Source organism: Cryptomeria japonica, chromosome 3 (genome assembly GCF_030272615.1).
Source record: "Cryptomeria japonica chromosome 3, Sugi_1.0, whole genome shotgun sequence".
NCBI classification, from domain to species: domain Eukaryota; kingdom Viridiplantae; phylum Streptophyta; class Pinopsida; order Cupressales; family Cupressaceae; genus Cryptomeria; species Cryptomeria japonica.
This window is the reverse complement of record NC_081407.1, coordinates 319,129,010-319,201,098: the sequence shown is the minus strand read 5'-3', so window position 1 is coordinate 319,201,098 and position 72,089 is coordinate 319,129,010. Positions and strand designations below refer to the sequence as shown.

General features: G+C 36.0%; 1 protein-coding gene across 2 annotated transcripts; it reads left to right on the top strand.

The window, feature by feature from the left end:
• Positions 1-27,113: 27,113 nt before the first annotated feature.
• LOC131035944 (probable protein arginine N-methyltransferase 1) lies at positions 27,114-58,037 on the top strand. 2 transcript variants are annotated; one of them, XM_057967723.2, is made up of 9 exons: positions 27,114-27,813; positions 29,259-29,269; positions 30,585-30,740; positions 31,004-31,067; positions 31,163-31,305; positions 56,613-56,700; positions 56,850-56,965; positions 57,086-57,236; positions 57,460-58,037. In XM_057967723.2, the coding sequence occupies exons 1-9, from the start codon at positions 27,594-27,596 to the stop codon at positions 57,663-57,665; spliced, it is 1,155 nt and encodes a 384-aa protein (XP_057823706.1). In that variant the 5' UTR covers positions 27,114-27,593; the 3' UTR covers positions 57,666-58,037. The 2 variants fall into 2 exon arrangements, with proteins under 2 accessions (XP_057823706.1, XP_057823707.1); XM_057967724.1 differs by lacking the exon at positions 29,259-29,269.
• The last annotated feature ends 14,052 nt before the right edge of the window (positions 58,038-72,089 follow it).

The window sequence follows — 72,089 nt, the reverse complement described above, 5'->3', positions numbered from 1 at the left end:
CGATGAGGTAATGCCCATTATCCATCCCGAACTCATTGAATGGAACCAACCAAATCCCCATGCCTTGACCATTTCCAAAATGATGAGGCGATCATTGACTTTTTGGAACTACGGGATAACATACCAAGCGGGGATCACAAAGCTAGATTCTCCATTGAACTTAATAGTGCAACCTACTTCGGAGTGGATGCCAAACTTTTTAGCTGCAAAAATATTACAATAAAACATGGATCTCTAGTGAAAACCACATTGTGGCACTGTTTGATCCCAAAAAAAGTAAAAAGAAAGAGTGTATCCAATGGTGAAAATCTCTCTGAGGTGCCTACGGATGAAAGGTTTGACATCCTTCCCTCTAGTGCAAATCAGGAACGATCAATGATCCTTATTGAGGAAACAAAAGAATTCAACGTGGGGACTCCTAAAACTCCTCACCACATGCATCTGACATCTCTTTTAACTTCAGAGGAACAACCTAAGTTTGTAGAATTCTTCCAAAAGCATCAGATCAACTTCGCATGGTCATATGCAGACATGCCTGGTCTAGATCCTGATTTAGTCATGCATCACCTTACCGTGGAAGAAGGAGCTAAACCTGTCAAACAGAAGCTTCACGAGATGCACCCCCAGATTGTGGTACTAGTCAAAGCAGAACTTAAGAAACTCCTAGATGTTGGTTTTATTAGACCAATTGATTATGCATATTGGATATCCAACATTTTACCTATCGGCAAATCAAATGGGGGCATCTGTATCTGTACTGACTTCAGAGATCTAAACAAGGCATGTCCTAAAGATGACTTCCCCCTACCAAACATTAACATGATCGTGGACCTAACAACAGGACATGCCATGCTTTCTCTTATGGATGCCTTTTCAGGGTATAACCAGATAAAGATTGCACTAGAAGATCAACATAAGACTACCTTCACATGTCCATGGGAAACACATTGTTGGAATGTAATGCCTTTTGGTCTAAAGAATGTAGGGGCGACCTATCAAAGAGCAATGACCACCATCTTTCGTGATATGATGCATACCATAATGGAGGATTATGTTGATGACTTACTGGCAAAGTCATTAACAAGAGAAGGTCATTTGGAAATATTAGAGAAAATATTTGACAGAATAGAACAATATCATGTTCAACTCAATCCAAAGAAATGTGTCTTTGGCGTAAGCTCAGGGAAGCTTCTAGGATACATTGTCTCAAGAAAAGGCATTGAGGTCGACCCAACAAAGATCAAAGCAATCATGGACATGCCACCTCCAAATAACATCAAGCAGCTAAGGACATTACAAGGGCGGCTTCAATCCATCCGAAGATTCATTGCACAACTAGCAGGTAAGTGCCATCCTTTTACACATCTGTTACACAAAAACATTCGCTTTCAATGGGATGCTAGATGCCAGCAAGCATTCCAGATGCTTAAGGACTATCTCATGAATACACCATTGTTGATCCCACCAGATCCAAGTAGACCTCTATTGCTCTATATTTCAGCAACTAATACAACATTGGGAGTACTACTGGCACAACATAATGCAAAAGGGAAAGAGTGTGTTGTATACTATATCTCTCACACACTGGTCGACTATGAACTCAATTACACACCTATTGAGCGAGCTTGCCTAGCAGTAATCTTGGCAGCCACTAAACTGAGGCACTACCTATTTACACATAAAGTACAACTCATTGCAAAGATTGATCCACTAAAGTACTTACTCGACAAAGCAGCATTGATAGGCTGCTTGGCCAAATGGGTGATGATTCTAAGTGAATTTGACATTGAGTATGTGGATCATAAGACTATCAAGGGGCAAGTTATTACCGATCAGTTGGTCGATGCACCCCTCATAGGCAATCATCCTCTTATTTCCAATTTTCTAGATGAAGATATATTCATGATCACAGTAGCACAACCATGGAAGCTCTACTTTGATGGTTCATATACTAGGCATGGCTCGGGGGTAGGCATTCTATTTATCACACCTCAAGGTGACAGCATCCCGAAGTCTTACAGGCTAACTTTTCCATGTACAAACTACATAGCAGAATATGAGGCATTGATCACAAGACTCAAACTAGCCATACAATGGAAACTGAAAGAGCTATAGATATATGGCGACTCCCAACTGGTCATCAAACAAGTCACAGATGAATATCAGACCAAGGATGATAAACTCATTCCATACAAGCAAATGGTGGACAGTTTAAAAGCATCATTTATGACTATCACTTTTGAGAAAATACCCAAAGATCATAATCAAGCTGCTAATGCCATGGATACCATTGCATCTCTCCTAGATCTTCCACAGAATTCAACACGCTACGAGTTCTTGGTAGAACAGCTTTGGGTTCCTGCTTATGATATCCCCGAATCTGAGATGATATGTCTCCTTGTCGATTGTGAATCCCTATGGTACGGTGAGTTCTACACCTATCTCCACGATCACACAATTCCTCCTAACCAATCAAATAACCAACGCAAAACCTTCATTCGCCAAACTGCTTGATATACCATCATTGTTGAAACCCTATACCGACGCCGTCTTGATGGTACTCTCCTTCAATGTCTAGAATAGGATGAGACAACAAAGGCCTTGGAAGAGGTACATGATGGAATTTGTGGGACTCACTCAAGCAGTCCTTCCTTAGCAAAGAAGATCATGCGCGCTGGATACTATTGGCCATCCATGAAAAAAGACTCCTCCTATTTTATCAAAAAATGCAAGAAATGCCAAGTTCAGGGAGACCTGATACATGCACCAAGGTGAGAATTGCAACCAATCACAACACCATGGCCCTTTTGTCAATAGGGACTTGACCTTGTGGGTAAAATTCATCCATCCTCATCCAATGGCCATAAATTTATCATTACCGCCACCGAATACTTCACAAAGTGGATTGAAGTCATTCCACTTACCCAAGTCACCGACAAGCAGATCGCCTCATTCATCCTTAATTACATCATCTGTTGGTATGGTGTACCCATGTCCATCATCACAGATAATGGTCTTCCTTTCAAAAATCAAGACGTTTGTGAGCTTTGTGAGAAGTTTCACATCCAACACTGCTTTTCCACTCCCTATTACCCACAAGGAAATGGTCAGGCCGAAGCATCGAACAAGAACATATTAAGAATCCTCAAGAAGACAGTCAATGATGCCGGTCATGATTGGCACATTCAATTAAATCCAACACTATGGGCGTATCAAACTAGCATTCGAACCCCTACAAGCGCAACTCCCTACTCACTAGTCTATGGCGCAGAAGCCATCCTTCCTATTGAGGTCAAGATACCATCTCTACGGGTTTCCTTGCATAATCTAATATATGATGAAGCATACATAGTCTCCCATCTTCAAGATTTATATTACTTGATGAAAGGCAACAAGTTGCATACAACCATCTCAAGGCCTATCAACAACGCATGAGCCGAAGCTATAATCCCTGGGTTAGACCTCGTACATTTGAGGTAGGTGATCTTGTTCTCAGAGAAAATCCTCGAAACCAACCAAACAAAGAACATCAAGGAAAGTTTGATTCAAACTGGTTGGGTCTGTAAATGTATTTCAATTTTTAATTCAAAGAGCAAGTTATATTCAATGTATTTTTCTTTTCAAGTATATGTTATTTCACAATATAATAAATCTGATTTCTTTTCTTTGTTGCAGGTGGAGAGAGAGCATTAATATTTTCTATATCCTCTCCACAACATTTTATCAGTGTATATATATCATGGAGGGGACTGATCAAGTGGTACCATGACCGACCAAGATACCCCTTGGTCGTGTCCCTCCATAACCGATTGCTACTCAGTGCCATAACATATGCAAATGAATCGATATCATTTCGGTTGTCAATATACAACATAACAAGGCCAATGGTAATCGGTGGCAATGTTTGATAAAACCCGATCAATATTAATCAGTGGCAATGTTTGGTTTAAGCCTGATTAATATATATGGTGGCAATTAAAATGGTTTAAGCCCGATAACTTAAGTTAGTCGGTTAGCAATTCATTTAACCCGATAACATTAGTTAGTCGGTGGTAATGCATTAAGCCCGAGAACCATTTAATTCATCAAGCCCGATCATTATGTAAATTAAGTGGCTATTAAAATGGTAACCCGATGATGAATCGGGGGGTTAGAACAAAACCCGATCATTATCGGTTTATTAGTTTAATAGTTTGCACTTAATTTAATCATCAGTTTGCATGAGTAACATAATTGAAAGATGTTGTAACAAAATAAGGAGAGCAATTATAACATAAATATCAGATAAAGGAATAATCAATGAGATCTGAAATTATCTATCGATGAGATAGATGATTGAATGGGAGACTTTATTTATCTCCCATTCAATCATTTATCTTACCGAAGCTATTATGTATCAACAGGGTCAATATGTTATCACTGCTGTATTTGGGTCCAGGGCATATCAATTGGCTACTTCAGAAGGAGAACCATTCACAGATATGATCAACAACATGCACCTCAAATGGTTTCATACATAAGTTGTACAGAGCATCAAGCTCCCATACATATCAGCAAGAACACCAAAAACATTCAAATAAATGTATTGAAGAAAATACCAAAAAATCAATATAGTAAAGAAAAATCATACATCCAAACGGTGAACAACCACTCTGGTGGCACCTTGGGTAACTGCGATGTTGAAAACTTGGCAAACATACCCCACTCGTAAAGGCTATGGCTCCATTGTCTTTTAAAATTGTTGTGATCACATTCATTGCATCCACTCATCCATTAGTCAAACCATGACTTGTTATTGATTTGCCATCAAGGATAGTACTTCATGTGTCTTGCATCCCGCTTTTTCATAGTCATGTCTAACTGGGGGCAATACTCTTAACCTATTGATGGAAGTGGAACCTGCATTACTTGTGATTCATTGAGTAAAACATTCAAAACTGTCTCACAAAATCCAAAAACATTCAAACAACTCACAAAATTCCAAAAACATCATAAAAACATCAAAAATTGATAAAAAACATGGCAACGCATAAAAATCCTTTGTACATATGCATCAAAGTAGACATTAAACAAACATTTTGAGCTACTCAAACAATGATCACTTATCACATCGACCAAACAATCAACATCAACACGCAACTGTCTTAACAAGGATGCATCCTTCCTTACCAAAACAAAGACATGATAACATTTTCTTTGACAAGAAAATTTTGTTTAAGCTATCAAGTACTTGGTCAGTTTGATAAAGTTATTTATTCATTTATATCAGGTTCCTACGCTACTCCGGGATATCCACAAGTGATTAGAGTAGTCAGGATGGTTCCTAAGCATTGTTTGTTTATCTTCTGCAAATTATTCCAATGAAGTTTTGGGGCATGTACTAATGGTGTCTACGTGGGAAGTTCACTAAGCTACATGATCTTATGCAAAATACAGCCATGGATCACTACGGCTTGCTGACTACAATGTATACCTCGACCATATGAGCATGAACCATTATGGAGGGTCCATATTCTTTATCTATGTTGCTTGCTTACAGGTACAATTCTCCAAACTTGGTTCCTACTGCCTCGTCCAAGAATGATGCTACCATTGCTCGATGATGAAAAATAACGCACTATGGATCATCATTTCATCTCATCTATTTATATTGCATTTCGTTGCATATCACCCATCCATTCATTATTCATATTTATGTTTTTTTATGCAAGCATGAACAAGTTAACAATGAGAAGTTATTTAATAATCAATTGGTCTTGGATACAATCAAGATAGAGTTCTCTGATACATCATCAGTGCATCATACAAATTCTCACCAACTTGCATTCATCTATCATAAATGCATGACATCATCATTCCATTGCATTTAGTTGCATTTAAAAGCATCTAGTTCATTATCATTTACTTTCATGTAGGTTCATTACATCCATTTTAGATGTTCATTTAAGCGCATTTAATATCATTTAGGTGCATTCATTATCACTTACTTGCATTAACATCATTACATCATTTCATCATTGTTAAATAAAGGCATTTAGATTCATTTGTATAAATTTCTCATCATTTACTACCATTATTTAGCCATTAAACATACATTCATTTAGTCATCTAGGTACAATTATATGTCTTTTACATCATTCAAAATCATTCATCATCATTTAACGTTTGTTTCCAATACACTCATCTAGATTCATTTAGTTGCATTCATTTGCATTTATCTATCTATTAGTTAAAGTACATTCATCTATCAATCCAGTATATTATTATACTCTTTCATTTCATTCTCATCTTTACAAGTTTCCTCTGGATTCATTAAAAGATGCATTCATCATCCTTTTAATTGCATTAAGGTGTAGTTATTCATTACCCCTTAGTTGTATTATCATTTCACTTAGTCATGTTTTAATTCATTTAGAAACATAACATAAACATTTGTCTCAACATTTGTTTATTTATTTTTACAAGTGCATTCATTTAGAAATCATCACTTAAACATTTGTACTTTACATTTGTTTCTCCATCTTGCATTTATTTTTTTACCGTCTATACACATTTACATAAACCATTCAATTCATTGCATTTCAGCATATCATCATTTCATCAACATAAAGTACTATCTATCTCACAGTCAACATCATTCGTTCATCATTTTGCATGCATCATCATCATGGCATTCTATCATAGATATATTACCCTACATCCACATGTTAGCATCACATTCATAAACATGCATATAGATATCATAAAATCATCATCAAATGCATATAGAAATCATTTCACCACCATATACATCTAGAAAGTAAAACACATCCATCTAAGCATAAATCATAAACTCATCATCTTGCATAAACCCATACATATCATCAATGTGCATATCATCACAAAATATGGGATCTTCTCATATATCACATCATATATCATCTCGCAAAAAAACATACATGTATCAAAGTACAATGATGTCAAAAATATCAACTACCAAGAGCCATCCAAGTCACAGTCCAAAATGACTATCTAATAAAAGCATAAAGCTCTCTCAAATGGGACTCTGGCCAGATGATGCACCACCATCACCACCTACTCCTCCACTACCCCCTGCACCACCTGCACTATCTCGTCGTGGAGGACCCATCACACCACCACTTCTCTGCATCCTTTGAGACCGCTCTGATCTCGCTTGACGCATCTGTGAATAGCTCAGTGCCCGTTGATTGGATGGCACTGCCTGCTCATATAAACCCCGCCAATACTCTATCTCCGCTTGCGCTCATCGTATCTCCCTCATCACCTCCCCTGTAGGACCCTGTGCTCCTACCCCAACTCATGCTCTCTCCTACAGCTCCATCAATCTCCCCACTGTATCATCTCTCTCTCGCAGCACTATAGTCAACTTTGACTCCCATGCAAACAACTGAACATCTCTAGCTGCAACCTCTGCCTCCATCTCCTCCACCCATGCCTCGACTGCTGTAAGTCGAGTCTGCATATATACTAGCATATGCTCTCGCGCATCTCCCAATACTCTCCTCCACTTGTAGCTCCCTCTCCTCCACCAGTAGCTCCCTCTCTCGTATCCATAGGAGCCTCTCCCTCCCCCATATCCTTGCCACCTAATCTGACTCCTCCCTGCATTAAAGGCCCCTATGATAGTCGTAATGGCTGCTCGCCTCTCCCTCTTTGTTGTAACCGTCCTCCTCCACCACCTCCTCCTCCAAATCTACCCCCACCTCCAAATCCACCACCACCACCCCCTCCACCTCCTCTTCCAAATCCTCCTCCCTCACCACCTCCTCCTCCTCCTTCGTCACCTCTACCTCGTCCATCTACTACAAGTCCTCAACCTCCTCTCCTCCTCCGTCTCTATCTCCTATCATCCTCAAAATCTGGAATCGGCTCCGCCAGATCTGATATACATGGAACAAGATTTGCAATAATGTACCATGTGTACTCATTTGTAACCCTTGCATCTACAACCCCCAGCCTCATATGCCATGGTCTCGCTTGTAAAGTCTGAAACTCTGCTAAGGCTTGATCATACGGTAACACTGGCCCCCATTGGAATCTCTCCCGTACCACTCGTGCATACTCCCTTGATCCACTCAGCAATCCTTGCCTCCGACCAAACTGCCTCATCACTCTATAGGAACCTGTCTCTCCACATTATAGGATGTCCTACCAATCAGGTACTGTGTCATAAATACATAAGGAAAGGCCTTTGCATTATCATCCTAGGGCTCACACTCAATATAGGGCCTCCAGATCACTATATCTAGATCATCTAATGCCTGTTGCCACCACTCTAACTTCCCCAAGTGGGGCTGACTCATCATACCTCCGTACATATACACATAGGGTTGATCTATTACCCTATTTCTCAAACTAATAGGTCGTGTCATGGGTAGGTGCTCCCATGCCCAGATATGCAGCAGAGTGATCCCAACTCCTGGAGAACTCGTCTCTCGGTACACCACCTCATGCAAATCTCGATATAAATGTGCCAAGACGCACAGTCCCCATGCAAAGTGGGTCCCCTCAGTCACCATCTGCTCTATAACCTGGCCCCAACCCACGACCAGTCCATGTGATCGTCAATTAGGGCATAGAAAGCCCCCAACAATCCCTGATAGTACAGCTGGAAGTGGCTCATATAACGCAGCTATCTCCTCCCACGCTACTAAGCCATCATGAATAAAAACATCCTCATCAAATATCTACTGCACAACTGTTGTCCCCCATGCTCGGCCATATGTCGCTAGATCCCCTCAGATAGGGATTTGTAAGGTTCGCCACACATCCTCCAGTGTCACGGTCATCTCCCCCATAGCCAGATGGAACGTGCAAGTTTCGTTGTGCCACCGCTTTACTAATGTCATTAGGCCGCGATTCGTCTGAATCACGGGCATGTACATCACATCATAATGGCTTGTTGCTGCAATACAATCAATTTCAACCTCTGTCAACCGGTCTCTCAACTGTTGCATAGCTGGATGCCTCTCCCGCATCTATAAGACGGGAAGATCCTCCCACACATCATCACACATCTGCATCACCATCCATTGTTTTGTTTCAAACTATCTTAAGTTTAAACCTAGACTATCAATAGATACTCTGATCAAGTATCTTTGGGTCTCAACAGGTAAGCAATCATGGCAAACCTAGACTACAACAAGCATTTATCACAATTACCTAGTCTCAACGGGGCTGCTATGGTTCAAAACAACTAACCTATCCATCCATCCATCCACCATCGACATCAGGAGATTGTTTTTCTAACACTGGGGCATCTATTTTTTTCAGGCAATAGCGCTATTATGCTAACAATCACGCTAAACACAACTACACATTAGCACTACAAAACCAATAGCGCTAAAACCATTGTGCAACAATGCCATTTCAGGGCAATAGCGCTACAAGACTGACTTAATCGCGCTAAAACAATTGTACGAATGCGCTAAAACCACTATGTGATAGCGCTATAGCGGCACAAAAGCGCTAGTTTAAGTGACAAAAGCGCTAAAGCACAATTTTAGCGCTATTATCTTGACTCAACTTGGACACTGGAAAAAAGCTATAAAAATGCATAAAAAGTAAAAATTCAAATTGGCGTACGACTGGTCCGTAGTCATCTGGTTGTTGGAATCGACAGACTTGCTCTAGTCGATGATTTGCTATCGGTACTGGCATCCTAACTGTTGCTTGCTCTTTCACCAAAGTCAATATCAGAGCTTTGAATCACTATGGAGATGGATGCAAATGACCTTGTTTTTACCCCTTCACCCTCATATATACCCTTCGCCCTAAACCCTAATTTTACCTCGCTCACCGCCATGGTCCCCATGAACTTCCAATACCTCCCATTTCTCCATGTTGTCTCTGATTTCTTCTATTCTTTCACTGTTATTGCTAAATTCTTCTCTTCTACCTCCCCTCAAATTCTCGTTCTTTTTCAAGAGATCGCCCGATTTTTCGAAATTTTTTGACCCATCTCTCGAGGGGGCATACCACCCATTAAATTAACATTTATGGGGCATATTTCTTCACGCCTATTTTTCTTTCTTTGAAACAACGCGATAAACCGCACCATCTCAAAGAGGGGCAAATGTAGTCACATAAAACTGTCCACTCAATTAAATGAATATTTGTTATTTATTTGATTAATAAACCATCCACAATCAGTTAATTAAATTAACATTTAATTAATTCATCTTCAAATCATTCTCCTATTAATTAAATAAATTATTCAATTTATTTCAATTAATTCATTAAACCAAATTCACAATCAATTAAATAAAGAAATCATATTTATTTAATTCAATCCCCTTTTCTCTTTTAAATAAATAAATAAAACATTTATTTAAATCATTAAATCCCCCCACTTGCATTCTCCTACAAATGCAAGTTGCAACTACAAGTTGAAATAAATTAATTTTAATTTAATTTAAATCCTATTTTCTCTCACCCAACAATTCCACTTGCAATCCTAAATCCCCTTCTAGACCCTTTTAATCACTTTCTAATCATTCTTAATTAGCCTAATTCATCCCCTAAATATTGTCACATTCCTAAGCAACTTGAAGTCACTTCTCAAAGACTCCAAAGTCTTTGAAAAGCATTTAATGTTTTATGTGTTCAACAAACTAACCTCTAAAGTCTTTCAAACCACTAATGGCTCTTACATGACCATTAATGGCTCTTACATAACCATTTATGGTCAAATCCTCTTGCTCCCATGGTTAAAGACTTTACCTCTAGCTCAACCTTCACGTAACCCATGTTTCTCCTCAAAGCATTTATTGTTTTGACCATCGTTATCCTCACTAACTCTTGCACAAGAGTTTGTCCATTGGATAAAGACATTATTTATTGGATAATGACTTTATTTTTTCAACTCAACATTAACCTTACCTCCCAAGTTAACCCTCAAGCCATGTCAAACATTTAATGCTTATTCCCTCTCCTCTCAACCCATCTCTTGTTGACATTTATCATCCTGGGATTGGGTTGAAAGTCCTCACATGGATCTTAAGCCCTTCAATCCTTACCCTTATTGAGATTACTCAATCTCAACCCTCCATTGCTCCATTTTACCTATAAATAGAGCTCATTTCTTCACAATCTGAATCTTGAAAACTTGTATGCATTTAACCTATAGTGAAATTTAGAGATAATTTATCATAAACATTTACATTTACTCTTTTGGACTAAAATCAACACTAGATTAGATAATATCTCATTTTTAGTTTGTTCATGTTTGCATTTTCATGAGCTTTTATTCACAAGCTTGAACCTCCACAGGACATCCAAAACATAGTGCAAAAAGCTACTGAAAGCTACACTCATTTGGGAACTTGGAGAGGAGAGGAACAAGGGAGGAGTAACTATGAATGTTTTGGTCGGCATTTGGAGGAGTTTAGTTTACCTATTTTGTCTTTGCATGCTTTCCATTTCTTATTTGGTATCTCTCTTGATATGCTCAATTAGGCTATTGTTTAAATTGTGATTTCTAACACTAACAATTGGTTTCTTGCTTGTTGCTTGTGTTTGTCATCCTAACAATCTCCTTTTTGCAGAGCATCAATATCTAACTAGACATATCTCACAACCAAGGTATGGTAATCATAAAATTTAACCCTTATGCAATCAACATGTTCAACCCAATCAATAATCACAAGTCCACTATCGTAGAACTCTCACATATAGGTAATGTCAAATATGAAAATGATCAAGGCATCCAAAGATCCATTAATTAACACTCCTATATAAGGTGTATCCAATATTATATAGCACCAAGGAACATCCATAATAATATATAAAATTTATAAACAAATTGATTGTAATATAATCCTTATCATTAATCTTCATAGCTCTCTTAAGTTCTACATACTCAAAAAGTAATGAAGTGTAATAACGACACATGATCATGAACATTATGATCACAATAGTTTTGAACAAACCTCAACTCTAATATCACGTGAGTATGGAAAATTAAGAGAAAACACAAGAGAAAGGAGAGAAACTACAAATCAAAACCATGTAGTATGTCCTTTTACAGACACCTCTAAGTGATCATCTTGTGATGAATATGATCTCCTTCACAAAAATCCAAAGAGAAAACTTTATAAAAATCTAGCCAGTTTATGATGTAATCCTCTCAAACCAAAACATACATTCCCAAAACCAACACAATGAGACCAAAACCATACTTTGCACTCCTAAAATAAGATATTGACTCATTCTCATGAGAAGATAAAGGAAAAATAATTCATTCCAAACTATCCTCAAATAAGCCCTCTAGAACTAAATATCCATAGCTCAAGACTCATTCCCATGAGAAAATAAAGCATGTAATCAAAAGGATCTATAAATAAGGTGGGTAACACCTTCTAGATTATTTATTTCCAAGAGGACCGAGAGTGTGAAATGGGATTGCTCCTCTAGGAAAACCAAACCACCACGACTCTCTCCAAGAATAACATGTTCAATAATTCTATGTTGAACACACATCCAACTTAGGTGTAGCTCCCCAGTATTGTTATTGAAACCTTATCAAAGAGTAGCCATCTCACCACACAATCTCTAAGAACAAGAGATCTCCCCACCTCGCCTAAATTTAAAATAGGTGTACAGTTGATCATCTCATGCCAATCAAACTCCAATGTGACACTATAATAGCTAGAAGCTCATAAGAAAAAACTATCACACTAGTCATCAATCAAAATATCCCAAATCACTACAAAATCTCTAATCTCAAGAATTGGGAACTCTCCATGATATTATGATTTACATCTCAAAATATCATATGTGCCAAATGAACATATTTACTCCTAAAAGAAAAGGTATCATATTAAAAATCTAATATGTAATCAAGAGTACACGATGACACAATAACATCCATTTTGTAAACAAGGATCATCTATCAAACCAAAAAAACATAACCTACACCTCAACAAAAGACTGCAAGAACCTTCCAAGGTACCAAGATGTCAACATCTTTAAATCATATAAATATATCCATCTCATGTGAATAAAATTTAAGATGTCAAATTGTTAATGGGGTTGTTCTCAAATGTTAAGACCATAAGGTTCTCATGTTGGAGATCAATGTTCAAATCTCCCAAAGTGACATCTATGTGGTCTATGTCAACTTGAATTGATTAAATGGCTTATGTGTCTTTTAAGTTGAATATGTTGAATCGGGAGGAGGTCTCCCTTGTGACCTCCAACTACTTACAAAGAAAAAAAATTAAGATGTCAAATAACTCTCATTAAATACAAGAAATATGATCCAAGATATCCTCCATGACACCAACAATCATTGTAGAAGATCATTTGTCACCAAATGATGAATCCACATCATTACCAAAATATCCCATTGAATTTTGATACCAAGGTACACATGTCATCATGATAAACATCTCCTAAATAAATATAATCCATGGTCCCAAAATAATCAAACAAATCAAGATTAGAGGCCCCCAAATGATAAGATAAAGCCATGATATATCAATTACGAAGATACATGGTCACCACCAAAACATCATTGTAAACCTTTCCCACTAAATCATGTAAGAAAGCTACCCATGAAATCATCCTAAATAGAGACCATCCATGGACGTAACAAAGGAAATAATGTTTGTGGATTGTGTTTCTCCTCGTTCTAGTGATGCTATTACTAATGGCGACCCTACTATGGGTGCTAAGGTTCCGCCTAGACCTCCCTTTGCTGGTAAGCGCAATTTTTCTCATGTGGTGAGATTTTCTACCCATCCCCCCGAGGGGGTTAGTCCTCTCCCTTTTCCCAAGTCCTCCCCCTATGGTGGTTTGTGGACAAGACGTTGTGGATAACATTGGGTTCTACCAACGCTACGCTTTAGTGTGTAGATTTTCTGGGTTTTGGCCTTTGTTACCTGAACTCCATCGTTGGGTGAGTGACTCATGGAAGCCTTTTGTTGCTCATAATATTGAGCTCTTTCCTTGTGCTAATGACTTTTTTATTGCCTCTTACATCTTCATCTGATAGTGATCTAGTTTTGGGTAAGTTGTGGGCTTGGGGAGTTCGCTCTCTTTGTTAAGCCTTGGACAACTTCTTTCAACCCTCTTACTAAACCACTTAATGTGCATCCGTTTTGGGTTAGCCTTTCAAATCTTCCCCTTCATTTTTGGGAGCATTCTTGCTATGAGGCTATTGGTAACTCTATTGGCCACTTCTTGAAGATTTATGATGCCACATCTTCAATGGGCCACTCCACCTTTGCTTGTATCTTAGTCGATATTGATATCTCTTCGTCTCTCTTGGGGGACGTGGTTCTATGGTTGGAGATAGGCCTTGGACTCAATCGTTGGATTTTAAGGCCCTCCTCTTCCACTATCGAAAATGATTCTCTACGGGTCACTTGGCTTCAAATTTCACTATTTCACATCACAAGGGTGCTACTACCTGGTGGAAGGATGCTACTACTAATCACTTAACTATATTTGCTTCTGATTTTGATTCGGTTGGCTCCTCTTAGAAGGATGAGTTCTCCTCTTAGGATGAAGTGCCTCTTACTGTTGTTGATGATGTTGTTTATGTCACTACTGTGACCTCTCCCCTCCTTGCGAATTCAACACTCGTCGCTCTTTCTTTGCTGCCCCATTCTTCTCCTATTGATGTCATTATTGCTTCTACTCCCAATGATATTCCTCTGCAACAACCTATTGTGGTTCTGCAATAGTTTACTGTTGTTTTGGAGCAGCACTTTATTGGCGCTACTAATTGTAACCCTACGGGGTCCTCCCCACTGGACCTCTCTCTTGATGGTCCCAATGATACATCACTTGGTCTATGGTTTGTTGTAGGAAGAAGGATAAGTCCTCCCCCCTTCCCCAAACCCATCCTTGTCAAGGCTTGGGTGTCTCTCCCCTTCCTTGAGGTGGGTTTGGGTAGTTGTTGGTTTGACGGGTTTTTCCTTTTCACCTGTTCGACCTTATTTTTTGGGGGGCTTGCTCCCCTATTTTGTTGTATCTATTACTTCGTGAGGGTTGTTGTATTAAGGGTCAACACCCTTGTTCTTGTTGTTATTTTAATAAAAAAACAAAGGAAATAATTTAAGTACAACATTAGGAACTCCCAAAGGGCAAAGTGAAACCACAAACTCCAAACTAGGAAGATACACCACCACCTATAATCAAGAATTAATCCACTACCACCAAAAAAAATCATATAAAAATCATTTTATAGTACAGTCCCAAGGGTATAAGGAACCTCCATGATACCTTGATGTGATCACCACCATATGTACTTGCATCAAACTTCCATCAAGTCTCACCTTTTTGTATAATATAGTTAACAAGTCTAGGTTCCACAACACAAATGGATTGGGTAATACCCTGTCTCTATCTAATAATAGCAATAACACCAATGAAATAAGCGAAAAAACTAGGCCACTCATATAGAATTTGCATCCACACTAAAATATCTATGGGTATAAATAACTCACATATGAGCTATGTATGTAACATATGAGTATAGACAACCTACAATACTACACAACTTGCAAATCTTATAATTGAAGATGTAAATTGAGTAATGTATCAACAACTATGTCAAGTAGGCATAATCATAGATAAACATGTTAGTTTTCCATGACTCAAATACCAAGTCATCACTAGGTTTTATTTACCATACTTTGACAAATTATCATAATCAAAGAATTTGATAAATAACTCAAATAGAAATAATTCAACAAATCACATGACAACATCTACAAAGTTGGTTTTTTGAAAGTGCTCACAAAATACTCAATGTTACCTTTAAGAAGTCTAAAATTGGACACCATATGCACTAGATATGAGTTGTCTAAGTTGAGGAAGAAAAACTATCTTTGAATTGGCATTTTCTATCCAAAAAGGAAAAAAATGGAAAAACCACTAATACCACATCATAGTTCACAAGAAGAGATCTTTGTTGACTATAAGAAGTAAAAAATCTAACTCTTGGGGTGAAAGTTTAAGCCTCTAAAAAATATCAATAGTAATTCAAACTATTGATTCACAAATTTATACTGGTACGTGGGTGACTGAATAGTAGTTTCTAGTGGCGATGATGTGTTGATGACAAAAATTAATGAGATCTCTCATTGTAGCCCCACATAGGCACGACTAGGGTTTGGTGACCACTAACTAATCCTTCATGCAATCATGGGTTGGTGCCACAAGGCCCAATGTTGCACATGAATTTTTTCTCCAATTGCAAACTTTTTAGTTTAAAAATGGTATCTCAATTTTTTGTTGTTCTTGCAAACCCTGCCACAACAATTCTATTGTATGGTCATATAATTTTTTTTTGTAAGATTCTCTTATGCCCTTGAAAATGGATAATTTTCTATTACCAAATATAGTCATGTTATTCATGAAATTGTAAGTTTTTGGGCCCCTTAGACTCAATGGTGAGGTCTTTTTTTGTCCAAGAGGTCTTTAGAAAAAATTACACACCTAAAAATACCATAAAAATAGCCCAAACCAAAAACTCACTTGCCAAATATTCATCAAATCTTAGATCTACAAAAATTCAAGTTTGTAAACACACCTATAGTCTTAAAAGTGCTTCCGTTCTTTTCTTACAAAGCCATGGATTCAACTATGCACAAAAATCTAATCCTTCCAAGGGTTAACAATACTAGAGTGTTGGTATTTTATGAAGATTGCATTAATGAAGTTTAAGTGTTGTAATTGATGTCAATTGTAACCAGTATTGGAGTTGTATTGCAACCGGTAGTGATGCAGTTATGCAACTGGTAGTTGAGCAAGTGAAGGAAACTGGTATTACTATTGTAGCTGAGAGATCAACCGGTAACCCTACTCGTTGATATGCCAAACCCTAACCGACGGAGCTTGGTGAATCGGTTGTGTTGATCTATGATCAAATGGTGATCGAATATGATTATGCCATGTATGCATGATGCACATGATGAGTTTCAAGTGATTTTGGCACGTAGAGATAATTATTTTATCTTGCGAATGAGTGAGTACATTGCATGAAGTGGAAACCGCGTGATGAGTTACAAGATTTGATGAGTGGTGGTCAAGGAGCAGTCGAGGTTGTCTTTAACAATGTGTTGATGATTGCTATATAATCCAATGGTCATGTTTGAACCAATTTGTTTGTAATCTCTATGAGATCTTAGGTTTTGTGATGTGTTACTGACCTATTGTTTTGCTTATAGGGTTGATGAGTTGTTTTGTAGTAGTGTTGACAATTTTGGTTAAGTGTCACTGTGATTGATTTCCGAACCAAAAGGAGTATCTATAGAGTGTTTGAAGGCAAATAGGAGCATTAATAGGATCTGATCAAGAAGAGTAGTGCTATTACCAGATCAACAAAAACCTTGTTGTTCTCTAACAATTACAACAGTTAAATCCCTTAACCGGGTAAGATTTAACATACTTAGTGCTTTCTAAATCCCCTAACCAGGTGATCCATTAGCTTGGATTTCAAATCCTCTGCTAAGGTTACTCCTGACAGGGTATTGTAGTCGATCCCTTAACCGAGTGGTCCTTAATCGGATTTGTTCCTAACAGGACATTTTTGTAAAGCTTCTAACAAGGCTTGGCTCCTCACAGGGTGAACTTCGGAAGAGTTCAGAATACTTGTGGGTATTCATACCCATCGTGGTTTTTCCCATTTGGGTTTCCACGCCAAAAATCATTGTGTCAAGTGGTGAATGGTTTTTGTCATTATGTTTTGATATGGTTAATTTGTTTAACTGGTAAAGCCACTTTGATGTGTTAAAGATGACCAGAAGTGATCTGAAATGTGATTTTACTAATGTTAGTAATGTGGTTTGATGTTTTGGTTAAATGGTTTGAGAGTGTCAAATCTATTACATTGATATTTTGTTATGTTGGTCAACCGATAAACTTGACAGTGCAGTTGTAGTTTATAGTTCAATGTTTGAACCGGTTAGTTCAGTGATTGATTTATGAGTTGGGTTTGAGTTTGGTGAAAGTTTAGTTTGTTTTCCATCTACTGATTCACCCCCCCTCTCAGTAGTTGTCTAGATCCTTATTGATTCATCATATTATCAATTGGTATTAGAGCATTTCAGGTCCTCTAGTGTCTAAGCCTAACAACTTGAGGTAATGATCTAGAAGAACATGATGAAGAAAGAAGGTCCGAAGTTCAATAGGGAAAACTACTGAATCTGGAGTGATAGGATGAAGATCTATATCAAGAGTTTAGGAAGTCAATATTGGGAACATGTTGTTACCAAATATACCTCGTCTAGTGGGATTATGTCCGATGATCAAAAGAAGGAGCAATAGGAGAATGATCAAGCATTGGAGGCTATTATAAGTTCCTTGTCTGATTTAGAGTATGTTGATGTCCATGGTTTGGAGACTGCTTATGATGTGTGGAAGAAACTTGAGGATATCTATAGTAGTGATGAGCATGTAAAGATTGCCAAAGAAGAGAGTCTAAGAGGTAATTTTGATGACATGCAGATGGCTGAAGGTGAGAATATTCAATAGTATGGTCAGAGGATCAAGGAGATAGTCGGTGAGATCAAAAGTGTTGGTGGTAAAGTGGAGGATACCACAATGGTTAGCAAGGTGTTGAGAACTCTTCTACCAGTCTACGCTATCCGAGTTGCAACCATTTAGGAACTCAAGTCTATTGATAAAACAAAGGTAACTCTTGACTCCATCATTGGTGAACTAACTGCATTCGAATTAAATGGTTATGATGGAAGTGCTAAAAAATTAGAATCTGCATTTAGAGCTTCAGTTTCTAATCCACCGGTGAGGAAAATTAGAGAAGCCAGTCATAGTTATGAGTCTAGATCCAACATATAAGTTGATGATGAAGACAATCTGATTGAGCTTGAAGCATTGTTGGCCAAGCGATTACCCAGAGGTACTGGTAAGTAGAGAGGTAATTACCTTTGAAGTGTTTTGAATGTAACTAGATTGGACATATTGCAGCTAACTATCCAAATGAAGACAATGAGCATAAACGTGAGAAGTATGAGAAGTACAAAGGCAAAGGTAAAAGAGATTGCCTCATTGCAGTTGATGAAGGAATTACAGATGAGGAATCTAAGGGAGATGCAAATGAGGACATTGTCTTTGTTGCCATTAAAGAGGAGATATCAGATTAGAAGGCATTAGTCTCTTGTATGGATAGTACTGATGATTGGATTATAGACAGTGGTTATTCACACCACATGACCGGTGATTGAAGTAAGTTTCTTAATTTGAAGGAATTTGATGGAGGTGTTGTGAGATTTGGAAATGACTCACCTTGCATGGTAAAAGGAAAGGAAACTTCTCTTAATGGAAAGAGTAGTGCAGATGATGTCTGCTGGGTTGAAGGATTGAAACACAATCTTTTGAGTGTTGCTCAACTCAATGACAGAGGTTATCCACTGGAATTCAAGAATGGAATGTGCAAAATCTATGGGAGCAAAGGTGAATTGATTGCAACCGGCAAGCAGACAAAAGGTAACTCATTTCACCTAAATCCTAAAGTCAACAATTATTTAATTGCTAAAGTTGATGATAGTTGGCTTTGGCATCGAAGATTTTGTCATGTAAATTTTGATAACATTATCGAAGTCAGTAAATCCAAATCAGTAAGAGTTTTCCTCAGTTGGAAAAACCAGTGAATGCTCTGTGTAAGGAATTTCAGTTAGGTAAGATGACATCCTCAAATTTTAAGAGCAATTCTTTCTCAGCAAAACATTTGCTAGATTTGGTTCATACAGACCTCTATGAACCAATAAGGACTAGGAGTATTCAAGGTGATCGATATTTTATGATCTTCACTGATGATTTCTCAAGAATGATGTGGGTCACATTATCGAAGGACAAAACATAAGCCTTTAGCAAGTTTAAGGCATTCAAAGCCTTAACTAAAAAGGAAAGTGGAAAGAAGATAAAGTGCTTAAGAATTGATCAAGGTGGTGAATTTACTTTAGAGGAATTCACTAGATACTGTGAAGACAATGGTATTAAGAGACAACTTTCTGCACCTAGGACACCACAACAAAATGGTATTATAGAGAGGAACAACCGGTCGGTTGTTGAACCTGCTAGAACTATGCTAATACAAGGAGGCATTGCTAAGACTTTTCGGAGAGAAGTTGTCAGCACAACTGTCTACACAATAAACCAGATATTGGTTAAAAGAGGTAAGGATAAAACTCCTTATGAATACTAGTATGGTAGGTCGCCTAATGTCAGTTACATTAAGATTTTTTACAGTAAATGTTTTATCAAGAGAGGTGACTATGTTGGTAAGTTTTATGCTAAGAGTGATGAAGGTATATTTCTTGGTTACTCCACCAAGAGAAAAGCCTACAAATATTACAACAACCAGACAAAGAAAATCATTGAAAGTGCTGATGTCCAAGTGGATGAGTGTCCTGAAGATACATGATAAACTAGTGAGGAGAAGAAGGAAGATGAACCTTACATTCTTATTTTGGAGCCATAACTGGTGAAGCCAGAAGTTGGTGAAATGAATGTTGTAGTACCAGTTCAACTGTAACAGGTAGATTTTGTAGAAGATGAAGATAGTGAGGAAGAAGAACCTGAAGATCATGATCATGTTATTCCAAGGTATGTAAGACTCAATCATAATCCTGATCAAATTATTGGAGATAAAGATGCTGGAGTGTTAACTAGAAGAAGAATTAGAGAGAATTCTTGTATGATCTCCACTATTGAGCCTAGGACAACAAAGGAAGCCTTTGGAGATGATCATTGGATAAAGGCTATGGAAGAAGAGCTTGACCAGATTGAGAAGAACAATACATGGATCCTAGTACCCAGACCGGTGAACAAAAATATAATAGGTACTAAATGGGTATTCAGAAATAAACTGAATGAAGATGGAGTAGTAGTTAGAAACAAAGCCAGATTGGTATGCAAAGGTTATGCACAAGAATAAGGAGAAGACTATGGCGAGACATTTGCACTAGTTGCTAGATTGGAAGGTGTTAGGACTCTACTTACATTTGCAGCATATAGGGGATTCAAAGTATATCAGATGGATGTGAAGTCAACATTTCTAAATGGAATACTAGAAGAGGAAGTCTACATTGAACAACCAGATGGTTATGCTTTGACTGATGCAAAGGAATGGTGTGTAAACTACACAAGGCACTATACGGTTTGAAGCAAGCACCGAGAGCATGGTATGAAAGGTTACATTCACACTTGGTGAAGATAGGTTTTTAGAGAACCAGTGAAGACAACAATCTATATCTCAAGACTGAAGGAGATAAGATACTGGTTAGTGAGGTATTTGTGGATGATATCATTTTTGGAGGCAGTGATGACATGAGTGATGACTTTGCAAATGAGATGAAAAGTGAATTTGAGATGTCTCTAGTAGGAGAGATAAAATTCTTCATAGGTTTGCAAATTCAACAGATGAAAAATGGTATTTTTATCACACAGTCCAAATATGTGAAAGATGTATTGAAGACAATTGGAATGGGAGACTGTAAACCAGTTGGGACACCAATGGTTACAAGCTATAAACTGTCTAAGGAGGATGATGCCACATCCATTGATGAAAAGGAGTACATGTCTATGATAGGGAAACTGCATTATGTTGTTCACAATAGACTGGATATTGCTCATGAAGTTGGATTAGTTGCCAGATTTTAGAAGAACCCGAAGGAAACACACATGGTAGCAACTAAAAGGATATTAAGATATCTAAAAGGTACTATTGATTATGGATCATGGTATCCATATGTAGGTAACTTTGATTTGAAAGTCCATACATATGCAAACTGGGTAGGAAATGTTGATGACATAAAGAGTACAACCAAAGGTGCATTAATTCTTGGAGGAAGGCTTGTATCTTGGAGCAGCAAGAAGCAAAGTTGTATATCACAGTCAAAAGCTGAAGCTGAATATGTTGCAACGTATATGAATTGTACTTAGGAAATCTGGATGAAACACATTCTGGAAGGTTTTAAGTTGAAGATCACAAAACCAGTAAGGATTTTGTGTGATAACACTAGTGCAATAAATATTTCAAAGAACCCGGTGTTGCAAGCTAGAACCAAACATATTGAGCTGAAATATCATTTCTTGAGAGAGAAAGTACAAAGTAAAGATGTGTTACTAGAGCATGTATCTACTAAGGAACAACTAATAGATGTCTATACTAAACCTCTGCCTAAGATTACTTTTGAGTATCTTAGAGGTCAGCTAGGGGTTGTGCCCCTACACAAGGTCAGTTGAATAGATGTGGAAGACATCAGTCCCAAAGCTTATTGAAGATCTTGAATCAAGAATGGTGTAGAGTCGAGCTACTCCACAGGGGGAGCAACTTGTTGCAGAACAATGAAGGTTTGACACTGCATATTTTACTTTCACTTTGACATTGTTGTCAAAGGGGGAGAAGAACTGTATGATTGATAAAGAGATGAACTGTAGCTAGTTACCAACCGAAGACATGGAGACTCAATTGAAGGAGAGTACATGGAAAAATGTAAACCAAGATTCCTATACCTATGTATGTGCATTACTCTCAATCATCACAATCAAAGGGTATTGATATTTGTATTGCCATCAATGCCAAAGGGGGAGATTGTCGGCATTTCATGAAGATTGCATTAATGAAGTTTAAGTGTTGTCATTGATGTCAATTGTAACCGGTAATGGAGTTGTATTGCAACCGGTAGTGATGCAGTTATGCAACTGGTAGTTGAGCAAGTGAAGGAAACTGGTATTACTATTGTAGCAGAGAGATCAACCAATAACCCTACCCGTTGATATGCCAAACCCTAACCGATGGAGCTCGGTGAATTGGTTGTGTTGATCTATGATAAAATGGTGATCGAAGATGATTATGCCACGTATGCATGATGCACGTGATGAGTTTCAAGTGGTTTTTGGCGCATAGAGATAACTGTTTTATCTTGGGAATGAGCGAGTACATTGCATGAAGTGGAAACTGCGTGATGAGTTATAGGATTCGATGAGCGGTGATCAAGGAGCAGTTGAGGTTGTCTTGAACAATGTGCTGATGATTTCTATGTAATCCAATGGTCATGTTTGAACCAATCTGTTTGTAATCTTTGTGAGATCTTAGGTTTTGTGACGTGTTATCGACCTATTGTTTTGCTTATAAGGTCGATGAGTTGTTTTGTAGTAGTGTTGGCAATTTTGGTTAAGTGTCAGTGTGATTGATTGCCGAACCAGAAGGAGTATCTGCAGAATGTTTGAAGGCAGATAGGAGCATGAATAGGATTTGATCAAGCAGAGTAGTGCTATTACTAGATCAACAAAAACCCCGTTGTTCTCTAACAATTACAACAGTTAAATCCCTTAACTGGGTAAGCTTTAACAAGCTTAGTGCTTTCTAAATCCTCTAACCAGGTGATCCATTAGCTTGGATTTCAAATCCTCTACTGAGGTTACTCCTAACAGGGTATTGTAGTCAATCCTTTAACTGGGTGGTCCTTAACCGGATTTGTTCCTAACATGGCATTTTTGTAAAGCTTATAACAAGGCTTGGCTCCTAACATGGCGAACTTCAAAAGAGTTTAGAATACTTGTGGGTATTCATCCCCACCATGGTTTTTCCCATTTGGGTTTCCACATCAAAAATCATTGTGTCAAGTGGTGAATGGTTTTTGTCGTTATGTTTTGATATGGTTAATTTGTTTAACTAGTAAATCCACTTTGATGTGTTAAAGATGACCAGAAGTGATCTGAAATGTGCTTTTACTAATGTTAGTAACATGGTTTGATGTTTTGGTTAAATGGTTTGAGAGTTTCAGATCTATTACACTGTTATTTTGCTATGCCAGTCAACCGGTAAACTTGACAGTGTAGTTGTAGTTTATAGTTCAGTGTTTGAACCGATTAGTTTAGTGATTGAACCGATTAGTTCAGTGATTGATTTATGAGTTGGGTTTGAGTTTGGTGAAAGTTTAGTTTTTTTTCCATCTACTGATTCACCCCCCCTCAGTAGTTATCCATATCCTTATTGATTCATCATATCATCATAGAGAACCTCAACTTGACAACCAGGTTTTGATATAAAATAAAAGAAAATTTGTATCCATATAGAACTATTTCAATATGAACATATGAGAAAAAAATAGGTGACTAAGTATTCAAAACTCATAATACAAAAAAAAGAGAGACAAACATACCATCAAGATAACAATAGCTATACCATGGGAAAAATCTTGAAAAGGAAAAAAACTATCTCTAAAAGCATCCACACTCAATGTATTATCTCACGAACACATGTTACAATACTTGCAAAGTCTTCACGAATACCTCGACACACCAGGGTCCCTACTTGCACTTCATTTGAACAATCAAATGAGAACTAGATAATCACACATCCCATCCATTCTTCCTATCTTCACATATACAATTCATAAGAGAAGTTCAACCAACCTTAGCCAAAAAGATAAATGTTATCATAGCTAAGATCATTAGCCAATCTTGTGCTTTCTTTTGTAGAAATAAACTTACACAAAATTGCGAAGTGGTATTACATAAACCATGTGACTAATGATATGAAGTTATATAACCATGCCCGATTATTTACATTTTGGTATTAATTTTTTTTAATATTATATTTATATATATATATATATATATATAGAGAGAGAGAGAGAGAGAGAGAGAGAGAGAGAGAGAGAGAGAGAGAGAGAGAGAGAGAGAGAGAGAGAGAGAGAGAGAGAGAGAGAGAGAGAGAGAGAGAGAGAGAGATCCCAAGAATATCCAATCCATACGATATACTCATCCCTAAATCTCCTAGGTGCGTTGTAGATAATTTTTATTTTTTATATCATGACATTATACAAGATGAACAACACACCTTTTTTCAAGATGATGCAAAGTATTATACCTCAAAAAGTCCTAACAATATTGATTGTGAAATAATATGTAACATTTATTTCCTTCTGTATTATGACCATTACTTTAAGAAAAACACTGCATAAGAGATAGAAGAACAAAATAAATTAAATTTATAAGCATGTATTCAACCCTTATAATGACTTGAAATAATAATAGGATTGACTCATTCTTTGGGAAATTGTATTTTTTTATTAATCTTGACATATTAAATCTATGCTGAGTAAAATAAAAGAATTTTTCCCTCAATTTTTTTTGGCATGGAACAAATGATCTAGCAAGTTTGGCACCTATCCACTGTATTGACACATCACCCTTTCCCAAGCTTACATGATTCTTTGCAGTTGATTATATAATCTAATTTTTTATAATATGATTCAATTTATTAAACATTTTATCTAAGAAATTAATTATCTTAATCTTATTTATTTTATCCAAATTGATTATTTAATTAATTAATTTAAATTTTTAATATATAAAATATATATTTTTATAACATTAAATATAAAAAAAATTAAATTATAAAAAATTATTAATAAACATAAAAAAATCTAATTCTGAAGTTGTAAATATGATATACAATTTGATACATAAGATTTTTTTTATTGAAATAAAAGTAGACAATTTTTTTTATAAGTTTTTTCATATTGATCAAAGTGAAAGATTACAATACAAACAAGTGCCACATAGTGGCAAGTACTTGCCTTAATAATTTTATTTTATTTAATAACCATTTAAACATGACAAATGAATTTTGATTACAATAGTATTGCACTAAAAAGGGGAAAAAGGAAATAACATATTAAAAAAACCTCCCTTATTTAAAATGAAAGACCTTGATAATTATTAATAATATATTATATTTATTTTATTTTTTTAAGTTGTAAAAATAAACCTTTGAATAATTGATTTGTTTGGAAAAAAAATTAAAAATAAACTAATTTAATTTTTTTTTAATAAATTAATAAATCAATAAATGTCATTAAAATTTTATAACTTATACTACATGTGAATAAACTCATTATATTTAATAATGCAATGAATATTTTACATCAATTTTTTTTATGTTGCTTAGGATTTTTTCACAATGATTTAGTTTCATTATCCTAGTTTTTATAAGATTTAATGTTTTTTTGGTTTTATGATTAAATTAATATGGATATTTATTTTTTTGCCCAAAAAAATATTATGGAAATTTAGTTTATTTTGATTATAAATTAAAGAACATTTTAAATATAACATATTTTTAAAATATATTTTTTTTATCTTGTTCATAGGTTAACAAATAATGAAGTTAAAATTTATGTGTTGTTATGAGAAACCGCCTATAAGGCAACACAATATTAGCCAATAATTTGCAACAAAAATAATTTTTGTAAATTATATTGTTAACAAATGTGCATCTATACAATAAAATAAATTAAAAAAAATTAAAGAAAGAAAAATAATTGCTTTTCATTGGTCTAACTAATTTTTTTTAATAACCATATAAATACAACAAATGAATTTTCATTACAATAGTATTGCCTAACGACAAGTACTAATAAAACCAATTTGTTAGTCGTTAAGCTTCAAATTTGAAAAGATTTTGAAAAGATTTTGTAGTTGCTTGACACATTTGATTTCTGCTTCATGAAGTTGCAAAAATCGGTGTTTAATCTCATCTAAAGTAAGGAGTGCAACTAGCTGCTCCAACTAGCTGCTCCAACTAAGTTGCTCCAACTAAGTTGCTCCAACTAACTTGCTAGATGTCAAGCTTCAAATTTGAAAAGATTTTATAGTTGTTCAACACCTTTGATCTCTCCTTCATAAATTTGGAAAAACTAGTGTTTAATCTCATCCAAGCACCTGTTGTTTAGCATCTTCTTTATGTCCCTACGTATAAAAACTAAATTGAAACACAATATTAGAATAAAAGTGTAAAATATCTACTTCCTCATATAAATGATTAGAAAATGCTACCACAGATAAAAATTTACAATCACATTCTTTAAATTTAACTTTTTAATTTTACCAATCCATTTTATATTTAAAATAGAAGAGAAAAGTGATTACTTATTACTTATTATCCACCTCCCATACTCGCATAGAACTTATTTCCATTTAATTACTTCATTATTATTATTATTATTTTAATTTTATCGTTAAAGATTTCTTCCTTGTGGCGGAGCGCTATAACCCTAAACACTTCAACTTTGTATAATTTAAACTAAAAAGATTTTTCCTATTGATAAACTTAACTAAAAAATCAAATCTCATAGGCTTTGTTGCATTCCTCTCGCAATATATTGGAGCTCTAGTGGGCCTGTTTCCCGTTAGGTTATATATTGTTCTGGCGCCCAATGTTGCAGCCCTTAGTATCCTGATCGGCCATTAAAGCTTTTTTGTTTCTTAGCCTCTAAAATTAGGTTATGACTGTACACAAACAAAATCTCTTTCATCATCTCACCCTCACTTCTATACTTTCAGAGTGAGGATACTCATCATACAATTTTTGTTAAAATTTTCCCTCTTCAATTATACCTTGATTCGAGGCAAAGAACATATTTCGCTACAGATTGAAATCGTCATCAAAGTTATAAAAAAACACTTCTCTTCAATCATTCTGTTTCGGTCAAAATAGCAGTGCCCAAAACAGTAAGAACTATTTGTTTCGAGGCACTACGTAAAGTGGGTGCAGCAAAAACAGGATAAAAAGGAAGAAACCAAGTTTAATGGGGCGGCGCAACAGCAACAAGGGCATTAAAGGAGACAAATCGGCAGGAAGCTCAAGCTTGGATGCCCAAGTCATCAGAATGAGTGTCGATGACGAACAAGATAAGGCCGAGTCTTCCATGGTTGCTGCTACTACTGAAAATGTATCAAAGGACATTGTTTTTGCTGGTTCTGATCAGACCAGTGCTGATTATTACTTTGATTCCTATTCTCATTTTGGTAAGTTCAATACGCACTTCTAAAAACGAATTTATGTTTTATCTTTAATTTGAGTACCCATTTTGTATAACTGGACTAAAACTGTAATTTCATTCACGTATGCCTTAAAAGCAACATCCACTTCCCAAATTTATATACTTTGTTTATGGCATTGACATCTGTAGTTTTTATATATGCATGTTCAAAGCTTAAAAACCGACTTATTAATATCATTTAAATGTGTTCATGAACTTGTGCAACTTTAGTTTCATATTTCTTTTTCTTTTCAGAAGAATATTTTACCATTGTTTGTTCAGAAGCATTGTATTGTTATGCTAGGATACACGAGCATTTTGGCCTCATTATTTTGATGGGTGGATGCATTAACCAATTATCATTTTATTTATGTTCATAAACTTATGTAAACTGTACTTTGCATTCATGTACATGTTTGGGCGCCCTGTGAATCTATTCTTTGCATTTGTTCAATAAAATTGTGTATTTCATGTTAGGATATTTTGCTCCTATGTTGGTGGGCTGGTGTATTTTTTAGTATAATTTCTATTCTTTTTTCGAGTGTTTCAATTTGTGAAACATTTTTTATTTATTTATTCATACGCTCAGAAGGTCTTCTTACTTTGTTCTTTGAGTTTGATCAAAAGTGATATGTAGCTATTTTTTGATGTACCGGGCTTTTCTGTTTCTTTATGTTTGTTGGCGGATGGGTTTATAACTTATGACTTTATTTATCTTATTTTGTAATTTGGAGTTTATTACTCTGGTTGCTATCCACTTTCAGTTTCAGCTTACTGAAGGGGTTTTCACATGTCAGTGTTTTCATGTTTGCTTATTTGAGAGAAATTTGTTAAAGAGACGCGTTTCTGATATGTTTTTGCTTATATATATGTAGCTTTTGGGGAGTGTTAAAGAATGCTAGCTGAAGGACATTTGTTATTTATGTCTATGCTTACATCAAGGCTATTGATTTGTTTGTGTTTGTATGCAATTTATGTGTGAGAATTTGATATCTTTGTGTAACTTAGTGTTATAAGAGAAAGTGAGCTAATTTTTAAGGATTGAGTTGAAGGATATGTTCTTGGTGTCTGCTTACACAAGGGTTTTTGATTTTGTGTTTGTAACTTTGTATATATGTTGTATAATGAAAGAGAGAGAGAGAGAGAGAGAGAGAGAGAGAGAGAGTGGCGAGGGATGTGTTTTACATGAGGGTTTGTGATGTGTTGGTGCTGGCAGATGAGAGAGAGGGAGATATTTAAAGGAATGTCAACTGAAAAATATTTAAAAAAATTTCTATTAGCTTACATAATATATTGGTGTTTTAAATCTGTTCATGAGAGAGAGAAGATTTTTAAGAATGCCAGTTGAGGGTTTTTTGTTGGTGTCAGCTTATGTAGGATTCATCAGCTTACACAGCATTTCTGATATATTTGTCTTTGTTTCTTTTGCAGGTATACACGAAGTGAGTATTGTACTTCTAACGGTTTGGTCCATTTACACCTTTGAACTAATTCATCTTATATTCTAAAAATGTAGCTGTGATCAAGATAGTTATGCATGCATATGTTTGTCTTTATGTGCTAGAAAGAAAGGTATTTTTAGTTTTGGTCAATGTTGTAAGGGGCCCTGAGTTGTTTTTGTGCAAAATTCACTTGCCTGCAAGCATTGGGCATTTTGTCCATATAATGGTTTGTCAAAATTAGCGGACATGTGTATTGTTACTCTCTGTACTCCAGTTTGTTCCAAACCATATATAGTGCAGATTATATTGATTGTGTCTCCTGCTGTTGTATTGTTTTGTGTTCCTGACTGACATAATACTGCAGTTATTCTGCCAGGAAATATAAATCTGGAGCATGCGTTTGCCACTCTTGACTACATAGTTTTTGTGTGAGAGCTTCCAGTGAACGGAAACTCCTTTCCTTTGGTTTTAACTTATAATAACTTTCCACATGATTTTGCTCCTTTGGGGTTTTTATTTTAATACTTATTGAGAGATGTCTGCTTAAAATTTAACCAGCACTAACATTAGTATAGACACAGTAGTCAAATCTACATGTTTTCTGGAAGGTTCCTGGTGTTGTGAACCACATTTTGCAGCCTTCCTGTGCACTGGGATCTATGTATGGTTCATTCCAGTAGCATGATTTTACAACTGTGGAGGAGATTTAATGTTTGCAGAAGAGTGGTGCTGGAAGTTACTTTATACTGTGCAGCCACTATGGCTAGAAGTCTATGTAGCATTTGCTAACTTAAATGCGTGGGTATGATATTTATGTTAGGAATGTAGATTCAAGGGCCAATATTATTACTGCATATAAATAATTTGGTTCTATGGATTTTTAACATGATAAAAAGATATCTGTAAGGAAGCACTACCACATGATTGAGTATCACATATGGAACTGCAACATTCTGTAATGCAAGAGGTGTCTGAATTCAGGATCAGTAGATAGGGGTTGAAGTTGCAGCCAAGGAAAAATGGGCCCTGTTTGTTGTTTGTAGAGCAGTGTGATTCCACAGGGTCCAGTTAGTGATTGTCTGCAAGTGGTGAAAGTGCGATGCCTCAAACACTTTGCTTATGGACACAAACTGCTATTGTTCTGTAGCATACCATGTGAATCTAAGTTTTATAAATAAATAGTCTGCATTTGTTCTTTTATTGGAGTAAATGCATTTCATTGCATATTATGCCTGAGATTTGAAGGATGCAGTCTCTGATCCTGAATTTCAAGTAAGCCTAAAGAGATGTTTTATACGTAAATTTGTTTTTGCAGGAAATGCTAAAAGATACAATCAGAACGAAGACCTACCAAAATGTAATTTATCATAATTCATTCCTTTTCAAGGATAAAGTTGTACTTGATGTTGGAGCTGGGACGGGAATTTTGTCTCTTTTTTGTGCAAAAGGAGGGGCAAAGCATGTATATGCAGTGCGTAAATACACTTTTCTCATTTTAAATTTCTTGCTTGCTACATATTTGACCTTGGAGATTAAAGAAATATGCCATCATGTGCTTTAGTTTGTTGGATATTTAGTCATGCAAACGAACATGATCAGTAATTCACAAGCAGGCTATTTTTTAGGAGTTTTTGTGAGCTGTAGTTGAAATAGATGAATGTTGATTCTGTAAGCCAATAGATTAAGATTGTTGTTGAGAGTTGATAAAATGCATGCCCATATTGTTTGCTGCAGGTAGAATGCTCTCACATGGCTGACATGGCAATGGAGATTGTTAAAGCAAATGGCTATAGTGATGGTATGGGAAGATGGATATATATTTTAATTTATCAAATTGGTTATGATCTAACTGTGTTTTTCTTCTAACAATGTCCTTGTGATTCTGTTATGTAGTCATCACTGTTCTCAAGGGAAAAATTGAGGAAATAGATTTACCTACCCAACATGTGGACGTTATCATTTCAGAATGGATGGGCTACTTCCTTCTCTTTGAGAACATGCTTAACACTGTTTTATATGCTCGTGATAAATGGCTGGTAAGTGGTGCAACATTATTGTGAAAACTGTTGATATATTTGGTGCATTTTAAAGTCTTTATAAATTTTGTTTAATATTTTTAATTATTTTCTTTTTTCATTTATAGTGTATATTGCAAAGAGTATGGAATAACTATTTTTTTTCCAAATTTCTTTTTTTTTCTTTCATGTTTTATGGTCTTTCATTTGTGCTTATTTACTGCAATTATCTATCTGGGGGTTGAATAATCTGTTTTAAAAGAATTTCATTATCTTTTTTTGTAATTTAAAATGAGCTGGCTTATTGATAAAGGGAAATATTGGCATGTGAATGGCAAAGGCCTCTACACTTAGAGGAGGCATCCAGAAGGGTGTACAGTATGTATGTCTGGTATGGATAGTATTCATAAGGTAAATGGGAAAAAGATCTCTTTGTGGGCTTCCAAAAATGTGGTCTCATACACTTCTTACCACAGACCTAAAAAATCAAGGATCTAACTGGGAAATCCTGATTCCTCAAAGGTTCTTTTATTCATTTATGTTTGGTACTGTTCTAATTTTGGACTCCTTGATTTGACCACATGATACCCAACATTTATCTTGAACTTGCCAATCCACATTTTGCCAGAGTGTTATGGGATAAGAACAAATTGAATCAAGCAACTGGGCAATGAGCAAGTGTATAGAGGATACAAACTGTTATGATAGTCATCTGAAAAGCAACTGATTGACAGCACTCAGTAGGTATAAGCATCTGCATGTTGGAGATTTAAAAGATACCAATAAGACAGGTCTTCAAACTCTCATGGAATAGAATAAGTCTGACAATTTTTCTTTTCTTCTGTTAGTCATAACTTTGTAAGTACTCATTAATTTTGTTTGTGTGTTGTCATTGACTTCCCTTCCCAAAGACAGCTAATTGCTTTAGCACATCCTATTTCGTTTGCTTGGGCTGTTGAGGTATATTTTGTATTGCTGTCCATCATATTTTATCCAAAATCTTGTCAAAGACAAATAGTTACGTGCAGTTGTGGTGTCCAGTGACATTCCAAATTATGAATTTTTCCTCTTCCTCTTGCTTTTGGATGTTCATTCCAACTTTCCCATGGCAAAAGAGACTATTTGTCATCTCATGGAGGTCAAATTCTATATGCTGGGGTTTTAAATCTCTTGTTGAGAGTTGTTGTAGTGAGAATTCGATTTGTATTTTTTCATATTCATGTCTGCCATAGAAGTTGTAGGGTCAATAGATCATTTTGGGAGTGTGATTGGTTCTTAGGGAATTAAACATCTAATTGGAGTTAGTAGAAGACCTTAGGGGTTGTGGAAATCATCTTGTGAGCCATTTTTGAGTGCTTAGTGAGTGTATACCCATATTGAGCTGAGTTGTCAACCACAAGGGGTTTCTTTAGAGTATCTTGGTCATATTTTCATGTTGATTGAACATCTCATATTGTCTTATATTTTTCATTTCATTGGCTTAAGATTTTCAGTCATTTTTTTGGCACAATCTAAAACCGACTTCTCCATTTTTGACAAACGATTTAAGGGGTATCATCATAGATTACAAATCAAGTGGCATCAACATGATTTCATTCTTTTGGGAGGTGTTGTGAGTGTTTTGCAAGTTCCTTCCAACAACTAGATCAATTGGAAAGAGGATTTTAGTTACAAAGAGACATTGAATCCTGCAATTGGAAGAAGTGTTAGAAGCATGGTAGAAAGAGGAGAGTATATGGATATTGAAGCAAGTTTCTAAAGGATGTAGAATGCCGCCAAAATTTTGTCTCGATCATTGAAGACCATGAAAAGCTTATGGAGGTCTTTTTGAAGAGATTGGATTGTGACAAACCCAAATCTAATGAAAAAGAAGAGACTTCGAATGTTGATAAGATTCTCTCAAAAAGTTTCTATTCAAGGCTAAGACCAAGATTGAGATACTAAAATTTGAAGGAGATGTTGACGTGGAGAAGCTTGACAATTGGTGCATTCTACTTGAGGTATATTTTGGCATGCATGGTCTCTCTAGATCAAAAGATCTCATTTGGTAGACTATTGTTGGCAAAATAAAGGTTTGAGAGTCTCTTTTACTTCATGCCCGTGTCACCGCATTCGTCGAATTTTCGGCTTCAGGTTCAAAATTCGACAAACCTATAAAAAATTAATAAAAATCGTAAATGTTCACCTCAAATTTGTATGGCGGTATTAGAATAATATTCTTAATTATTTTTTAATGGTCAAATATGTAAAATAATGTAAATGTTGTTGTTTTAGATTCTTTCTAATATCGAGTGTTTCTTATTTAGAAACATCGATCCTTTGTACATTATTTAAAGATCAGTTGATCTTTTGTAAATAACAATCAAATTTTTTACCAATTACGTTTTCGTAATATGGTATCAGAGCCTCAATTTTTTTAGATTTTGAAAACAAATTTTTCTTTTTCAAAATCGTTCCTTAGGCTCCTGTCTGCATATTGTGACGTAAAAAATTGTTGTGGATTTGTTTTTGTGCGCCCTGTTGTGCGATTTGCATTTCTCTCCCACGATCTTATCTTGTGCGATTTTTTAAATCGTGACGCACGCTTTTTTTTTTTGGGTGTGCAAGGGCTTTCTCTGCGGCTGTTTTTTGCCGCCTCTCTGTTATTTTTGGCGTCAGCCCTGAATTTTTTCCGACGCTTTTAATCTTGCCACCCGACCTTTGCTAGGCGACATGATTTTCTGCTCGTGTTTTTCAGACTTTCGTGTCTTTGATTTGCGTGACGTGCATTCTCTTCTGCGCACGACACGAATTCGCGACGAGGATTCCCTTTTTTGGCGATGGATTTCTTCTCTGCAACGCGAAATTTTTTCAGCTTCCTGCACAATTTTTTTTCACGACCTAGGGTTTCTGTTTTTCAGCTAGGGTTTATACCCTTTGTTTCAAGTCGGAATTTTTTTTCAATTACTGATTCCTTTTAGGTTTTTCGAGGTTTGAATTGGGTTGCTATCCGATTTTTCTAGGTGCATCGTTTTTTGTGCCTTGATTTTTTGAACCATTGGATCTGCATTTTGATTTCAGATTCCTTGTGGGTTTTTTGAGAGCTCTTTTGGGTCTTCGTTGGTTTTTTTTGGGTCAGCTGGAATTTTTTTCTTGAAACCCATGTCAGTCGTACTTCGAATTTTTTCGAAGTCTGTATTTGATTTTGCCTTTATTTGAGACTCATGCCTTTCAGATTTTCTCATTTTTGTGCATTGGGAAACGTGCATAATGATGTCGTTGACCAATTTGGTGTTGGAAGGCAGTCATCGATTCAACGGCAAAAATTATTACACCTGAAAGCAACGGATGCTGACAATCTTTGAATACCGTCGCCTAGATGATCTTGTTTTGGGAAAAGAATCTCGTCCTTTCGCGGTCAGAGCAGATCAAGACAAGTTTGATGACCGCAATCAAGAAGTTGCTTCTTAAGCTCTTTGTCACAGATGATCAATTACCTCAGATTCCTTTTGGCAAATCAGCCTCAGAAATTTGGAAGCATCTGAAGGAGTTGCATGAGACATCCTCGACAAAAGCCGAGCGTTCTTTTTGAAGAACCGGTTGTTCTCCATCATGATGGAAGAACGCATGTCCTTATAGGAGCCTCTCACGAAGATTAAGGACATTCAAGATCAGCTCGAAGCCATTGGTCGGAAAATGGAGGAAGAGGATATGGTAGTCATAACCCTGAAGAGTCTACCAAAATCCTACAAGCACTTCATAGAGACTCTCAACAATACATCTACAAATGTTGATCTAAATTTTCTAGAGTTGTGCACCAAACTTCTGCAACAGGATCGTTGGAAACAACAGTTTGGTAGCGGTGCCACTTCATCCTCCTCTGAACAAGCATTTGCAGCCAAATCCTCTCACAAGGATAAAGGCAAATCTCAGTCCTCCCAGTCATCTCAGCAGAAGGGCTCTAATCAGTCACAGGAAGGTTCGAAGAAGAAGGTTCAGTGCAATTATTGTCTCAATTATGGCCATATGATCAAGGATTGTCGCAATCGGATAGCTTTCGAACAGCGGAAGCAGGGAGGGTCTCAGCCTAAAGCCAATGTTGCTGAGCACACAGAGCAGAAAGAGTCTACCTTTTACACCTTCATGGCTAAAAGACTTGCAAATCATGTGAAATCTTTTGCTTGGTATATTGATTCTGGTGCTTCTCGGCATTTCACTCACAGGCGTGATTGGTTTACAAAATTCTCTCCCTATACTGATTTAGTTATTTTTGGAGGTGAAGAGTATACCGTTGTCGGCAAGGGCAACGTTCAGATACAATCTGGTGGGAGGAATCTCATATTCCTCAATGTATACTACGTTCCTGGCATGGAATTAAACCTTCTCTCTGTGAGTTAGATTATTCGGCATTCTCCTCAGCTTGATGTCATCTTCAGTGCACATAAGTGTTCGATTGCTGATCGTGCGACACACGCTACTATTGCTATTGGTATTGAGGATCATGGTCTTTATCAACTTGTGGATACAGGTGATTCTCTTGAGCATGCCTTAGCAGAAAAATCCTCTTCTATCACCCGTCTATGGCATCAACAATATGGTCACTTGAATATTCATTATCTTGCTCAGCTTGTTCGGGAAGATTTAGTACATGGGCTACCTGAAATTCAAACTCAGAATCAGTGAGTTTGTGAAGCTTGCCAGGCTGGGAAGCAACACAAGACATCATTCAAGGATGGTGACTCATGGCGAGCATCTAAGGTACTACAGTTGGTCCACACTGATGTATGTGGTCCAATGAATACTTCTTCTATTACTGGGTGCAGGTATTTCTTACTTTTTGTTGATGATTACAGTCGTAAAATGTGGGTGTACTTTCTCAGACAAAAATCAGATGTATTTCCTATATTTCAGAAATTTAAGGCCTTGGTAGAAAAAGAGTTTGGTTGTTCTATTATTACTCTTAGGTCTGATAATGGGGGGGAGTTTTGTTCTACTGCTTTCTCCACGTTCTATGATACACATGGTATAAAACGTCAGTTAACTACACCCTACACCCCTCAGCTAAACGGCATTGTAGAACGTCGCAACCGCACCATTACATAAATGGCTAGGTCTATGTTGGAACATAGAAATGGTCCTAAGAAGTATTGGGCAGAAGCAGTGTTTATTGCAGTCTATCTCCTTAATAGGGCTCCCACTCATGCCGTTAAGGGGAAGACTCCTGAGGAAGCATGGACTAGTCGCTAATCCAGGATCAGCCATCTGAAAATTTTTGGCTCTCTCGCATATGTTTGGAGTCTAGATGCCAAGCACTCTAAGTTGGATTCCAAGAGTCAGAAGCTTATGTTTACAGGATACAGTGACAACCATAAGGCTTACCGGTTGATTGATGTAGACATTGGTCGTTTCATCTTCAGTTGTGATGTTGTCTTTGATGAAGAATGAGGACCATTTCAACTTTCCTCGTCCGAGCAGAATTCTGAGGATCAACCTTTGAAGGCTTCTGATTTGGGTGTTCGTCTTCCATTTGTTTCACCTGATGGGAGGGGTGATGTAGATTTTGACTTTGTTAATGCAGTACTTGAATTTCCTTCGGATAATGCTAATCTTCCACCTGTACCAGTTCCACCTCCTGTCCCACCTCCACTTCCAGTTTTTCCACTTGCTTCTGATGTTGGCACTTCTACTCTCCGGCCTAAGTGGTGGACTAAGACCATCAGTGATCTTCGTCCTGATGAGCTCATTGAGGGTAGATCTTCCAGAAATAAGGGCAATCAACAAACTACAGTTAACTTTACTCTCATGGCCAACATTCATAGTATTTATGAGCCTCAAACCTATACAGAAGCAAAAGGGATTCCAGAGTGGGAACATGCAATGGATGTAGAATACCAGAGCCTTCTGAAGAATAACACCTGGGTTCTCTCTGATCTTCCTCCAGGGAAGAATCCCATTAGCTGCTAATGGGTGTATAAGGTCAAGTATCATGCAGATGGTACTGTAGATAAATACAAGGCCAAATTAGTTGCTTGAGGATTCACACAGCGGGAGGGTATTGACTATGAGGAGACCTTTGCTCCTACTGCCAAGATGAGTATCATTCGTCTTCTTCTCGCTATTGCAGCTCAGTTTGGATGGAAAGTCCATCAGATGGATGTTAAGAGTGCCTTCCTCAACAGGGAGTTGCGGGAAGAAGTCTACATGACACAACCTCCTGGTTTCAAGGTTGCCGACAAAGAGCATCAAGTATGTAGACTTGTTAAAGCACTCTATGGACTCAAACAGGCTCCTCGAGCGTGGTACATCAAGATTGATCAGTATTTGGTTGCTCATGGTTTTCAGCGCTGTCCTTTTGACAGTAATCTGTATATCAAACACTCTGGTAATGATATTCTCTTTCTTGTTGTCTATGTGGATGACTTGATCATTATTGGCAGCTCAACACATTTGATTGTAGAAATCAAACAGAACTTGTGCAAGGATTTTGATATGACAGATTTGGGGCTTCTCCATTATTGTTTAGGTGTTGAGGTTTGGCAGACTGATGGTAGCATTTTTATTTCTCAGTTTAAGTATGCCAGGAACTTGCTTGACAGGTTTCGAATGCAGGATTGCAAACCTGCTTCCACACCTATGAAGACAGGATTGATGTTGTCAGCCAAGTTTGATTTTCCTCCTGTAGATGAAACACAATTCAGGCAACTAGTGGGCAGTTTCATCTGTCTTACTGCTACTAGGCTTGATCTCAGTTTTGCAGTGAGCTACATTTCACGCTTCATGACAGCCCCCAAGGCTGATCATTGGGTAGCAGCGAAGCGTATGCTGCTTTATGTAAAGGGCGCCTCTGATTATGGACTTCTTTATTCTAGGAGTCATGATCCTAGACTTAGTGGTTACAGATTTAGATTGGGCAGGTTCGGTTGATGACAAGAAGTCCACCTCTGGATATGTGTTCAGTTTGGAATCTGGTGTAGTCACATGGACTAGTAAAAAGCAGTAGGTAGTAGCTCTCTCCTTGACAGAAGCAGAATATCGGGGAGCAGTTAAGGCAGCATGTGAGGCAGTTTGGCTTCGCTGGATGCTTGTGGATATGCAGATATCTCAAGCAGATCCGACTCCCTTGTTCTGTGATAATCAGGGAGTACTCAAACTTGCCAAGAATCCTGTCTTCCATGAAAGAACCAAGCACGTGGAAACTCACTGTCATCTCATTAGAAAGCTTGTTGAAGACGGTTAAGTTCAGTTGCTATATGTTCCAACAGCGGAGCAGCCAACATATATTCTCACCAAGTCACTCGGTCCAGATAAGTTTGCTAAATTTAGGGGGCAGCTTAGTGTTGTTGACAGATTGACTATTAAGGGAGGGTATTAGAATAATATTCTTAATTATTTTTTAATGATCAGATTTGTAAAATAATGTAAATATTGTTGTTTTAGATTCTTTCTAATATCGAGTGTTTCTTATTTAGAAACATCAATCCTTTGTACATTATTTAAAGACAAGTTGATCTTTTGTAAATAACTATCAAATTTTTTACCAATTACGTTTCCGTAATAGGCGGAAATATGAGTTTGCTTTTTTAGGGTTTCGACTAAAGTTGAAGTTCGTTCGTCACGCGACTAAAGTTGGTTGTGCCTGTGTTAGTGATTCGTTCGGGGCTCCGTTTGTGTCTATTTGTGCTCCCTTGCCTAGGCGTTGTAGGTTTCCCCTGAAGTTCATTTATGTTATTCATAATCATAAACGTGAAAGTATTATGTTGTTCATATTCATAAACATGAAAGTATTATGTTATTCATATTCATAATTATAAACGTGAAAGTATTATTGTTTTTTTCCTTACCGAGTGAGAGTTCTATTATTTTATAATTTTAATTTATATTAATTTTTATAAATATATTAATATTTAGTATATTTAATTTATTATTAATCTATTTTACTTATTGATTTGTCATCTAGAGTAAAATATTAAATAATAAATAGCATTTTTTATTTTTACTTGTTAATTTAGTGTTTTTGTTTTGTTTTAAAATTTAAAAAATATATATTAATTTTTGTTTAATAATTTAATGGATATATCATTTATATTTAAAAAAAATTATATAAAGCAAATTTAATGTCGATTTTTTTGCCTTGTCAAACTTCATCCGAATTTCATGGTTGTTGAACTCAAACTCAAATTCAAATTTAAATTCGAATGCAGTGACTTAGCTTCATGCTATGAAAATGACTAATAATAGTTCTTGGGAGCAGTTTAAACAACTATTTAGGAAGTAATTCTATCCAATATGTCACAAGGAAGAAGAGAGTATGGAATGACAATTTTTTGAGTAAAAAGAAGGTTAAGTGTTCAATAAGACATTGGTGAAATTTATAGAAGGGCTATACAAATGTTTAAAGATGTGTTAGATGAGTACTAATGAAATATATATGAGGTCTTCATAAGCATCTATGTAGGTCCATATTGTTTTCTAAGCTAGTTGACAGATGAAGCATGCTCACATACTTAATATTTTGAGATAGATGGCTGTCCTTCCACTTCCAAGTCTAATGAAGTTAAGGCCAATAAAAAGGATAAAAAAACAAGTTTACAACCACCAATGAAATCTGCGCATGGTGATCATTGTGGTAAGGATGGTCATGTATAGTCCTCATGTTGGAAATTACATATTGATAAAACCCGCTCACTGTAATGTCCCCTTTTGGGATTGCCTTGAATCTTGCCCTTGTAAATATCAAAGTCTGCTAATTTTCACCCTTATTAATATTAGATATTGATCCATTGGCTTTCTCGTCTTCTTTGATCTTATGGATGGTTTCTCCAATTCCCTCTTCTCAATTGAATTAATCTCTTCTTTATGTCTTTATTTGTGGGAAGTCACACCTCTTCATAAGAAATGAGTCATCACTCTTCATTGCTGCCCTTTGAGAATAATAAATTATTCTTCAAATTGATCTCCCTTGAATGTACTCCTCAAATGAGACTTTCTCCTTTCTATATCCTCCAATGTGAGGGAGAGTTTACACCTCTTCATCATGTATGCCCCTTTGGAAAGAGACACACCCTTTCCACCATTAGCACCCTTTGAAAGAGTGCAACTCTTCATTATTTCTGCCTTTTGAAACGAACACAACCTTTCACATTCACATCTGCACTTCTTATTTATATCTGATCTGCACTTCTGATTCCCCCAAGTTATCCCCTTAAATGAGGTTTTCTTCTCCCTTTTATATCTCATGTTTGAGGGAGTCACAACTTTTCATATCATGTCTTTGACCATTCATTAACTTAATTAAAATCTAATTATATTTAATTGTATTTTTTTATATCTTAATTTTAATTTTATTATTATCATTTATCATTAAATTGTATTTCAAAGTGGGGACATTACAGCCTGCCCCACTCAAGATTGCTTGTCCTCGAGCAATGATCAATTTAACCAAATTTTCCCAAATCAAGGATTCCTAACAAACCCCTGAAGATTTGTAATCTTAAGACAAGTTTTCTCTCATCAATTGTAATCGTAAGAACTATGTTTGGTTATTTCTTTGAGACAACAAAGGTGAAATCCTCATTCATTGAGAAGAGGATTAGAAGCATGACACACATGTAAGACCCTAATTGCAATATTCTTTTCTAAATAAATTCATCTTTCTAGGTCAACAAAAAAATAGAATTCACAATGATAGAAATCAGTAATCATAAATATTCATGTAGTAGATATGCCCAACACGGAGTATACACATAAAACATAGAGCATACACATGAAAACACGAAGTAGACACATGGATATATTTAGATACAAGCATACACATGTAGATATAGTTTACTTGGTCCGCAAGAAGTAGGAACATCCAACCAGGACTAGTGGACCCTTGGGCCAATCAATCTATCATTTTACCCACGAGAGGAAGGAGCGCCCAACCAGGACTAGAACCATTTCTTGGAGTAACTAATCCACAAGAGGCAGGAGCGTCCAACCAGGACCAATTCACTTTATCCACAAGAAGTAGGAGCGTCCAACTAGGACTAGGACCATCTCTTGGGCCAATTCATTTTATCCATGAGAGGTAGGAGCGTCCGACCAGGACCAAAACCATCTCTTGGGCCAATTCACTTTATCCACAAGAGGCAGGATCGTCCAACCAGGACCAGAACCATCTCTTGGGCCAATTCACTTTATCCACAAGAGGCAGGAGTGTCCAACCAGGACCAGAACCATCTCTTGGGCCAATTCACTTTATCCACAAGAGGTAGGAGCCTCCAACCAAGACGAGAACCATCTCTTGGGCCAATTCACTTTATCCAAAAGAGGAAGGAGCATCCAACCAGGACTAGAACCATCTCTTGGGGTAATCATTATTCCATAATTCACATTAAATCTCTTCCACAAATCTGCTATAAAGTCTTCCATAATCTGATCATAAGATTGTCATAAAGTATCCACGTTCTCTTCTCAAAAGTCTGTTACCAACTCTTCATATACTTCTCCTTAGATCTCCATAATATTCTCTCTTAATCTAGTGTATATATTATATACTCGATTGTCTTCTTTGCACAATACACGTATGTTTAATAATCTCTCATATTGTCTTGCCATTGTCATTTAGTTGTTGCCATATTTTTGGATGGAGTTAATACATCCCTTCTCATTGATTATAATGCATATACGATTTATCCTTACCCTACAGGCTGGCAAGATCATGCTCTGATACAACTTGTAATGTCCCCTTTTGGGATTGCCTTGAATCTTGCCCTTGTAAATATCAAAGTCTGCTAATTTTCATCCTTATTACTTCTGATATTAGATATTGATCCATTGACTTTCTTGTCTTCTTTGATCTTATGGATGGTTCCTCCAATTCCCCCTTCTCAATTGAATTAATCTCTTTTTTATATCTTCATTTGTGGGAAGTCACACCTCTTCATAAGAAATGAATCATCACTCTTCATTGCTGCCCTTTGAGAATAATAAATTATTTTTCAAATTGATCTCCCTTGGATGTACTCCTCAAATGAGACTTTCTCCTTTTTATATCCTCCAATGTGAGGGAGAGGTCACACCTCTTCATCATGTATGCCCCTTTGGCAAGTGACACACCCTTTGAAAGAGTTCAACTCTTCATTATTTCTGCCTTTTGAAAGGAACACAACCTTTCACACTCACATCTGCACTTCTTATTTATATCTGATCTGCACTTCTGATTCCCCCAAATTATCCCCTCAAATGAGGTTCTCTTCTCCCTTTTATATCTCATGTTTGAGGGAGTCACAACTTTTCATTTCATGTTTTTAACCATTCATTAACTTAATTAAAATTTAATTATATTTAATTGTACTCTTTTATATTTTAATTTTAATTTTATTATCATCATTTATCATTAAATTGTATTTCAAAGTGGGGACATTACACTCACAAACAAGCTAAGAAAAACTCTATGCCCTCCATGAATGAAGACAATGTAGTCATTCAAAAGGCTAAGGAAATTGATGGTGATTTTGAGGAGGATTCCAAGTTTTCCTGCACTTTGAAAAGATCGATAGTTGGCAAAGCACATTTTTTAATGTTAAAATGCCTATAGATAATGTTAAGATTGATGCGTTGTTTGGTTCATGCTCTCAAGCTTACTTAGTTTGACAAGATTTGGTGGATAAATTAAGCCTTAAAACTGTTCAAACACCCTAAACCTTATAGGTTGGGTTGGGTTAAATAAGGTGTTGGCATGCTAAATTAGTAGTCAATTTAAGTGAAGATTTTTGGTTGGAGATAACTTTGTTGACGAAATAGTGCTTGATATTACTTCTTTAGATGCATGTGGTGTCATCTTGGGAGTCCATTTTCGTATGAGAACAAGGCAGCCATGCATAGGAGGGTTAACAAATATTGATCATCAAGAACTGTAAATCCTTCATTTTGTATCCTTATTGGGGCATAGATCAGCTTAAGAAGGTCCCAACATCTTCAGGGGAGGTGGAAAGAAAAAATGTTGAGCATGTTTCTCCAAATTAAAGTAGTGTACCTTATCATATGTAGATAGTTGGAGACAAATGTGTATCAGACATCCATGTGTAGGTTTTAGTGTGTAGGATGCTTTTCAAAACAAATATTCTGTTAGTTTGGCAAGATTACTAGTTTGTGCTAGTGGTGAAAGCTTATTCACCATGACAAATTTTCTATGTTCCATGGAAACGTGTCCTCAACCTTTTTTGATGTATCCTTGTATTGACAACATTTTGGGGATGTGGGGATGCCTTAGAAATGTCCCCCACTGTCTATCAAAAAATTGCTTAACGCTTGGAAATATGGGTATGTCAATGATGTCTCTCAAACATCATGGGATGGCTGATCGTTTCCATGCACTCATGCTTTGATGTAAATAAAGGATAGAATGAGTAAAAAATTAAACTTTGTTAGCACACAACAGTTTTGTATCTTCTAGTAAGGGTGTTATAATTGTTTTAGTAGGTTCTTTTTCTTCTATATGTAGGTCTCTAGCATTTCTACATGTTAAGTGAAGATTTACAATGACCATGATCAAATTTAAGACATTTCAGCATGATACCTAGGGTTCAAAATGATTTTTCAGTCATCATAAGCATAAATGTTTGGTCATATTCTTCAAGTTGGGCAGGGTTTGGTGGCCACAAATTCTCTATATTTTTGTGATCATTTGCAGACTGTTTTTAGGGTTTTAGTTTTTTGTCACTGTTTTGACATATTTGCAGTCATTCAAAGGCAAGATATCAGCTGTTATAACCTATAACCTATGTTAGAAGTTTCGTGTTAATGTTTGAGTTCAACAAAGATAAAATTTGGATTAAGTTTGACAATGAAAATTTGAACTTTTTAAAAATATAGGGGTAATAAATCCACAAAATTGTTAAACATTATTAAAATATGTTGAATTATTATTTTTTTATATTTTATATATAAAATTTCACATATTGAATAAAATACTAAATAAATAAAATAAAAATAATAATTTTGTTGGATTGAGTTATAGTTTAAATTTAATATATTAAATTCTATAAATTGAAAAAAAGGGAGGAAAACATGACATTAAAAAGAAAAAAAACCAAATAAAGTTAACAAAAAAAGATCGTGGTCTATTGAATCTTTGATACTTGCCGCTCACAACTCTTCTTTTGCTGAGCCCAAAACTCATGCCCTCAAGTCTTTCTTCCCTCACCATTACATTAGGTGGAATAGTGGATCTATTATAATTTGTAAAACAATGGATGTAAACCAATTTGAGGAGGGAAATGATGCCAATTGTTATGTTCAATTGGTGATTTCTTCTATGTTTTTTTCTCTTTTCTTTTTATTAGCTTGACAGGTTAATTTTTTATGTTTTTTCAACTTTAGCCTAATGCAAAAATTTGAATTACAATGTTGCATTTTTATTTATTTGGTTGAATTATGAGAGTCACCATTTAAGGAAAATCCCAAAACATTAGGTGACATTACACGCTGTGATCTTTTCTTATAATTAAGACATTTTGCATATTTTTTATTGCAATTTTAGGAAGAATTTCTTTTTTCCTTTTTTTGAAATTATCTTGGCTAGAATTTGGAAGGAGCTTCTCAAAATTTTTACCTTTTTTTTTTGACTTGTGCTGAATATAACATGTAGTTTTAGCATTCACATGTTCACAATGAAGCTTGTAATGTGTTTCAACATGTCACAAATATTCAATTTACATAAAAAACCTTTTAAGTAAAAACATTGTTATAAAATATATTTTAACTAAAAATGGCCAAGCCATATTTCTTCTGAATTTTAGGGTGAATGAGAATGATGTTTTTAGATTTCTTTGGACTTTGCCAAGTTTTTTAACTTCCTACCCAAAAAATGGCAAACCTTGTGATGTGGGTTATAACATTAATCATATTAGTGAATTTGAGGAGGCATTTTTTTTTTGTTATTGACTTTTGAAACATTAGATGGCAACATTCTTCACATCAATTTTGTGTTACTTATAGACAAAACAAAAACTGTTCATATATCCCTCCTATTCATGAGGCACCTTCTTCGGTTCAACTGATCTTCAATTTGAAAGTAGATGCCTGGTGCATACCACTTGACCTTGAGTGGATCAAAGTTAACTTTGATGTGGCCTCTCGGGGAAATTTGTGCAAGTCTGGGGCCGAGTGTGTAGTTAGAGAGCACAAAGGCAACATTTTGGCACTAGCAGCTAAGAAACTATTAAATGGAACCAATAATAAAGTTGAACTTAGAGCAATAATTTCCTTTTTAAAGATTATATTAGTATTGAAGGTGACTCCCTAATAACCATCAATGCCAAAAAAAATATGTTGGCATCCAATTGGAATCTAAATAAACTCTTTCAAGAAGTAGGGGATTGACTATAGTAGTTTATTCACACATATATAGAAAGGCCAACGATGTGGCCAATCACATGGTTAATTGGGCCATCGACTCAGATTGCTAGGAGATGTTTTTGGATTTGTCATTCGTTGAGGACTACGATCTCATGATGACACGAATTGATGATCACATGATATCCAAGAGCAATAATGAAAGACTAATTAATGTATGATATGTGCAAAATGAATATTTGAAGTGTTTGAAACTATCAAATGCATTGTAATCATTGCACACCCTCTACAAAAATGGAAGTGAACCCCTCTTTATCTCAAAGCAACAATATTTGTCAAAAAAATGGACATTGCAATTTGCCTCTTGACGAACAAGCAAAATATGGCTTTTAGGTGTTATCATTGAGGGCAAGCTGAAGTGTTTTTTCAAGATGTGGGCTCCGTTAGTGTTGTATTTCAGTGAAATGTTTATGGGCGAATTATATATGAATTTCTCCCGCCATTATTGTGTCAACATTGATGTGGCATCTATATTTCTCGCGACACTGCTATAATCTAGCGTGGAAAAGGAAAACATCAAGAAACTTATGTGAAAGCTGGTAAGGACCAAATGGCTTTGGGGATTAAAGAAAATCTTGGACTTTGCCATCCTTGGCATTGAGTTGTGATTGGAAAATGAGCCATGGTCCTATTTGTTACTTGCATATAATGGGCCCTTAGATACCTTTCATTATCCAAGCCATAGGAGCTAAATTTGTAGGATGGAAGGCAAATGCAAAGTGGGGCATTGGTTTCCAAATGACAATCATGGTCTTAGATGATGAGTAAGATTTTGACTGGTCTTTTGCGTGGGATAAAGATTCTGAAGAGGATGGCTAAATGGAGAAAATAGTGAATGAGGAATGATGAGAATGAAAATAGTTAGGATACATAGTTTTTGAATTAGAATATATTGATGTACATGTCTCCAAGGCTATTTTGCCTTCAGCCTCTAAAGTAGATAGACAACGATGGTGTTCATGGCACATTTTGTCACAAGGCCGTTATGTTATTATTGTAAACATTGTAAAGTCGGTGAAAACTTCTCTATGCAAAGGGGATATGTGTAAACTTTTTAGCATATTAATATAATTGGGCGTGGCCCCATAAAAGCCACATTTAGTAATTAAAAAAAAACAGCTATTTGGGTTGGTTCCATAAAAGCAATATATACTAATAATAAAACAGCTCTTCATATATCCTAGGTTGCTAACATGCAATTTCATTTTCAAACAATGGATACTCCAATTTTGGTGACAATACTCTAAAATCAAAGACTGATCTAGGACATGTCAAAGTGCAAGAATTGGAATTGGAGGAGAATATAAAATATAGGAATAAAATAGAAAAAAGGTTTTGGGATAGTAGCCTCTTTTCCCTTCTCCATTCAAAGTCAAGAATTTTTTCTTGCATGTGCCAAGCATTGACCCTCAAGAAAGGTAGATTTCAATGAGTGATCAAGTGCTTTGTAAACCTGATCTGAATTCAATAGAAAATGCTTTCACTTTGCCATTTTATGAGGAGTCTCAAAAGATTGATTTGGGAGAATGTGAGAAGGTTTAGGAGAAGAGTCTTCTTCAATTTCAAAAGCACATTGGAAAGATTTGGTTGAGTCTTCTTTAATGAAAGCAATTAAATTTTGTCAATTTGTTTTTCTCCCATGTGAACTCTCCATTCATTTTAAATGTTATGTATTAAGGATAAATAATCTATAATATATATGTTGAATGCCTTATCAATTTTATCATAAGAAATTTGAATATTTAAAATTACCTTATAGTTCCAAAATTTTCCCATTTGTTATTAGCCTTCCTCAAAAATAGCCTCCAAAAAATTTGTCCTCTAAATACATCCTTATCTTGGAAACTTGGTGTAAAATATCAAGTTTGTCATAGACTGCAAGTAATTTGTTGCAAATGCACGATTGCCTCTTTGTCAGAAGTGGCATATTCATTATGTGTAGTCATATGATGTTCTAGATTTGTGTTATTTCTCTTCCTCTTCCTTTTGGATGGTTGTTCCAGCTTCTCTATGGTAGGAAAGTCTATATATAACCTTGTGGAGGTCAAAATCATATAGGCTTAGGTCTTAATTCTCTTGTAGAGAGCTGTTGTAGCAAGAATTGACATTGTTTTTCTGATGTTCATGATTGTCATAGAAGTTGTAAGGGTAGAGAGATCTTTTGGGATTGTTTGGTTCTTTGGGAGTTAAACATCTTGGAGCTCAGTAGAAGGTCAATCTTGTAAGCTGTTTTTGGGCACTAAGTGAGAGTATACTCACATTTAGCTGGAGTTTGAATCCACAATGGGTATCTCCATGATATTAATCATAGTTATTGAATCTCTCATATTGTCTCACCGTTGATTTCATTAACCTCCTTTTCTTTGGAGAAGCTTTCTCTGTGAGAGCATCTTTAGAGGCATCATCCATAGGTCTTTTCTTTAAATTTTTACTTATTAGGGTGACACAACTTTCTCAAGTTTTAACTTAAAAGTTGAAAGCTATACCAATAATGGTTGTTAGTGTTTGTAGCTTAGGGAGATATTTTCTCCTAAGTAAAATTAAAATAATGTTTCTCAAGGCAGGTCGGCCTTGACTTACAAATTATATTTTATATTATTATCTTTCTTAAAGGAGGCCGACCTATATGAAGAGACACATTGTTTTGTAAATATACAAGGTGGAGACCATTTAATAAAATCAATCAATTGGAATTACTTCATTCACACCTCCAGTAGAAGTTCGCCATTCCAGCAGGTCAGATCTCAAGGAGAAGATTATTCATTTGTATCAAGGAGAGATATCGCTATTCTTTGTATCAAATTCAGCCTTGAGTAGGGCCTGAGTTGTAAGCAGATTTTCTGCTCTTATTCATCTGATATATATATAAAAGAGAGAGATCATTTCTTACTGGGTTTTTCTCCCTCGAGTAGGAGGGTTTTCCCAAGATATATGCTGTGTTCTATTTTTCATGTGCTGTTGTATTTCTCTGTTTCTGCTTATTGCAAATCTGATCCTAAAATCAACATGGTATCAGAGCCAGGTTTCAGATATATTCAAGGCACTTATTCTCCATGCGGTCTGAGGGAGGGCGCCACCTTTGAGCGCCATTCTCTTCAATTGCTGTCCACTCAATCAGTGCAAGAACCAGGCAAGCAGATTCAACATCATCATTCTCTGTAGACAGCAGCATACTATCCACGGTGGATCCATCCTAGCCTAAGCAATACTCCGGGAATTACTTGTGCGCACCTTGCAAGAAGGGTGTTCAGTACTATAAGCGTTATTTAATACGTAGATCTGAGATTGCTCTGCTTGAGCATAGGATAGCCTGGTATTGCCAGATTCATGTATGATCTGATATACCTTGCCGTCATTTCAGACAACTGTTCTATGTGAATCTCTATTGCAGAGTTTGGAAGTTAGGTTTTGTGAAGTTTTTTTTGAGGAGTATTTTCCAGACATTGGGAAGTTTGATTCATTAAAGAATAATTTCAGTATTGAGTGAATCGAATTCATCTTGGTGATCAATTCCTTGCTGGAGAATTCGTGATTTGTTGAGTATTGAAATCACAGCATATGATCACTTCGACTTTGGGAGTCTTCATTGTCATTTCCAGGCTCAGCTCTCCACAACACATTCAGTTGGATTCTGATATTGAGGCTCTGGTTTATATTCGGTGTTTGCTGAGAAAGTTTGCACTACTTCAAATAACACAATTGCAGCCCGTAAGATATAAAGGAATTCGATATTTGGTAGAATGCAATTGGGTCAGCATTGCTGTCATTGCTTTACCAGGACATCGTTCCAGCCATGAGTCTGAAGGAGAAGCCGTAATGAAGCTGTGTCGATTGCTAAGTGTATACTGTCTTTTCAATGATGGCTGTGTGTGAGTAATACATCGGAAGGAAAATTATGGAGATCGAAATCTGAAAGGCATCACTTATTGGATATTTGTTGTGATACCGGTTCTTGCCTATTTTGGCTGGGTCTTGGTCCTGGTCCGTGCCCGGTCCTAGTCCCAGCCTGGTTCGCTCTGGGTCCCACTTGGGTCCTGCCCAGGCGGCTGGGTTGCAGGACCCACAGGGAACCCAGCCGCCTGGGCAGGACCCGGGTGGGACCCAGGGCGAACCCAGGAGGACTCGGGTGAACCCAAGAGGACCCGGGTGAACCCAAGCCCGTGGGTTCCCAAAAACGGGGCCCACGGGTTAGAAAGCAATTAAAAACAATAAAAAAACAATATCATTTATGATTTATTGGCATTGGCAATTATGGATTTATCATTTATGATTTATGATTTATTTGTTATCATTTATGTATCATTGTATGGGAAAGTTACATTGTATGTTTCATATTTGACATTTGTATGTTTGAACTGTGAACATATATAATTTTGATGTTTTAAGTTTGAACATATATATATATATTAAAAAAAATTTATATATATATATATATATATATATATATATATATATATATATATATATATATATATGTACGGACGAACCCCTACCCGTACCCAAATTTTTTTTTTTTTGCCGAACCCGCGAATCCGAACCCGAATCCGAACCGGAACCGGTAACTTAGGATATTTGTAATAAAGAGATAAGTATTTTTTATGTTTGTACTTTGAATAATGACCATGAATTTTTTAATCTAATTCATGCAGTGAATCATGCATGCTTCATGTGGTGGTCTATGAACTATTAGTAATCTCTCTAAAAATGCTTTGAGAACGGATCGAGGAGCATAAGGATGATGATGGATTGCATTCAATAGAGGAAGAGCTTGCTGCATCTTGTGAGGAAATCACACAAGTTGAAGAAATGTATGGAGTTACACAACTTACAGCCATGGGATTGAGTTGAGACATCTCTCGAAGAGGAAGAACCTATACAGATTATGATCAGTTTCTTCAAAGAGGAGGAAATAACATTCAGAGGGAGTCTGACGAACCAACTGAGGCAACCTTGGACGAGGAGGTCAAGAGGTTGATGCAAATAGCAAATACATGGAGCTTCAGAGGGAGTCACATTATCATTCGTTAATGCATTTTTCTCTTTGAGATGGAGAAATTTGAGGTGAAATCCCTTGTTAATGCATTTTTCTCTGAGATGGAGAAATTTGAGGTGAAAGTCCTTGTTAATGCATTTTTCTTTGAGACGGAGAAATTTGTGGTGAAAGCCCTTGTCCATCATTGAGATGGAGATGTGGTTCTATCCACCCTCTGGGAGTAGCCATGGTGGATGTCATGTTGAGAGACTCCATGATGAATCCTTTGTACTTGTGTTTTTCTACACATGGGAGTAGCCATGGTGGACATCATGTTGAGTGACTCTATGACAACATCACGTTAAGTGACTCTGTGATGGGCACTTGTGCACATATTCCTTTCCACACATGGGAGTAGCCATGGAGCACGTCATGTTGAGTGACTCCATGACGATGTGTTTCTTTCTGCAAATAGGAGTAGCCATTGTGGGCATCACATTGAGAGACTCCGTGATGAACCTTAGTAATTCTCTGAGATTGAGATGTGTCTTTTCCACAAACGGGTGTAGCCATTGTGGGTGTCATGTTGAGAGACTCCATGACGTGGATATTTGGAAAATATCTCCCTAGCTAAGAGGGAGTGTTAGTGTCTGTAGCTTAGGGAGATATTTTCTCCTAAGTAAAATTAAAATAATGTTTCTCAAGGTTGATCGGCCTTGACTTACAAATTATATGAGGCCGACCTATATGAAGAGACACATTGCTTTATATATACAAGGTGGAGACCATTCAATAAAATCAATCAATTGAAATTACTTCATTCGCACCTCCAGTAGAAGTTCGCCATTCCAGCAGGTCAGATCTCAAGGAGAAGATTATTCATTTGTATCAAGGAGAGATATCACTATTCTTTGTATCAAATTCAGCCTTGAGTAGGGCCTGAGTTGTAAGCAGATTTTCTGCTCTTATTCATCTGATATATATATAAAAGAGAGATCATTTCTTGTTGGGTTTTTCTCGCTCAAGTAGGAGGGTTTTCTCAAGATATATGCTGTGTTCTATTTTTCATGTGCTGTTGTATTTCTGCGTTTCTGCTTATTGCAAATCTGATCCTAAAATCAACAATGGTCTTGGTAAGTTATACTATGAATCAAATAATAAGCAAAGTAATACATCTGTTCACTTTTCCTACTTTTACATCTATGAAAGTTAATTAACTCACTGTTATATTAAATTTATTTAAATGATCAACTATGGAGTCTCCCTTATTCACTTTTAATGAACACAATTTCTACAGATAAGACTTTTGGTTTTGATACAATGTTGCGATTTTATTCTGTAAGTTTTGTGCAATGTCATCTTTCATCTCCAGAAACATTTGTTAAAACTGAATCATAGAGGTATAACCTGATTGTTCTTTTTTGCCGTTTTCAATCCTTTGTATCCATTTTAGAATAAATGAACCTTGGTGTTGTAATTACTGCAATTCATTGATATCTCTCTACCAATAGACCTTCTATCTTCAGCTTCCACAACTTGGAGTGTCATTTGTTGAACTTCTCTTACTCATTTCTTGAGGTGCTAGCCATAGTTTCTGAATGATCTGATATCAACCAAAAGCCAAAGCGTTAACTACAACCAGGCCAAGGTGTCCTCTCCTTCATAAGTCAAGTTAACACAAGCTCTAGTACCAAATGTTGGAAATATAAGTTAAGTTCTTCAGTTAGAATTTAGGAGCATATAACAGGTTTCAAATATGATCTAACTTGCTGTTATAAATTGGAAATAAGACTGATATGAAATTGAAATGTGAAAGAAGAAATTAATAACTAGACAAGCACATAATCAGGATGACACATTGTAATGTCCCCACTCTGAAATAGAATTTAATAATAAATGATAATAATAAAATTAAAACATTAAAAATTAAATTAAAATATAAAATAATATAATTAAATATGATTAATTAAATATAAAATAATATAATTAAATATGATTAATTAAAAATTAATTAAGTTAATGAAAAGTCAAAAGACATGAAAGGAAAAGTTGCGACTCCCTCAACAATGAGATATAAAAGGGAGAAGAAAACCTCATTTGAGAGGGGGGGATAATTTGGTAATGAGAAGTGCAGATCTGATTATGAAAGGCTGTGTCCCTTTCAAAGGGTAGAAATAATGAAGAGTTGCACTCTTTCAAAGGGTGCTAATGGTGAAAGGGTATGTCTCTTGCCAAAGGGCATACATGATGAAGAGGTGTGACCTCTCCCTCAAATTGAGAGATATAAAGGGAAGGAATCAAAAGCATCTAGTGACATCACCATTGATCAGATCAGATCAGATTTGTTATCAAGTTATAGGCACTAACATTTGTGTTCTTGGTGGTATGCATGGGGATGTGCTTAATATGTATGCTTAGTATATGAAGCCTGATAAAGTTGTTATGCAGAATCTAGTAATAATATTGTTATAAACTGCAATATGTATGACAGTCATACTTAATTTCATATATATTTATAATACATGAGAAGTTAGTGTACTTATAGTCTAAATCATGTTATTACTGTCAGTATTTAAGAAGATGGGGATGAGATGTTCCAAAGAGGGGCAGTCTAAATCCAAGCAATAGGTTAAGTCCCAAGATAGGGTGGGGATCAGCGACTCATAAGCCTTGAGGGTATAGAGTCTATAGACCCAAGATAGGTAAGGGCTTGGATCTGTAAACTTTGAGGGAACCTATTGTATTTGGTCTCTAAGCGCTTTGGTAACATACGTAAACCCTTCTCCCTTAAAACTGAAGTAGTAACAAGGTCTGATATCTATATTAATAATGATATTAATCATCTAATGAGGAAAATAGATAAGCACTTGTTAATAACTAATTGAAGAATATCAATCAATTTTAATTTGTTGAAATAGATCAGGTAGGGGACATTACACACATAATTTACCTTGGGGAAAGCCATATTGAAAAAGCCTAGCCTCAAATGTAGATCCCTCACTACATTAATTTAAAATGAATTTACAGACATAATGGGATGATCCTACAAGTAATGTGGTAGCAATACGATCTGCAATCAAGCAATCCGGCAGTCCATTCCCACACTCTCCAAACCTATGCATTTCAAAACACCATCTTATTGCATCAATTTATGGATAAAGTGCAATTTTGTAAATCTCACGTGATTGCAAAGCCACGCGCTCCAAACAAAAGGCATTTGACTCGTGCTCCTGGATGACCACTCAAACCCAATTGCTACCTCTCCTTCATGCAAATGCAATGCTCCAAGATAGATAGTTAAACCCCCCAACATGCAAGTCAAATGGTCAAACCTAGGTGTCCAAGAGTAACTCTTCTACACACTGCTCTGAATAGACAGTCAAAGGATATCTTACACAGTTTACTTGTAACTCCTCTCATCACTACTCTTACAATGTGATGACATACATTCCAAATGGCTGAATATAAATTCATGGCTTCCCTCAAGGGTGCATGTCCCATTCCAAGAGGGGGCAATTTTTGACAACATTAATACAACATTGTTTCTACTAGGATTTCAAGGTGTTCAACACCTATCCTAACAATATGGATATCTGAATCTGTTAATGTCTGGTTAATGCATTGACTATAATCACAGCTCTCTTATTTTTGTTTTGTAGGCTGTGTTCTTTAACCTGTGTACATGGCATCTCTCATTTTCTAACTTATCTTCAGCCACTCACATCCTCTGAAATTTTAGTGAACATATGTTTATTGTAGCACTAATGATCATACATTAGATCATGCATCAGGTTCAGTAAGGAGGATGACTATATGTATCAATGTCTGGTTAATGCATCGACTATGATGACAGCTCTCTTTTTTGTCATGTAAAATCTGTTTACCAGCTTGTGCACATGACATCTGTCATTTTTAACTCGTCTTCAGCCCATATGCTCTGAAAATTCAAGATGAACTTATGTCTCTTTGTAGCTGTAGTGGATGTTGGCACTATTTTCATTAATGAGCATGAATTAGATTATGCAGCAAGTTTGATGTTGAAGTTGTTTATGTTGTTATAGAATCTAGGGGCTAGATTATGAAGATATGAGAGTTAGCATCATTCTTTAAATAATGTCTGGTAATACGATGTGAAACAGTGAAATGTACTGAACTTATGGGAACTTTTATGTTTTAACTATGCTTGAAGTCTATTCTGGGTGAATACATGGCTAGTTCAACTTTTGAAGTTGCAAGCATTGGAGTAATGGCTGAGTTTCAATTAAATAGTTAAACAGTGCAACTATTAAATGATTTGGAAATATCTCTTGTTGATTTTCCTCCATTCAAATTAGCGACAAAATCTTTGCATCTATAAATTTATATAAATGAGCATGTCAATATAACAACTATTATCACCTTGGTAGTTTAAAACTGATCAAGAATGGTAAAATATTATATTTGTCTGTTCAAGTTTGTTGGTTTTCAATCGTTAATTTGCATTAGTTTCGTAGGTTCACTTTTCCATTTTTCAACTTCTTCAACATATTAACAATCATCATTACAAAACTTGCAAACTTGATGGACAGATTTGATTTATGGCGATAATAAACAGCAGTGGTAAAGACTACAGACATGATGCCTTGAAAGAACGATTCTGTCTATTGAAACTAGTGATTAGCATGCATCTGATCTCAAATTATAGCCCTTTCAAAATAGATGCAGGGCACTATTGGTTTCTAAGAAAAAAGTTAGAAAAAAACAATTTCTGCTATTAGTTTCAACTAATAATTTTGATAAAAGTTTCCTGACTGGCTTAGAATTCATCTTTGTGGCCAAGAAAAGTTGATTACGAGAGACTGAAATCAACATTAAAACCATGAAAAGGCACGGAACTTGGTCAATTATAATGCCTTTTTACAAGATACTGAAGACATTTATGAACTGTGAAAATTCAAAATACACGAGAATCAGGTGTTTATCTGCTCATCTTTGCATGTAGAAACTGTAAGTTTAGCCAGTCATCAAATCCCTTATCCATGATTTTAGCTGAAAAGCAAATACCTAGTAAGCAATTAATCTGCGTCCTCCACCTTGCACAAGCTCGCATGGCATGTTCATTATGAATAGGCAAGGTAGATGTTTCTCAGCTCAGGCTGTGGACCCTTGTCTATGTCAGGAAATTCTATCTGGTTTTGTCCTCTTTGAATCCCCTGGCCAATGTGTGTTTGAGATTTCTTTCATAGTATGGTCATGACAATATGTTATATATGGTGTTTTTTGTTAACTTGCCGTTGTATTTATCACGTCTTTTATCATCATCTGATTTAAACGTAATAAAATAGATTGCACAATGCATGGATTGTTTATTTGTATTTGAAAGTATCTAATATTAGGAGGTTCTGATACAAGGTTAATTCTTGTCTTAATTTTGGCTGCTGTTCTGTGTGAATTAAATGTCATGATTGTGAGATCATCTTCAGAAATATACATGGGATCATCTTCAAAATGCAATTCCCACAATCTCTGGTTACTTATGCACTCATGCGCACACACACAATGAAATAGGTTTTGAAATGCGTCTTAACAATTCACAAGACATTGTGGTTGTAAAATTCATGGTAAAACCATATTTGAATGTTGACCGGGGACTTGGCAAAAGAAGTTTGTGCTATTACATTTGTGATTCATTTGACATAAACTTAAATCATTTGGTCAGGCTTTTAGACTTCTAATAAGCATCTTCATTATATCATATATGTCAACAAAAAAAAGCATCTTCATTCCATGTATCAACAATTTTTTTTCTTATTTTTCTGTTAGTAAGTTATTTACACTCCTCCTGTCGAATGATTTCATAATATTCACGGACTTTTTAAAGAAGTCTTATTTAAAAAGGATTGTACTGTACCAACCAGTTTTTGTCACACTTTGGAACTTTATAATGCCGAATGCTTTTTGTTCGCGTCATTTTTGTCTGACAAGTCCTTATTTGTAGATCCCTGGTGGTGTTGTGTTACCGGATAGGGCTTCCCTCTTCCTAACGGCCATTGAGGATGCAGACTACAAACAAGAGAAGATAGACTGTAAGTTTCATTTGTCAAGGCTCCCACAGACATTACTGCAATTGAATTTTTAGCTTAACATAGAGTGAATCAGATTATCTTGTGTTATTTTAAGATATTTTAGACTTCACTGGGTGATGTATCTGATAGCTGATGTTTATGCTTGGCAGTCTGGGATCGTGTCTATGGCTTTGACATGAGCTGCATTAGGCAGCAAGCCATGTTGGAACCTCTTGTGGACACAGTTGACCAGAATCAAATAGTTACAAACTGCCAGTTGCTGAAGGTTTAATTTTTGTTAGCTGCATTTCATTATATGCCTTACTTGAACTCCATTCCTTATCTGCTGGTAAGCTTTTTTTGGTATTAATCATAAAATTCATGGTGCTTCTTATTCAAATTTTAGACAATGGACATTTCAAAGATGAGCCCTGGAGATGCATCCTTTACTGCATCATTCAAGCTTGTGGCTGAGCGCAATGATTTTGTCCATGCTTTGGTGGCATACTTTGATGTTGCATTTACCAATTGTCATAAAGTCATGGGGTTTTCAACAGGTAATTATAGATTTAAGTAGAGAAGCTAAGTATAATCTGATTCTGATGTTGCTTTCAATATCTCAATGGGTTTGCTTGAGAATGTAGCCTGTGCTTCTTTTCTTGTATATGTAGTGAAATTATTGCACTGATTTCTCAGGAAAAAATTCTGTTAGCATTTTCAAAATGCTTCCCAAAATTATTGAAATGTAGGCTGATGTGATCAAGTTGGTTCTCATTATAGGGCCTAGATCTCGTGCTACTCATTGGAAGCAAACTGTAATGTATCTGGAAGATGTGATCACCATGTGTGAGGGGGAATCACTTCTTGGAAGCATGACTGTTGCTCCGAATGCCAAGAATCCGCGTGATGTTGACATTATATTGAACTATTCATTTTCTGGAAAGCGTTGTCAGGCTGGAAGAACACAGTGCTATAAGATGCGCTGATGTACTTTTGCTCATTAAATGCAATTATTACATTTTTTATGCATAAGAAATGTATATGTTTCGTTAAATTGTTTCTTCATTGTATTGACATCTGGGATATACAATGAAGGAAATATTTTCCACAGGCTTCTTGTGAAGATAGAGGATCATTGTTACTTTGCAAATTCTGTATTATTCTAATATCCCCGATCTTGAGTAAACACAGTACAGGCGGTGAAGAATATAGGTTTCTCTAATTAATCAATTGTTTTTCAAAGCCTCTCTTGTGAAGTTAGGAGGCCCCTGCTATTTTGTTAGTCTTGCATTATTCTAACATACCCAATGGAACAGTTACATGTATTTACCCCATATTTTGAAAAATCCTTTGACGTATCTATTATTCTGAACAACTAGTTAGCATCAGTTTTCGTTGTAAGTGCTAGCACTAAGTGGGCATTTATTGAAGTCAATTTGTTATGTTAGAATTAACTACTCCGAAGATTAGCGTAAGTTCAGCATCTACTAGTCATTTGTAATGCAATTGTTATCAATCAACAATTCAGAAGAATTACATACTGTTAACATGAAGTCAGCATCCTTAGTCATTTGTAATGTTAGTGTTATCAATCAACAATTCAGAAGAGTTGCATACTATTAGCATGAAGTCTGCATATACCAAAGTAAATTTGTAATGTTGTAACCAATGAACAATTCAGAAAAGTTATTCTGTAATTAAAAACTAGTTGCATTTTTCTAAACATAACACTTGCCAGCAAAATGTTAGGATGCTCTTTTATAGATGTAGACTATTATATGATAGTTTTTAAAGTTATCTAAATGTTAGGCCATGGAAGTTATTATGCATCTTAAGGCTACTGTTATTCAGGTCATCGAGAGGAGGATACCTGGTACTGTCTTGTAATTCAGGTCATCGAGAGGAGGATGCCTGGTACTGTCTTGTAAAGATGACTATTTTATGATAGTGTTCAAGTTTCCTATTATTTTTAGTCATGGATGCTATTAAGAATTGTAAGGCTTATGGTATTCAGGTCCTAAGGTAGGGGATACCTGATACTGTCCTCTCTTTTATTTATTTGATTATGACACTTTTTTTCAATGGAGTGAGAACGGTCCCACACAACTATGAAGAAAAATGTGGTTATAATTTTGTTCGTGTTTTGGCAACGTCTCTAACTTATTCCTTTCTTTGCTGTTCTGGTTCAATACAATTACCGTATCTTTTACTTACATGGGAAAAAATTTCTATAGCTAAAGAGGTTGGTTGAAATAAACTAATTTTTTAGTTGAAATATATGCCATGGACTCACTCTGTTAGACTAGAAAAGATTGATGCCAGTAGTTTTGTCCTTTTTTGGTTTATTAAGCATTTCCATTACGTGAGGGACATGTCACACGTCGTTTTTATAGATCATGGGCATCACTGGAGTGTTGTCGAGGGACACAGTTTTGCTACTAGGGGCAGTGGAAACAGAATGACAATTCAAGGAGTGTGCAGTGGAAACAGAATGACAATTCAAGGAGTGCAGTGGAAACAGAATGACAATTCAAGGAGTGCAGTGTGGAGATATCCGTAGTCAGTTTGATAATGACATAAAGCTGGATAGTTTAAATGAGCTTTTTGAAGAGACTAGGCTTTACAGTGAGTTTCTTATTCAAAATTCATAACAAAAGGACCAACATAAGAAATAAGTAATCCAACATAAGAAATAAGGAATAACTCAATTAATTTGATGTATGTTGGTCCTTTACACCGTCTTATGAACCTCTTTAAAATTCATTCATTCATTCATAAATTGATGGTATGTAAAAAATGCTCGTGTTTAAATGTTCTGACAAGGATACGCTCTTGGATTAAAATCTTAGTTTTTAAATCCCTTATTCATTGGGTGTGAGTTACCGACATTTGTCATGGAACTTATAAATAGGAACGTGTTCTTAAGTTATTGAGAATATCTATGTAAAAATTGAATAGTGTTTTACATCAATGCTTAGAACCATTTTTTGGTGATCTGTCAAGTCAAGGGGAAGGGGAAAAAACTTAAAAATATATCATATGATAGTTAATAATAAAGAAATGGATTAAAGTATTGATAAATCTAAGAGTTAGTGGGTTTGTTGATAAGACACATGCATGTTAATTGAAGGTGTTTTTTTGTAATGTTATTTTTTAGAGTAGTATAAAATTGGAAAGATAGAATTTGTCATAATTAATTTTATATGACAACAAATTTGTTAATGTTATTTGAGTTTGAGATGATAAAATATATTTAGAATATATAAATGCACAAAATATTTATTTTTAAGTATATCATGCATGCATACATTCATACATATGCATATGCATATACTTATACACATCCAATGGTATGAATATTAATGTAATGTAATAAATAATATTTTTAGATATGGTTAGTAGTTTATCTAAAAATAATGGTGTGTTTGTCCTTTGCTCCAATGCTTGAAGTTAAAACAAAAACTTATTCTCACCTTTTGCAACAATCGTCTCGTATGCCACTCTTAATGGTTTCATCCTTGTGCCTCACGTAATTAGTTGGGCTCCTATTTAGGGTGTTTTAGGGTTGCTATGACATTGCTCCCACACAACTTGGTTTGATTTCTCTGACGTAGGCTCCCTTTATTCATTATGAATGCCCTATTCCTTACCTTGGAGTAGGGTACTTGGGTTCTCCTAGTTTGATTGATATGGGGTTTGGTTCTTAGCTATCTCTCTCCCCTATTTAATGTTTTAATGCACATGACATTATTGATTGGCTTTTACATCTAAGATCCTCTTGTTGTTAGGGTTGGCTCAACTACTACCCATGTTGGAGGTCGTGTTTCTCAACAAAGAAGCTATTAGGTCCTTGCTTGCTATGGGAAATGATTCTCTTGGTTGTCCTCCTAAAGTTGTGGGGATGGAGTGACAAACCTTTGCATCCATTATTGGTTTTGAGAATGCTTTGACCCCTCCACTATAATGGTGTATGGACAAGATGTGCTGGAAAAAGAATATTTTTATCCATGTAGGGGCTTGATTTGTAGATTTAACAATATATATTCAACCCTACTTGATTTACACAAATAGGTCTTTGATTCTTGGAAGCCTTGTATTGATGGTAACTCTTCCCTTGTGCGAGGGGATTATTCATTAAATCTTTTCCCTTTAGATGATAGGGATTTGGTGTTTGACTATAGGTTGTGAATGTGGGGAAAACACATTGTCTTGGTCAAGCCATGTGATACATCCTTCCACCCTCGTTTTGAACCCCTCAATTTCTAGATCCATGTGGGTTTGTCTTTTGAATATTCCTCTCTAGCTTTGGGAAGATTCCTACAATGAGGCCATAGGCAACATTATTGGTATCTCACTCTCTCGCTCTCAATGGCTCTTGACGATTCTCTCACTCTCAATGGCTCTCCCACCCTTGCTGGTTTAAACTCTTCCCTCCCCTCCTCACATGGTCTTCCACCTCCTGCCTTGACTGCTATAGTGGGAGCTTCCCTCCCGTTTAGGGATCCCACTCTAGTAGCCTTTCTTGGCGCTATTGTGACACTTGTGAACCCCATGGGCTTGATGGCCTCGACTTCGGCTCATGGTGCGGTGACTGCTTCCGGTAAAAACACTATGAATACTGCTCTTGTGGGAAAACGTAGCTTCGCTTGTGTGGCTCATTCGACAGTTCCCTCCTCCATTGGTGTCCGTTCTCTCCCTTGTGCCAAGACATCTCCCATGATTGTTTGTTGGCAGGATGTGGTGGATAACATTGGATTTTATCAGCATTGTGCCCTAGTGTGCTTGGAAAGCTCACCCTCTCTCGATTAAACCCTGGACTACTGCTTTCAACCCTCTCACTGAATCACTGAATGTGCGTCCAGTTTGGGTTCGCCTTCGAACCTCCCGCTTCATTTTTGGGAGTAGTTGTGCTACGAGGCTATTGGTAACTCCATTGGTCACTTCTTGATGGTGGACGAGGACACTTCCTCTATGGGCCACTCCACCTTTGCTCGTATATTACTTGACAATTGATGTTGCTTCACCACTCCTTGGTGATGCAGTGCTCATGGTTGGGGACTGACCATGGCCACACCTGTTCAATTTTGAGGGCCTCCCATTCCCATGTCGAAAATGCTTCACTACAAGCCACCTGGCTTTGGACTGCTCATTTCTCGTCGACGAGGGGTTCCCACCTGGTGGAAGGATTCTACTTTGGACCATCTAACGATCTACGCTTCAGAGGGACTTTTTGAAGATTCAAGTGTTGCCCAAATTGATTTGCATTCTGACCCCTTGTTCTCGGATGCTACTGTTGTCATTGCTCCAGTCCAATCTTTTGCAACCACCTTGCAGTCTATGGAGACCCCTTTTGGTCCACCTTCTGCCGACTCCCTACTAAATGATCTACAGTTTGTGGACCCTAATGACTATTGCTTGGACGGTGGTTCGTCGATGACGAAAGGGGAAATCCTCTCTCCCCCCCATCTCTTCCCCCTTATTGGGGCCTGATGTCTCTGTTCCCCCTTGATTGGGGTCAAGTTTGTAATGTTTTTGCAGGCTTTCTTCGTCTGCCTGGTTTGTTTGTATTTTTGTTTTTTTGATAGTCTTAGACTATGTAAAGGGTCGACACCCTAGTTAACGTTGCTTTTTAATAAAAAAAAATATTGGTCATTTGTTGAAGGTTAAATCTTTTACTTCCTATATGGTTCTCTACATTTTCTCAAATATTGTTGGATATTGACATCTCCAAGCCTCTCTATAGGAATGTTGTCTTGAAGATGGGGGACATGTCTTGGAATCAATTGCTTGACTAAAAGGTTCTCCTTTTCAAATGTAGATGTTGCTTGACCATCAACCACCTAGCTATTGATTGTCTACTCTTGAGAGAAGGCTGGTACAATATGGTGGAAGAATGTCAACAAATATTGCTTGACCATTCATGCCTCCAACTCTCTAGCTCATTGTTTCTTTTGGGATGACGAGTCTCCTTAGGGTGTTGGTACAAATCAGACTAGTGAGTCCTACTTTGTTCCTTCATTGAACTGTATCGTCGAGTCCTTTCCACCCTATGCTTTAATTATGTATCTTACTATGTAATCAACTTCAATTATAACTCAATCTACTCATGAGGTGGTTGTTCAACTTGCTCTAACTTGACAACTCTCTATTCCTACTATGCACTTAGTTTGGGTCCCTCTGATGAAATTCCCTTGCTTCACCTAGTTCTATAGACTTGAAGGAAGATATTTCTTTGACTTTTGTACAAAAGTGGAAGAAAAGTCTTCTGAAATCTCTCTCTCATTCTCACACTAGAGTAAAGGGCGTGAGTATGTACAGGGTGGTGTGTCCCATTGCCTAGATTGGATCTTCAAGATCCTTACTATTTTTAACCTTTTGGTTGTTGTGCTTGGTAGCTTGGCTACATTAGTATTCGATTTATTTTTCTTATATCTCATGGTATTCATTCTATATGCCTAAGGGCAACTTCATTATAAGCTTGTTCCATTTGACTAAGGGTTACTTCATGTAATTTTTTTCCATTTGCCTAAGGGCTACTTCATTATAAAAGGCCCTTTCAAAATTGATTTTTTTTATGAATATAAAAAAATCTTTTGAGAGTTTAACTAGATTAACTCCAACTCATTTAATATAGTTTTGAATAACTTACTAATAATCAATATAATACTCATCTTTCTTGAAAATACTGCTGTCACCCAACTGAATAATTAGGGAGTTAGTGAGTAATTAGAAGAGACCAGAGAAGTCAAATTGAGCTAGGAGTTCGAGTCTTATTCTGAGTTTCGGTTGTCATAGTTGCATGTAAGATTCCAATAAGCCTGTGGTCCATGGGTCAATCTGTAAATTGCATGTAACAAGAAATAAACACTGTATACTCATTTTATTCATGATAATTTTGTTGTATCAACTCTTGACTGCATGGTTAGGTAGTCCTTTTCTTGGACCTTCCATTTGTGACTACATCACATAAACATAAAAAAACATCAATAGCCAATCAATTTATAATTATCTGACCCACTATGTTGCCTTGATTTTATTTCCCTACCATTGTAGTGTCTACAAAACATCACAAAGGTCATTCATAGTGAAATTTGCATTGTTGTTACTATTGCATCCATGTGTGAAATGAGATAATATTTCATAAATATAAAGGGATCAAGAATAATACATCCTACTTTCCACATGCCTATATTACATCTAGTTATAGATGTGCTATATCCTTGTTCCAAGGTGAACCATCAATTTGGTACTTAATGATAAATTTTTAGGAGTTTCATATGTTTTGGGATATGGTTTTCCTTAAAGTTCATCTAATAATTTTTTATTATTTTTAGTCTTGCTAAGAAACAAACGTTAGGGAACACCTCCTTCGTCTCATAGAGCCTAAAGAAGAAAGAGATTTCATCCTTATTCATTTATCCTTTCCTACCACAATCTAATCACAAGCAATTTTTCGCCTTTGATGACACACCCATGGCCTTAGTTGTTATTGTAGGCCTTTAGGATCTATCTTGTCATTGACACATTATTTTTAACGCTTGCAACATTGCTCAAAGTATGGATTACTTTAAGAACCCCTTGCCCCAAAATAAATAAATAAATAAAATCCTTGCAAATCTTTCTGTTTTTGGAAAAAAGAATAATTTCTATTGGTGAATCTTTCCTTTTTTTTTTGAAAAAAATTTAATATTATTGACAATTTTTTTACATCACTAAAATCTTCTAGAAAATTAGTGAACCTTGACAAAATAATAGAAAATTCATTAATTACCATGATGAATCTTTCCATTTAAAAAATAAAATTATTATGGGCCTCTAAGGGTGGAAATTTAATACGTATACTCTATAATATTTAGTCACTACCATTGCTTAAAACATAATTTAACCACCCTTCTTATATTGTGCTAGGTAAAATGTATCCACATTTTGTAATGCTCATGGGACCCAAAATTATTTTTAGACCATCGATCTGCATTGAGATTAGCAATCCAAAAGCAAGTTTGGGCCTATAAGCAAATAATAAATCCCAACTACATTTTATCTTATGGAATATAATAAGAGCCATTAGATTATATTTTAAATTAATGGTGGCAACTACAGATTTGTGATATGGTCCTAAAGTAAATAATACTTATGATATATTATTGGTGAATTGATTTAGATTTCTTAGTAGCATATAAAATTTAGGTAAATTTGATCTAGTGATGTATCAAATATTATGAAATGTTTTTGAGTTAAAAAGATTAATAAAATAAATGCTCTAGTAATTTTAAAAAGAAATAAAATTTTGTAAAAAATATTGCGATTTAGGTTATCTTACAACTTGAACTATTAGCCAAATTTTGATTCCCAAATTTTAACTATCATTCAATTGACGAATATTTGCTACTAAAAAAATCATTAACTAGAAGTACTAGAATTGCTCTTAATAACAATTTCAATAGATTTTCATTCAGAATCTTGTTGAGATATCTTCCATCGCTCCCAACATCTCTCTCACTTTGCAAAATTTGAACGGGGCTATGGTGTCCTCTGCTTCGCTAGTGTGTAATGCTATCCTTGCGCGCTTAGAGGCTACTGCTTTGCAGGGTGGGGTCGTTGTGGCTGCACATGGGGCTAGGCTTTGGACCTGCCCTCAATAGCTCCTCAAGCTATAGGTGGGTCAAATGCTACTGTGGATTGTGGTAGGGCTTCCTCTGGTGTTGGGGTCCCCCCTTCTGGATTGTTTTCTACTTGTAGCATCCTAAAATTGCACCCCTTGCAATTTTGACCATATTAGGGGCCCTCACCTTATTGGTCTCATCCCCATGCTTAATCGGGACCCATTTATGCCTCCCCTATGCAACTAAACCTCACTGTTTTCATCTTGCACCTTGCATAGCTCTTAATCCTGGCCTAAATTAGGGAAGAAACTATTTTGAACCCTAGGCCCTATCTCAAATTTGAGCGGGAAATTACTTCCCCATGTTGACCTATGTCAAAAAATTAAACAATTGACGACATGCAAGTATATAAGGAGGTATTCCCCTCTCATTTGGCATAACACACAATCATAAGGTGAGAGCATGTCAAGGTGGAGAAGGCAAGGAGACAACATTCAAGCATCAATCATTCAAGCATTCATCATCTAACATTCATCAAGGCTGCATATTCTTCATCTATCCATTGGAGCATCATTACATCATTCATTTGCAAGCATGTGTGTGTGTTAGGGTTTTGTCATGTTCATGCCATTTCATACAACATATGTGATTACATCCAAGAAGCAAAGCATCATCATCATCTATTGCAGATCTGAAGGTATACCTTTCCATCATTTATTTCAAGCATTTGGAGTATTTCTTTCAAGGTTGATTCCACACCGGGGTTTGACTTAGGCAAACCCCTATTCCCAACCCCTTTCTTCTTCTTTCTGTGTGCAGGAAGCAGGTGCACAACTATACTTCTAGAATTAAGCTTTATTTGCAGAGACGAAAAAACCCTTTTCGATGCGCGGAAAGTTCGGAGGACCAAGTTGGGGGCGATTTGGTCTGAACACACGGTCCCTACAAATTTTTGCCTGATTTCACAGAGCAACTCTGAATCTTCTCAAACTTCTCAGATCTAGGTGCACAATGAAATCCCGAATATGTAGCTCACTGTTTCTGCTTACTTTGTCTTCAATCTCAACACTTTAATTATTCAACTTACAAAAGAGGGTCAAACACATTCTAAACATCAATCAATCTACTTAGTATTCAGTCCTTGCATCATTTTATGATTGGATCTAGTAGATTCACCCCCCTCTTTTGAATGTAAAGTTCTCCAAGTGAAATTCGACTTAGTGATTTCCCCCTTTCATGTAGTGAATTTTGCTAAGTCCCAAATTTTCCACTTTACATTTTGATGAACCTGACTCCTTACACCATTAATTATGATTTTTATTTTCAGATCTGAGTGTATGCAATTTAAAATTCAAGTTTTCATTTACAAGTTTGATTTTCTTGCAAATTTTAAAAATTTAGAGGTTAATTTCACTAAAACTCTAATTTTTTAAATTCAAAATTAAGCTTGTGAATTGCTTAATTTGGATTAATTATTCCAGATCTGAACATTCATTCAATTTGCAAATTCAAATTTTCATTTACAAGTCAAATTTCACAATTAATTTTTTAAATTGAGTGGTTAATTTCAAAAACCCTAATTTTTAAATTTTTAAAATTGAGCTTGTGGGTTGTTTAAATTTTGAATTCCCCTCTTCAAATTTGGTTGCTAATTTAAAAATTCAAATTCAAAATTGTAACCTTGGATCAAATTTCAATTTTAAAATTAAGTCGTTAATTAAACAAACCCTAATTTCTAAATTTAAATTCATCTTGTGCATTTTCCAATTTTCCAAATTTCAAATTCCAATCTTAGATCAATTTTCAAATTTAAATTAAGTGGTTCTTTTTGCAATAGCTTAATTTTAAATTTAATTTTCTTGAGGACAAATTCAAATTTGAATTTAAAAAAATTAAGAGGTTACTTAAAAGAGCCCTAATTGTTCAAAATTAAATTAATTCTTTCAATTCTCAAATTTCAACATTCCAAATTTAAATTTTAAAATTAAGAGGTTATTTAACAAAGCCTTAATCTTTAAAAAATATTAATTGGATAAATTCAAATCTTCTAGTGGATAATTTTAAATTTAAATTAAGAGGTTATTTTCAAGGCCCTAATTATAAATTTAAATTTCCTAGGAGGTTGCATAATTTTCAAAAATTGAATAATCATTTTTCTAATTTTTTTGAATTATTCAGATTCCAATTTCCAAATCTCAACATTCAAATTCTCATTTTCAAATTTTCATTTCACATTTTTCAATTTAAAAAAAAACAAAAACAAATTTCAATCTCATCAATTTACATAAATTAAGAGGTTTTATTTATAAAATCCTAATTTATTCTAAATAATTTGCTTGGACTTAAATTTCAATATTCATCACGACAATTAATGGATTTGAGCTATTTGCTATTTCACATATGATTACATTACTTTTTACATACATTTATTATAATCGTGTGTTAGATAATGGCTTCTTTTACTTTATGTAACTTCTTTTCATTCATAACACTTGGACATATTGCATTTTTCAGATTTCTAAGTTGATTCGTGTTCATAGATTAGATCTCAGAGCTTTCATTTTTCATATATGTTGTGTTATGGTGATGTTTTTGAGCAAATGCATTTCATACGTAGATCACCTAAAAGCTTTTGTAGATCCTAATCCTAGAGATGACAATGAGAAACCTAATACTTGTACCTCTCCTAGGGTATCTAATGTGAATGAAGAAAGAGCTAATACTCCTATCAATGTTCTCTCTAATGGAGAGCAAGCATTGAAGAGAAACATGGCCCCATCTTCTTCTCATACACATACCCTTGCGCAAGTGGGGCAAAATCAAAATATTGGTGTTTCTATCTCTCTCGATCCTCATTATTCTCCGAGAGCCTATCTTAAACATCAAAACATTTGTAGAGAAGATGATGTCATGCATTTTATTCATGATCTCTCTCCCCATATAGCATCAAACAAATATGAGGCCTTAGATGATAAGGATCTTCCTTCCCCATCTACCAAAGAGGATATGCATGATGAAAGAAAGGAAAACCCTCCTCCTTAAGATATTCCTTCTTCATCTACTAATCCTTTCATCCCTTCTAAACATCCTTACACTACAAATTTCAAAGAAATTTATTATAATGTTTCCCCGCCTTCTCAATCAAAAGATTCTTATAGGAGTGGCTTTAACACAATATCAAAACAAGGTTTAAGAGGACAAGGACTTGGAGAATTTGAACAAGGAGTTCAAGTCCCTATAAACCCTCCTACACAAATCACCACAAAAGGCCTAGGAAATGATAATAAATCTCCTATGGATGATGCCCTTAGGATTCAAGACTTCAAAAACCATCTAGCAAGACAAAGGATGCGTCAAGATGCTAAAAGAGCTTCTTCTTCTTTTTGTTCATTTCATCAAACTCATGATCATGATGCTAGTGATTGTCTAGATTTTCAAGAAAGCATACAAAAGTTAGCTGCTAATGAACTATAAAACTCATAAATGATAATCCCTCCTCTTCTAATAACAACTTTTGTCCGCAATATCAAAAGATCAAACCTACATCTATTAATGATCAAGAAAAATTAGCAACTAGAATTTTTTGGAAACTGAAGTATGATAAGAATGTTGTCTTTCCTTTTGTGAAGTTTTGTAATAAACATAAAGAAGGAAATGGATATTGTCTTTTTCATCATGGTGGTTCTCATTCTCTTGGAAAGTGTAAAGCATTTAAAGAATTTGTTCAAGAACAATACGATCATGCTCGTATATGTCTTTCAACAAATCTTGCTCTTTTTCTAGGTGAAATGGTAGTGCCTTAGCACTCCTTTCACCCTCATGTTGCTCCTCACCCTATGAAACAAGTAGTGAACTTAATTGCGGTCTCTTTGTCATTAGAGGTGGTGTTTCTTCAATTTCAAATATTTTGGGGTAGCAACATGATTTCCCCTTTTTCTCTTCTCTTTCTAAGGTTTCACTATTTTCTTTGCGATTGCATTATTCATAATTTGATGTCCTTTCTTGCATGGAAATATCCTTCATGCGAGCACATGTATGTTCCTTGGATGGTACATATTTCTTGTTTGAAATGGTGCATCTATTATGAATAATCTCTTCTTAGAGAACTTTTGTGAACCTTCTTTTTCCTCTTTCTTTCTCTTTGAGAATTACCTCTTGTTTTGTGTTGTGTTATTCATCACTTGATGCCCTTTCTTGCATAGAGTTATCCTTCATGCAAGCATATGTTTGTTGTTTGGTTAGGACATATTCTTTGTTTGAAATGGTTTGTCTCTTATGAATAGCCTATCTCTAACAGATGTGTAATTTTCCTCTTTGTCCTCTTGTTTGGGGGCAATGATGGCTTTTTCACCCTCTCTCTTTCTGTCTAATCTATCACTATTCCTTTTAGGGGTAACATTTTTCATGCGTTGATATGCTTTCTTCCAATGGTATGTCTCTTATGAATAATCCCTCCTTAGGGCAATATGTGATCTTTCTTTCTCTCTTTCTCTCTTTGAAGATTACCACTTCTTTTGAGATGCATAAACCAATGTCTTTTCTTGCATTGGATATTCATTCATGTGAGTTTATTGTGCATTTTCTTATGCCTAATCTCTCCTTAGAATTTTGTGTAATTATTCTCATTGTCCTTACACTTGGGGGGCAATGATTGATTTCTCCTGTTCTCTCTCCTCTCTAAGGATCTACTTTTCCTTTGTGGAGTGGTGTTTTTTCATGATTGGATGCCATTCCTTGTGTGAAGTTATTGTTTTCTCAAGGATTCTCTCTTATACAAGAGGCGTAAGTCCTTGGATACAACCTCTTCTCCACTTGGCAATGTACATCTACCATAAGCTTACCCCTCACATTGGGTCAAAAGTGTGTCATCCTTCATCAAGAATCTCTTTCACCTAGCAATGGGATGAAGGTACGAATTCTTATTCTCCTTCCCTTCTTTTGGTAGAAGATGTTATGTTTGTTCAAGATAGATCCTATTGGAGGTAGATGTCTTTTGAGCATTTTTTTTTCTCCTCCAAGGATCCTCTTTACACTTGTTGCAAGATATCTCTTTTTCAACTATCTTATCCTTGCTTGAAGAGTATACCCTCTCTAGCTTAGATTTATGACATTGTTGCACAAAGGATATCTCCTTGGTGTTGAAGGTAAGGTATCCTTGTTTCTAGCTTCCTTAAGACATCAACATAAAACTATGTTGACATCTTAAAGGGAGGGGGGGAAGGGCAGGCACCCACATCGCTCCCCTTGTACTATATTGTACTATGCTCTTGCATATCATTTTTGCATGTCTTAAACAAGGTGTTCATTCTCGAAACCAAAGTAAAAACTCTTAGAGAGAGATGGTTAACACTCAAAACCAGACACAACATTTGATACATGTCTTAGACGGGGTTACACATCATTGAAAACAAGTCTTAAACAAGATGGCCTCGAAACTAGGCATGTATCTTCGCCACTTGGCATTTACACATTTGCACACACACAATCGCCCCTTGGTATTTGCATTTACATTACATGTCTTAAACATGTTGAAACACACCAAAACACAAAGAAAAGATTCTTACACGGGGTGATATACTCTTGAAACCAGACATCACTTGCACACACACACGAGGATGGGTGAAACTAGAGAAAACAACTAGACTATTCTTACTCTCCTCCCCACATGGCTCACCCAAATAAAAACATCTAGGGGCGAGTTGTCCATGTCCTTTCTCACCATGGATCACCTAGATAAAAACATCTAGGGGCGAGTAGTCCATGCTCTTCCTCATCATTCTTCTCATGGATCACCTAGATAAACACATCTAGCGTGTATTAATGCTCTCTCTTCTTCCTCTCATGAACTCATAGTTTTACTATTGATATTTCATGGATGATGCTTGCTTTTCTCTTTTATGTGATCATTTGTGTTTGTGAGATGGCATTTGTTTCAAGAATGATATTAGTTACTGAGACATTTTGATGTTGAGGTCTCTTCGGCTAGTTGACTTCAGGTCTTGTTTTTGGTATTTAGCTTTTAGGTCTTAAGTGCCTTTGTGTCTTTGCCCGCGTTTGTCTTTTTGTTTTTGTCTTGTTTGTGTGCCCTTGCATATGTTTGAGTGAGTTAAGATCCTAAAGTTGGGGGCTTAATTCCTCAAAATTAGTGATATCTTACACTCTTTGTTATTTTGCTCTGCATTCCTCATCTTCTTCTCTCTTCTTCGACTTTACTGCAAGTATTTGCGTAATATCATACTCCCGCTAAAGTGGGGGCTAAATGTAGCATCCTAAAATTGCACTCCTTACAATTTTGACCGTATTTTGGGCCCTCACCTTATCGGTCTCATCCCCATGCTTGATTGGGACCCATTTATGTCTCCCCTATGCAACTAACCTCATTATTTTCATCTTGCACCTTGCATAGCTCTTGATCCTAGCCTGAATTAGGGTAGGACCAGGGCGCCACACCCTGATCCTTCCTAATCAAGACCTATTTTGGCCCCTAGACCCTATCTCAAATTTGAGTGGGAAATTACTTCCCCATGTCGACCTATGTCAAAAAATTAAACAATTGACGACATGCAAGTATATAAGGAGGTCTTCCCCTCTCATTTGGCATAACACACAATCATAAGGTGAGAGCATGGCAAGGTGGAGAAGGCAAGGGGACAACATTCAAGCATCAATCATTCAAGCATTCATCATATAACATTCATTAAGGCTGCATATTCTTCATCTATCTATTGGAGCATCATTACATCATTCATTTGCAAGCATGTGTGTGTGTTAGGGTTTTGTCATGTTCATGCCATTTCATACAACATA

What these genes read in the sequence shown, in the direction of transcription:
- LOC131035944 (XM_057967723.2), top strand. Translation starts at nt 27,594, where the DNA reads ATGGGGCGGCGCAACAGCAACAAGGGCATTAAAGGAGACAAATCGGCA. An exon ending in AGCAAATGGCTATAGTGATG is followed by an intron (nt 31,068 to 31,162) that starts GTATGGGAAGAT and finishes TCTGTTATGTAG; the next exon opens with TCATCACTGTTCTCAAGGGA. An exon ending in AGTCATGGGGTTTTCAACAG is followed by an intron (nt 57,237 to 57,459) that starts GTAATTATAGAT and finishes TTCTCATTATAG; the next exon opens with GGCCTAGATCTCGTGCTACT.